General features: G+C 45.7%; 1 pseudogene; it reads left to right on the forward strand.

The window, feature by feature from the left end:
• Nucleotides 1-2,130: 2,130 nt before the first annotated feature.
• Nucleotides 2,131-59,904, forward strand: LOC142789332 (uncharacterized; annotated as a pseudogene).
• Nucleotides 59,905-72,089: the final 12,185 nt, after the last annotated feature.

Raw genomic sequence — 72,089 nt, forward strand, 5'->3', positions numbered from 1 at the left:
AAAGATTATCTGTGTTACACTATCGCAAAACGTATTTTACTAGCGACGGCCTATGTCGATGGGGCGGGGGGGGGGGGTTAATTCGTAAGCATTTTCTTTAGAATGGGGATGAGATAGAATGGATGAACAAAGGGAGCAAACAGCTCGAAACAGCCCGAAGCAGCCCGTAAGCAAGCTAAGAGAATTCAAAAGTGCTTTCAACACACAAATAAATTCAAAATGAATACAGCTCAACACCAATAATGGCACATCTTTTTCAAAGCCTGAGATTGCAGAGTGGGATGACTTCAGCTATTTATTTGTGTCTTGAGTAGACACCAGGTGGTGTCTAGTTTCGGAGGAGTCGTTTTGTTGTGATTTTTGCAGCAGGGTTATGAAAAGTCAAGTGCGAAAGAGGCTAATTCGATTCTCTAGGCTGAAGCGCTTCATTTCAATCAAATCTATGTTGTTAGGATGCCGTTTTGCCTCCGTTTTATGAACGCAATGTGGTCTCCACCCATTCTAAGCACAATTCATGGCTATTTTCATGTCTTGACCATAAGAATAGCCATGACGAATCTATTGGGGCTCCCTTCATTCTTCTGTTTGACCTCTGCTCTGTTTTAGATAGAATGCTTACAAAAGAGCCCATCAGATTTATTGCACATATAACTTGAAATGGCAGTTTTTATTCCTTCGTTATATTTGAAATAAATAACGCGTTGCTGGTGTAGTCATCAACGGACGCTATATATATCATTAAGACACAAATAAAATTTTTTTAACCTTTAGTCGTCTGTGCTTGAAAAAGGAAAAGCGTATTCATAAAGTAGGGGATGATTAGCTGGTATTCTTGAATACCCTTTAGGGGGTGCGAAGGAGCATGTGCTTCTAAACAGCATAGTAGGCGTAAAATATTTGCGTTCGCGTGATAACTTTCGAGGTTTACTGGCTCCTTACAATTTCACGCGGTTTACAGCAGGGCAGTTGTGTATCGCCTATTGAACATTTGCGAAACCACTTTGTGCGTAAACGGTGGGAACGCACCCACAGTCAAAGGTAATATATTTGCCAGAACAGCATTTTTTTCAGTTTCAAACAGTTTTGACACACTTGAAATATCTATTAGCGTTTCACGGCGCACAATTGTGGATACAAGATTTTTCATGAAAGAGGATCACTATTTGGGATAACACACGTGCTCTTCTTCGGGTATAACAAAATAATAATAACAGGGGGAGGGCGACCGCATTCGGGTTGCCCTTCTGAAATTGGCTGCTCCTCCGAAAGAGCACATGAATTGATTGAAAAGTACGCATAGTAAAGAAATACGTGTTTAAACCACGCCACCAAACGTTACCTTATACAACTACACAATAAAAAAAGTCACTACCAGCCAGATTTTCGAGCACCACTGGTCCATTTGTTGAAAATCGATGACATGCAGTAGCTATGTGGCTAATGTGTAATTTTTATCGCTATCTAATATACACAATAATGTTGTCAACAGCAGTAGAGGCAAGCAGGAGTAGCCGTAATGCAGCTTTGAAACTTTTGCACAACGCCGGGTTGACTGTGCTTGCATTCACGTGGTGCCAAAACTGGTTCCTTCTGGCATGGAATGAAAGAGCGTGCTGTGATAAGTGCCTATGTTTTCCCACGTCTGTATAGAACAGCGAACATAAACAGGCATTTATTTGTAACCAGCGAAATGGGCAACATATCTGGCCCTTAGCGTCAGCCATGAGGAAGTAAAATAACATATAGGTTAATTTCCTACAGATATTTTTTCAGCATTCCAGTTTCCTCAGTCTCAACAACATGACACACGAAAATATGCCAACACTGCCGCCGCTATTTGCCACCACACGTTAATATGAATGTGGTGTCATGCGAAGCCTGTGTGACGTCACGCTGATAGCGCCGGTGTTCCACGACTATATAAGCGCTGTGAACCGGGCGCCCAGTGCTCTTTTGTACTCCGTATTCATGTAGTAATAAACCTTCTTACTGTTCTTCGTTCAAGGCCACTCTGGCTCTGCTCGTCCCTCGAGGCTACAACAGACTGGCGACGAAGATGGGATTCAAATTCCACTGGGCTACAAGACACCAATAGCGGCGGTTCCGAAGCGCTGGGAAGATACAGGCAGGATGGCGACGTTGGGAAGGTTCGATCAGTTCATCTAGGACGGTGACGAAGATTTTCAGTCCTACGTGGAGCGGTTTGACCACTTCCTGAAGACCTCCCAGGTGAACGACGACCTGAAGGTGTCAGTGTTCATAACCGCAATAGGAAAGAAGGCCTACAAAACTCTGAAAACGTTGCTGGAGCCAGAAAAGCCAGAAAGCAAAACGTACGCACAGTTAGTACAGACACTGAAAGAGCAGTACGTTCCCAAAACTTCCATAATTGCCGAGGGTTTCAAATTCAATCGTTGTTTTCAACAAGATGGGCAAGCGGTGACAGCCTTCGCTGTAGAGCTGAAGCGGTTGGCGACATCTTGTGATTTCTGAACGTTTCTGGACGACGCGCTGCGCGGCCGGTTTGTGGCAGGACTTTGTGACAAGGAAACCCAAGCAGAGCTGTTAAAGACAAGCAAGTTGGCTTTTAAAGAGGCCTGCGATATCGCTAGGAGTATCGAGTTGGCCCGGAAAGAAAGCCACGATTTTCAGCCCAAGTCGGCGCAAGGAATGGTCAGCACCCTTAACCGCAAAACAGATAGCGGGAAACGCCCATTACGCTGGAGAGAAGAAACTTTGGGGATTCCTGCTGGCACCAGGGAGGGCGGAACCACTGCACTGTTTCCGATGTGGCTCAGAGCAAGAAGCATCTATCTGCAAAATTCACAAGTACCGTTGTCTGGTGTGTAAACGGGTTGGATACTTGGTAAAGATGTGTAGGAACAGAGTATGGAGACGCTGCGAACGTGATAGGCGAGGAAAGTGACGCGGGTGAACATGTGGTGTACAATATATATTCCTGTGAGGGGCGCACCCGACTCTACGAAATTTGCCTGAAGCTAGATCAGAAAAGTGTGCGCATGCAGATTGACACAGGGGCGTCTGTGTCAGTTGTACCAGAGTCACTGTGCAAGAAATACTGGTCAGACCTATTGTATTATATATATTATAGATATTCGTAAGATAAATAATTTCGGTGTCATTTGTTGCAAGAGACGGCCAAGTCTCTGTGAAGGCGATCACATCCTAGTCAGCATCATCACGGGAGCTCGAAACGAAGTCACGCTTCGACATAAGACTTCGCGTGTTTGCAAATAAACTGATAAAGACGGTACGTTAGGAACTGGCTTTGTTGACAGAGAGCCCTCACATGTGTTTTGATGTTGCTATCTTTTTGACTCGACGACAGAGACAGCGATACCATGATACCATCATGGACGTATGTTGGTGGCCCAGTAGTGTTTTGTCAAAGAGAAGTTTAAATTGTTTATGCAGTGTTTTCGCAAATGCAAGCAGCTTCTTCCGTACCTGCCGTGTAGCCAGCTAAAAATATTCTCGATCTGAAAATGCCATTACCCTAAGTCTCAGTCCACAAGACAAAATGCGCTCTTTATCTTTGAAAAAAGTTAGCTTGGCGATGACAGGCCTACATTTGCCGGTGAAAAACCTACCAAGCGTGTGCACACGCTCAAATTCATCACCTTTTAATGTACTGCCCTGTTTTTCTTCACAAAATTTAATTACATGTTGTTCATACGCTGCCATATCTTCATTTAAATCACAATCTAGGCCAAACAAAACGAAGTTAGAATGCCACATCCTGTTTTCGTGTCATTACAATAAGACGTAATAGCCGCCACTTGTGCGGACACCATGCCTAAAGCATCAGTGTTTGCCAGGGTTTCTCTGTCACATGGTGCTACTATAGAAATTTCTAGTGCCTCTAGCCCCGCAGTTAATCGCTTAATTTCTTTCAAAAACAAAAGGCTGCTTTTCAGGGCTACTTTAACTCGGTTGACAAGGCGGCTAGTTCATTTTCCAGCTTCTTCTTGGTGTTAAGGGCCTGCTAAAACGCATCACATTCTACCTTATTTGTGGGATCAGGATTCCATTGTACATGACCTGTGATCATTAGTAAAAGACCGAATGAAAATCGCAGACATGCCAGACGCGAAGCATTTCGCCTGTCGCATGAAAACACTCGGACAAGGTGGACACAACACCGCAAGCAGGCAGTAATTGCTACTCTTAACACAAGCTGCATGCTTCAAATAACTGACCTGCAAGAACATCATGCATGAGTATGCCATTCTCGGTGTGATGTCGGGCCCAAAATGGAAGACAGTAGGCGGCGCTTTATAATTACCGGCAATGCCTTGAGTCGCCTTGGAAGTGGATCCATGTTGACAGATGGGCCAGGTGCTTTTGTCCAGAAGCGACAATCAAAAGCAGAAACAATCCTTGGCATAAGCTTGTGGACAGGTGGTTCTGGATTGTACTCGAGGAAGGCAGACAGGATCACGCCAGTGATGGTAGCCTGCAAGAGCATTGTGCGTGAGTACGCCATTTTCGGTGCGATGTGGGGTCCTAACTAGAAGACGGGAGGTGGCACTTTTTAATTGCCGGCAGTCTCTTTAGTCGCCTTGGAAGTGCCTCCGTGTGGCCGGATGCGCCACGTGCTTTGGTCCAGAAGCGGCAACAGAGGACCTGAAACAATGCTTGGTGTAAGCTGTTTACTTACTCATGCGTTTGTACGCTACTGATTCTGAGTACCATTTAATAACTTATGTTTAAAAATGCTACTGGAAATATTTTGGAGCCGTGTATGACATTTATCTTTCCCTAAAAAACGAACTAAATTGTTTGTCAGTTTTTTTCACCACCCGAACTCTCCTGTTTCAAGAAACTCCCAAAATTTGAGCCTGGCAGGTGTATTTATTTGCAGATAATTTGTTTTCAAGAAATTTGACCGGTGGTTCAGAATACTCCTTTCATTGAGATGAAGGGGGTATTTGAAGGGTGCATCGCGTAGAAAGGTCAGTAAGTTGATTTTTCTTCACAAGTGTATCACCGGAAATACATATGTAATTATTCCTGATTGTGTACGTCTCCACTCAACTAGCAAAACTAGACACTCCCACAGTAGGTCACTTTCCCCAATTTTCGCAAGAACAAAATTGTATCAACACAGCTTTTTTCCTAGAACTGTGTCCGATTGGAATGCCTTACCCTCCACTGTTGTTGATGCCAATGACTTTGTACGCGAACTGGAAAACGTGCATTGTGTGCCGTCATTGTAATCAACGTTTCTTTTTCGTTTTCTTTTTCTTATTGTTCTTATTTTGCTTGTTCGCTGTGTTTGTGATGTTTTGTTTAATTATTTTGTGACCACCGTGTGATCATGCTGCATGGATCACACGGTGGTCTGCATTATTGCTAAATAAAAATAAATAAAATAAGAGTGCTCATGTTTATATTGCACAATTTAGGTGATGTCAGAAGGTTTATACTTATTTTTGTTGTAAATGTGAGCCTTCGTTTTTACACTGCTCCTAATGTAGTATCTGGTAATAAAAAAGCATATTTTTCCCATGTAAGCTGCTCGAAATATATATTTTAGTGCTCCAATAGCAATATTTTGCTGCTCCAACAATTGCTCCGAATTGTATTTCGGCTGTTCCACTCCAGATCTTGTAAAACAGTAGCTTTCATAGACACTGTGTGCAAGAGGCTAACAAGTTTGATTGTCGGACATTCTTTTCGCATTTCCTCTGATGCCCCCGTAATCTAACATGCACCTACCAGTCTGATGAATATAACTGTTGGCATATGACAAAGAAATCTCGTACACTACTCTTGTAATACAAGGATTGATGGAGCTTCGGTGTTTCTCACTACATTTACCTTTATTTTTGGTTTCGCCTTTGGCCCCGAGCTTAACAAGCGTGAAAATGCCGCCCAGCTTCTTGAGAGCCGTAGAAACCACTGCCACATTATATCTGCATGCCGCAATTTTATTTGTGCGCCATGTTGTGAATGTAGGGCAGCAGGCGGAAGCGGCTTCCATGATCTTTTTCATAGACTTCTCATTTGCTGAAGCGTCTGATCAATCTCGCTGCGTTCTCGCAGGATCTAGTGACCGCATATTCTGGAAACCCTACTGTTGTGAACCTCTGGGTGTGAACATAAACAGTGCTTTATACCTTGTGCACACATGACTTGCACATAGCTCGCTGTGCCAAGGATGCAGCCAATCCATTTTTGATCACTTTGGAATAAGCTGATGTGTAAGACGAAAGAGGCTTTCGCAACCTGGGCCTGTACTGCCAACACACATGCTTTGGGTAGGGGTGAGACAGCTGCGCATGTTGTGCATTTTTGACACATTTCCGTTTTGTTGCGCCAAGCAGCTTCAAAAGCACAAAAAAATTACACCGAGCTGCTCCGAAACAGCCCCGAAAGCTTGAAATTTGATGCCAACATGAGCTTCAGCGAGGAAAAAGGGCGAGTTTGAATAATAAGATGCACCCAATTGTGTTTTTTCTCACCCTCTACCTTTTTTGTGACAAAGGCACCCATGTTTCTGCCTTAGCTTTTAAGTTGTTGCAAATATGCATCGCCCCACAAAATAGTGTTGCCGTGCATCGAGCATGCTGCTTCTTCTGTTTATTTTTTTTACTTGCACCTTTCTGGTGACAGAAACTCCCATGGTGACACCATAATCTTTAAACTTTTGCAAATATGCGTGACCTTACTAAAATGCACTGCTGTACATCGAACGTGCTGCTTCTACTAGCTAGGCTGCGTGTTCTGGTGCCACTGTCGACTAGTGAAAATCACCGAGTCGGGTGGCAAGCGGAGCGGGGTTGACTCTCCGGTTCTCTGTTGTAAGTAGCGCGTTTCTCCGGTCACTGTGCCTTTCATGTCGACGCTGCTGTGTGCGACCACCTACGAGTACGTGTTTGTTATGAGCGAGTAATCGCAAATGTGTAGTCATTTCCCTGCATCCGACGTGTCTCCCAGATGCTCTGGCAGGTGCACATGGGTTGTCAAGATGGGTTCCATGAGCGGCAGAACGTGGGCAACTCACTCCCAGTTTACACCCATTAGCTACTAATTCATTTGGATATGCGAGTTCTCATTGCATTTTGCTATAAAACTTGGCATCATATCCACGGGGTGAATGATGGAGAGCGTGGCTAAGCGTCCATCCAACTGTTCGTTCTTGTTTCCGTCCATCCTTGCGTCCGTCTGTGTGACCGTCCGTGCGTTCATGCGCCCGTCCGTGCGTGCGTTTGTTCGTGCGTCCATACGTCAGTCCGTGCATCCATCTGCGCATACATCCATGCGTCTGCCCGTGCATCTACCTGTCTGTCTGTCCATCTGTCCATATAGTGAACGCTCCAAGTACCACCATCTCGCATCTTTTCATCATATAATCCGCATATAGAAGTACCGCCACCCAGCAGACATTCCAAGAAGTAAACGAGAAGTGGCACACGCACACTTTCTTACGGCCTGCGCTTTGTGTCTACTTCCCACCTTCCACTGTATTCATGGCACTGCGGTCCAACCCTCGCTGAACCTTTCTAAAATTAAGAAGGTTACAACCAGCGAGTTTAAACGGCAACCTTTTCTTGTCAGATAGTGCTCAAAGTGCGTTTTCTGATACAGTTCTTTTAGTAAGCATCAAATTCAAAACCAAAGTTATTGAAGAATAAGGCACCAATAGTGGTCTCTGTAAGGTATTTTTTCAGAAATAACTATCCTTTAAATCGTGAACAACATGGGCTGGTTTTCTCCTCAATTGTGAAGGCAACTGCACCCCCAATACGTTTACTGTATGCTGACATCTGGTACTAGCGTCAAGACTGGTTATACACTACTACGGCGAGGATGAACGGGCGCCACTATAAGCAGCTTCGCCCTAAAAAAGCCATCGCACGTGAGTCCGCACATCGTGTCTGAAAGTAGAGAGAAGCACTTTGCTACATGCAAAGCTTTGGTGACAAAACGCGTGTTCAAACCTTTGTAAAGGATAATAATTGGCCCTGCGGCGCTTTCTTCGTGACTCATTATGCGTCGGAAATTACTTGGCAGAGTTTTGATGAATGGCGACTTGTGACAGCTTGGTTTTGTAATCTAAACTCGCAACAAGCACTCAAAGACACGTCGCTGCAGGCGCGCCAACGCTGGGCTACATGAGCATTACGCTTATCTCGATCAGTGTTTTGGTCAGTGGCAGGGTGACTTTGTTTTCTTTCTTTTCTTCTTTTTTTGAAATAAAACCTGACTTTATTTGTTCAGCAGTTTGTTTGCGTGGACACATAATTTTTTACCTGCGCTGCGCGAGCACTTTACGCGAGGCACAGAACGGCACGGGCAGCAACCGCAAGTCAATGTGTTATTGGGAGTTCTGAATCGACGATGATGACCTATAGATGGTAAAAAATTATAGAACTGGCCAAATTTTGCTGTAATAATAACGCGTGGTTGCTTGTGTGGAGAGGCCTTAACAGTATCGTTTGCTTATCTCTTATTGCCATACGCACGCTCTTTACAAAACAGTCAACGCGACAAGGTTTCTTGGCTCTCGCGCTGCACTCTTGAAGGTGGTCATGCATGAGGTGGCCGCGAATGGCAGTGCAGAGTGCTTTTCTTGTCTGTTAAAATCTCTTGACGCTATCATGCCAGGCTTTTCTTTAAGCGAACGACCACTGTTACGTCACTGAGGTTCTTGTGCAATCACAATTTTTGAATTTCTTTTTGAGTGTGAGGCGTTTTTTTATGTTTTCGCGGAACATAGCTTTCAACAAAACCTTTTTTTAAATACTATTTCACATGTTACGAGGACTAGATAGGTTACATGGCATGTAACAAGGTAGGGCCGTTCATACGTAGCGATAATCTGTTTAAAACTTCCTTCAAAATCTGTTTCAGTGTTAGTGTATTACAAGCCAATTAAAGTATGCACTGGTGCACCCAGTTTGCTGAAAATTGCTATTTTTAGCCTCTCAGAAAAACATATAGATGATACTGCGTGGCTCCAAAAGTTGCTTTCATTTAGTTACAGCCGTCTCACCCCTGTTTGAGTAAAACGTGAACCTTAGGTAAAAACACTGAAGGTTTAATTCCTGCGGCAGTTTTGTCCTAAAGTGAAGTACCCTTCTGTTCGCTTTAAAGGGACACTACAGAGGAAAGTGATATTTTGAATAATAGTAACTTTATTTTAACAATTCCTTTATTCGTTTATTGCTGAAATTTTAGCAATTCGTTTATTCGGGACCTCGGGACCCTCGGTCCCGAGGGACATTACATTAAGAGTGGGCAAAAAACATGACTGATGAAACAAAAAAGAGAAAGAAAGCAGCATTACAATAACAACAATAAGAAAAAAAACAGCAGTAGATCATAACATGAAAGATAAATTATGGGTTTTTACGGCGCTTATAAATTGATCAAGCTGAGACGACATGGCGATGTCGCTGGGAAGGTTATGACCGGGAAGGTCTTGCGCTGTCGGAAGAAAAAGATTACTTTTTGAAGGTCGTTGGTTTTGGGCGTACGTCATATACTACATTGTGGTAAAACTGTCGCGATGTCCCTTATGCAGGTGTGATGAATGTACCACCTGGTGGCAAGAAATGAAAAAAAAAGTATGATACAACGACTCGCGTGAAATTTCACGGCGAGAGGCAAGGTGAAGATTAAGCTGATATTTAAGTATGACACTCTTAAGTTATTTGATTAATTCGAGTTAATGAATCAGGAAGCACGGTTCTAGATTCATTCGAGCATAGTGGAAAGGTTAGCTTGATGAGGATCAAAAATGGCCTTAGCATACTCCAGTTAAGGCCTGACGAGTGCTTCATAAAGTATTAGTTTAGTAGCAGCAGGTGCTGAGGCAAGGCTACAACGAAGGTATCAAAGTACTCGATTAGATCAGTTAGTAATTCTAATGATGTGTAAAGTTCATGTTAGATCACATGAGACAGAACACCTAGGTATTCGGTAGTGTTGGTAGCGGCTACAGGGTTGTTGTGTAGAGTCTAAGTGTTGGCGATGTAGTCTTTACATCGATGAAAACTCATTAAGAAAGTTTTGGTACTATTTAGGGATATTAACCAATCGTCACACCATTGCTATATATTCTGAAAATCTGACTGTGAAACAAAAAAATGTGAGGAATATTTACAGGGTGATACAACACGCAATCTTCGGCGAATAGTCCAATAGTAGAGGTGATGTTACGTGGCCATTCGTTAATGCAACTCGAAAAGAAGAGGGGGCCTAGTTCAGTACCTTGTGAAACGCCAGAGTGGACGAGAGAAAGAGGAGATATGCAAAAGTTAGCAACAACCAACTGATGGTGATGGGTTGAAAGTTCGCGAATCCAGTTCAGCACTAAATCAAAAAAACACCTCTCTTACCGCGACATGATGCTTGGCCATGGAGAAAACATGCAAGGAGAAAATTCGGGCGGAGATTCCACTCGATTCCCACGCCAAACACAGTGACGTACTGGGTCCTACATTGCTTCTACTCAAAAAAAAAATGTTTGGAAAATTTCATCCAGCCAGTGGCGTGAAAACACGAAAAGCACATTTTGAAATTTGCTAGGTGATGTGCAAACGCAAGGCTGCAACATCTGCGCCAAAAGCGCCAATTTGATAGCTGCGCAAAACCATGCAATTTGCCAAAATTGTGCCACGCTGCGACAAAACGCCCGGCCAGCCTCAAAATTTTCTTCATTGTCTAATTTGAGCGACAAATGGAGCCCACTTGAGCCACCTCTACGTTGCGTCATCAATCAATCTATGCGGGCAGAACCCAACCCTAAACCGCAGTGTAAGATAGCTGCTCATTAGGCCAATACACTCCCGAAGCGTGATCGACAGGATAAAGTAACAACGCCGCGTGCTCGTCGGTCCACTGACTGCAGCAGATATTTGCCGGCGAGACGACGCAAATTCAACACAAAACTGTGTCGCTATAGCCAGCAACACTTCGTGGGAAGTATGGAGTTCCTAGTCAGCAAGTGCGGTCATGGCATATAAAGAACCATTAGGAACTTAAGCTGGAAGTGTATGAACTCTCAGCATGACGAGTTTGTACGCTTCCAGCTTCACTTCATGCCATGGCCCGATCAGTTGCCATAACAACGCTACACGTGATAGATATACGGCGCTGTTGCCAGGCCAACAGGCGTGTGCCGTTCTTATATTATCTGCTTAAATGCGCCTTGCAAGCAAGCCGAAAACTTGCGCCCTAAACCTAACCCCTTCAAAAAGTAAAAAAAAATGAAGGGGGGGGGGTTTCTGGTTCAAAATTTCTTGGTCTTGTTCTAAGCCGTGCAAGAACACTGTTTAGGCCCCCTTCACCACTGTACAGAAATGGCCTGCGAAAAAGCGTGCGAAAAAGGGGCCTATAGTAGTAGTATCTGGACACTACACCGTTTGTTTATAGAGTGATGCATGTATCGCCACTTAATTGTGAGTAGGTAATGCTCGCTGGCGTCTAAAAAAGTTACTCGCAAAATGATTTTGAATACAGTATGACAACGCGGCAGCTGCAAGAAGTCAGTTTCTTTTTTTTCTCCAAATTTACGAATCTCATGGTCAACATCTTGAGGCATCCACATTTCAATTCTCAGACTATGTAAATATTTTGACAGGCGTGGTGACTTCTAATGTGGAACTCATCGTTGTTTGCTGAGTGGTGTTAATAAAGAAAGTACTACTTTTGTTGAAATAGCAGTGCTCATATCCCCTGTGCATTATTTAGGGAGTGCTGAGTGGCTTGCCCATATATTTTTTTTCTAAATCTGAGCCTTCTTTCAGAAGCTGCTGAAAATGTGGTCTTTTGTGATAAAAAAGTAATGTCTTTTCTCTTGTAACGTGCTCCGAATTCGAGTTTTAGTGCTCCAAAAGTTACAATTTGCTGCTCCGAAAATCGATCCAAATTCTATTTTGACTGTTGCACCCCTGCCAAATGTTTCAGCACAAAATTTAGCATTGAAACTTTGACATTGATAATTACCCGCTAATAATGAACTTATGACAGTGAATTGCAGCTTAACAGTTCTCACACCACAGTTTGTGAATCTAAATTAAGGAGTTGTTTCTCTTTATTGTGCCAAGTATATTTACCTTCGGCCAGTCTGGAGGCGCACTCTCGCTTTCTTTACTGCTCCCTTCCTTTAGGCGGCGATGGCGTAGTGGTTAGAGCATCCGCCTCGCATGCTAGAGGTCCGTGGTTCGAATCCCGGAGTCGCTCAATTCTCAACCGGATAAAAAAAATCCGCTTGGTGATGGAACTATATTAAGAGGCCTGGTGTGTGGCCTCATAGAGACCACCACCAATAACGCACTCCCTCACCAAAGAAGGATTGGCAACCCTGGTGCAGTGTCTGGCCACTACCTCCCACATGAACACCTCAATTACCTGACGGCCTTTAGTCCCCAGCGGCTGCAAATCAACTGACCACGGCGGCGGGCAGATCTGAAACGCAGCAGAGGGTGCTAAGAATCTCTCGATCCGGACAGGCCGCCATTGGAACCTGAACTTGGCAACGTTTAACGCTGGAACCTTATCGAGTGAGGCAAAGCTAGCTGTGCTATTCGAGGAGCTAGAGGATGTTAAACGGGATAAATTAGGGCTCATTGAGGTTAGAAGGACAGATGAAAACTATACAGTGCTACAGAAAGGGCATGTCCTTGGCTTTGCTATCGGGGCTTGACTGAAAGAAGAGAACTGTGAGTGGGGTTTTTTATTCACAGAAACATAGCTGGCGACATTGAGGAATACTATAGCAAAAATGAAAGGGTGGTAGGTATCTGTAATTAAACCCAATAAGAGATACAAGATGAAGTTGGTACGTGCTCACGCGCCTACACACAGACATGGTGACGCGTCAGATGATAGCTTCTATGAATACGTAGAATAGGCAATGAGTAAGCGAAAAACACAGTATAATATACTAATGGGAACCTTCAATGCAAAAGTAGGGAAGAAGAAGGCCGGAGACCAGGCAGTAGGAGATTATGGCATCGGCACTAAAAATGCCATGGGGGAGCTACTAGTAAAATTCGCAGAACACATCTGTTTACGAATTTTGAATACATTCTACCAAAAACGAGGGAACCATAAGTGAACATGGAGAATCCCTAATGGCGAACATAAGAACAAGATTAACTTTATACTGCGTGCACACCCAGGCATCGTGCAGGATGTGGAAGTGCTTGGCAAGGTACGACGCTGCGACCATAGAATCGGACGGTCTAAAATTCACCTAGACTTGAAGAAGGAACGACAGAAACTGATACGCAAGAAGCCTATCAATGAGCTAGCACTGAAATGGAAAGTGCAGGAATTCAGAGTCTCGCTTAAGAACAGGTATTCGGCTCTTATCGAGAAAACCACCTTAGCGTATACGCAACGAATGATCATCTGACGAGTATCATTACGGAGTGTGCAGTTGAAGTTGGAGGTATGGTACTTAGACAGGACACTGGCAAGCATTACGGAGTGTGCAGTGGAAGTTGGAGGTATGTTACTTAGACAGGACCCTGGCAAGCTATCCCAGGAAACAAAGAATCTCATTAAGAAGCGTCAAAGCATAAAAGCCTCAAGTACAACAGACAAAATAGAGTTGGTAGAGCTTTCGAAGTTGATAATAGGTGTAAGATATCGGATGTAAGAAGGTATAACATAGAGAGAACTTAGCACGCTCTGAAGAACGGAGGAGGCGTCAAAGCTGTGAAGAGAAAACTTTAGATAGTCAAAAATCGGATGTATGTACTGAGAGACAAGGAAGGCAAAACAGCTACCACTATGAAAGGGTAGTTAAAATAGCGGAGAAGTTTCGCAGAGATTTGTACAGTAGCCGGGACAACGACGATTTTGTTATCACAACTAGCAGTAACCCATCTGACACCCCGCTAGTTGTAGCAGAAGAAGTCAGAAAAGTTTTGGAAAACATGCAAAGAGGCAGAGCTTCTGGAGAGGATCAGACAACATAAGATCTGCTGAAACATGGACGACAAATTGTGTTAAAAAACTAGCCACCCTGTTGACGACGTGTCTCCCGACAGGAAGAGTACAAGAATCTTGGAAGTATGCTAACATCATCTTAATACGCAGAAAGTAGAAGACAAGGACTTGAAAAATTACAGGTTGATCAGCTTGCTCTCCTTTATATACAAGCTATTCACAAAGGTAAAACTAACAGAATTAGGACAACACTAGAATTCAATCAACCAAAGGAACAAGCAGCATTTCGGGCAGGCTATACTCAGAAACAGACCACATTCATAATATAAATCAGCTAATAAAAATGTTCGGAATACTGCCAGTACCAACGCAATAGAATTATGATAGGAAGCATATTTTTTATTCTGAACGCATGTAGCATGGTGCACTGCGTTCTGAAGGCACAGCCACATGATTCCTCACAAAACCGACAGAAGCCATGACGGAAAACTTAATTTGTCTTTTTTTCAGAAAAGCAGTTTTGGAATTGTTTATTCGAATATGCATGCCGGCAGCCATTGCCCTTAAAATGATCAATTTTGCGCGTTTTTGCTACATTTATTAGGTACAATTCGTGCCTGTTGAAATAAATACTTCAAAAAGGTTAAAGCCAAAACATTATAGGCATGGCTAATTTTTTCCACAAGAAGGCGCGAATAGCAATTGCAATAGCAGGAGTAAAAAAATAAATTAAAATGATTGTCAATAAAAAGTAATAAATGTTCAAGAATAAAAAACAAAATTTAAAAACATCGAACATAATGCTCTGGTAGAGTTTCAGAAATTCGTTGTAGTGCAGATAAAAAAACACCCCTAAGCCGAACCAAACAACTCTGACTCCTTGCAAGCATACAATGTTCAAAGCCCACGCAAGGCCAGACACAATCTTCGGTGCAGATGCAAAGGTGTGAAGAATTTCATATGAAACAAGGCACGCCACAGACAAAGGGGAAAAATAAAATTTTGGAGAATAAGAAAGTGTTCTCATTAGTGCTAATATATTTTAATTGCGCCTAAAGAAAAAAACTCTGGTGGCAAACCTCTGTCGTTATGATTTTAGCTGAAGTAACGACATTGTTTCCTACATGAAATGCTTTTGTGTGGGCTTGTAAACAAAGCCAGACGGCATGCTGTTGTGATACGTTAACATTTATATGTAATAGAACTAGAAGAATCTGGCGAGACGTTTGAGAAAATAATATGTCAAGTTGTGTGGCGCACGGGTCAGTGATGGCCAAAGAGCGCCAGGTCACGGTATAGGATGTGGACAATGATGATGCCTGGTGGCTGTATAAGGGCATAAGATAATGCGCACTAAAGGTGCATAAAATAGCAGAAATAAAATATTGAGCAAATTGAAGTGCGCGGGATGGACTAGAATAAAACGTCAACATGAACACAGTGCACCTGAAAAGCTGTCATTTTACACAGCACTACTACCTCACAGGAACTCTTGCGCGCAAGGATCTGGAGAATAGCGCGTGAGCACATATGTCACAGCAGCATCTTTTTGAAGAAGTTGTGCTATGGGTCGAAAGTCCAAATAGTGTTCAATGTGCGGGACTCTTTAAAAAGTTTAAGACAGGATAATCATAAAAGCAACTTGAAACATTGTTGGATGAAGTGGGATCTGCGCACGGTAGCGTTTAAAGAAATACTTTCGCCTGAGGTTTTCCAATCATGCACGCGAAGTCCGGTAAGTGTCTCTCAATGCATACGGAACGTCGGAGGTTCGCTGCCATTTAAAGGTGACTGTGAGTGCCGTATGTCCGATTTTCCGCCTTTAAAATAAAACCGCATTTAGTCTTGACCTTACGGTTGGGGGCGCATACCCTGGATTAGGCCTAATCAGATAAAGCTTATTGTTAGACTGAGCGTCCCACAGATGTTGCCAGTACATCCGTAGTCTCTTACGTGTATAAGGTTTCAAATAAGAAAAGTGACTGGCATTGAGTGGTTTTCAGCTTTTGTATTGACGGAGGTGGCAAGCCGGTCTGCCAGCACATTGCCTTCATTGTCATGGTGCCGTGGTACCCAGCATATTACTACCTGTTGATTCGAAGCATAAGCAGTGCACAGAAGTGCGTAAAGTGAGTGAAGCAGAGGGTTTTTGCGCTTAAGTGATTTTAATGCTTTTACGATACTCGGAGAGCCTGTGTAGATAACTGATGAATATATCATTGCATCTTTGATATGCTTAACAGCAGATAGTATGGTGTAGGCCTTTTGCTGTAAATATGCATGTGTTTGGATGCAGCGTGCTAGCAGAGTTTCAAAACGAGCGCATAACTACTGCACAAGATTCGCCGACATGCGTCTTCGATGCATCCGTAAAAGATTCTTTGCCCGAGTATTTGTGCTATAGTTCTAAAAAGGTGACGCAGATATGCGCACCAAGGGAATGCTTTGTAACATCAACAAAAGAGACGTCACAGTCAATAGCCAGTGCCGTGACGGTAGTTTTTTTTCAGGAGCCAAAAGTTGATGTTTAAATAAGGGAACAGCCATTTCACCAGCCAGTTTTCTTACCTGAAGTGAGAAAGGCTTTCTCACTGCCGTACGGTTTTGGAACAATGAAAAGCTAGATAGATCGTTTATTTCAGAATGCGCAGGATGTTCATTATTTTTGTTTACTTTTAGAAAATGGACGAAGGATAGTGCCGTACGGTCTTGGAACAATGAAAAGCTATATAGATCGTTTATTTCAGAATGTGCAGGATGTTCATTATTTTTGTTTACTTTTAGAAAATGGACGAAGGATAGTGCCGTACGGTTTTGGAACAATGAAAAGCTAGATAGGTTGTTTATTTCAGAATGTGCAGGATGTTCATTATTTTTGTTTACTTTTAGAAAATGGACGAAAGATAAGTACGATGTTTGTAAGTGTAGTGACCACTTGTTTTGTTTAACATAAAGTCTTTCCACAGGGCTCGTTCTAAAGGCTGCTGTGGAAAGGCGGATACCAAGGTGGTGGACAGGATCCAACATATTTGAAGCGTTTGGTGCGGCAGACTGGTAGGCTGGAGCCCCATAGTGCATGAGTGTTCGCATTAGGCTTTTGTATATTTTCAAAAGACATTTTCTGTCACTGTCTCATGCTGTGCATTAGAGTACTTTCAAAATGTTCATTTTGTCAGACACTTGTTTTTAAGGTACTTGATTTGCAACATAGATGTGAGCTTTGCGTCGAAAATATTTCCTAAAATTTATGCTCTGTTTTGACAGGCAGAGGTTAACCCTTAATACTAATGTCCGGATCAGGGTGCAGACCTCTCTTTCTTGAAAAAAAAATATGCATGTACTTTTTTGAAGGTTCTGTCTGAACCTATTCTCTTCTGCCCAGTTGGCAGTTTTGTGAAGTCCAAGCAGTACCTGGCGGTCACAACTTGTCAGGGAGCAGGATTTAAACCCTTTCTGTACGTCATCTGCATAAGTTGAGGGCAATATATTGTGTAGAATGCACAAACGTAAAGAGTTCATTTTTACAATAAAGAGAGTACAACTGAGCACTCCACCTTGTGGTACTCTGTTTTCCTGCACAAATTCTCTTGATAAGGCTTTGCCGATGCAAACACGGAATGTGCGATTTGACAGGTAACTTTCAATCACCCTTTGCATGTTTCCACGTATACCCAAACGTGAAAGGCCTCTAAATATTCTGAACCATCATGTGGTGTCGTAAGCCTTTTCCATGTCAAGAAAAACGACAAAATAGAGTTGTTTATGGACATGGGCTTCACGTAAATATGTCTCAAGGCTGCTCCGCCAAATGATCTCGGGCATCCCAGCGAGAGTTGCCCCATAGGTAGCTGTGGCCATTTGAATCGCCAAGAACCACATATGGTTCTGGTAATTCAGCCATAAGCGATCGGAGTTTATGTTTGTAGAGTGGATGATGAGGGGGTATGTAAAGAAAACAGACGGGTATTAGTTGATTTATTAGTAAAGCTCTAATAGCAACTGCTTCAAGACGCATTTGAAGATGCAGATGTTGACAGGAGACGCTTTTATCTACTATAATTGGTACACCAACAGGTGATGCTAGTGCGTCATTTTGGTCTTCACGATACACAGCAAACTGTCGAAGAAAGTTTGTGTTGCTAGAATTCAAGTGCGTTTCCTGGACCCAGAGCACTTGAAGATTGTGCTTGTGAAAAAGTTCCTCAATTTCATCAATATTTTTATACAGGCCTCTTACATTCCACTGAATGAGTAGTGTAGTCATGTCAAAAATAAAGATGTGGCTGTGTGCACATGGGAGAGTTGTCTTTTTGTGTCGGAAGAAATGACGCAACAGCATCATGCCGGTCCTTTCAAAATACAACAAATAGGCGCAGAAAGTTCATGTTTTGGTATCTTAAATGTGTTTTTTGTACACACAGCACTTTTGGTGAATATTCGTGTAAAAGTTCTTGGATATCATGGAGGTTTCTGAGCTGTCTTCTGACGTTCCGTTGTAGAATATCTGTCTTCATGTTGTGTGTAAAGTAGTGCTGTGTGTGTGCTAGAAGGAATTTTACTTCAAGTCAGGGTGCCGTTGTCAGGCCCCGGGACAGGAGTTTTCACATTTCTTGCGCGCTCTGTTGAGCTGTGCCTACCCTTCGAAGTCTGGACGCCGTTGGGCTAACCGCTGTGTGTATTGCCTCGGTAGAGGCGCTAGATATCCGCTCACGGTTTTCGCGCGCTGTTGGTTGTACTTTGAGGCTTTCTGTTGCAACAGGAGGCCCTGGGGCTGCAAGTCCCGAGGCCTGAATGCCCTTTCTTGGTGGAGCAGCACTGGGTGCTGCTTCTGATGAGGGGGCAGATGGCACTACCACCTGCACTTTGTGTGTGGTACGTGCGGGTGCGGCGAACCGTTGTAGCACTGTCGTCGTGCGTGCCACGTCCACGAACAAAGAACCCTGCACAAAAGTGTGATGTTTCCATGCCTCCCTAATTGAAAAGTTTTCGGTTACTTTAAGTGTTACTATTGCTTTTTCTTTCTTCCATGCTGGACATGTGTGAGATTAGGCTGGGTGCGCACCGTCGCAGTTTGAACACTTGGGAGTTTCATCGCAGCTGTCTGCAAAGTGGTCATGTCAACTGCACTTAGCACTGGTTTGGCGGCCACGGCAGCTCTGAGAGCTGTTACCGAAACGCTGGCCCTTGAAGCAGTGCCGGGGGTTGGAATATTTGGTCGGACGTTCAACTTCAAATACCTTGTTTCTACATATTCTGGAAGCGTGCTGATACGAAATGGGAAGATTAGGTGTTTTGTGAAGATTTTCTTACAATCGCACTTGGTTTTGATTCGTTGCACATTCATGACATGCTTTTCACTCCAGCCCTCGAGCAGTTCACTCTCTGACAAGTTCAGCAAGTCTGGGTCAGATAACAGTCCTGGCGAGCTGTTAAGAAAATGGTGTGGAGTGACTGGAAGAGGTGTGTTTTCGATCCAAGAAAGTTTAGACGGTTTCGAAAATTGTGCTTTGTTGTTCACTTCGAGGAGAAATTCGCCAGTCATTCTTGTCACCTTGTAACCCAAGCCTAGTGTTTCGGTAAGACATTTGCGTAGTACAAAGGGTAAGATTGTTCTTATCTTGTTGACTGTTTCGCAATGCATCACATGAAATCCGTGAAAAGTTTTTTGGGGCTTCATGAAAAAATACTTTCAGTCAACTTGGTGTGCCCCCTCTTTGAGTTAGGCCCCGCCGCGGTGGTCTAGTGGCTAAGGTAATCGGCTGCTGACCCGCAGGTCGCGGGTTGAAATCCCGGCTGTGGCGGCTGCATTTCCGATGGAGGCGGAAATGTCGTAGGCCCGTGTGCTCAGATTCGGGTGCACGTTAAAGAACCCCAGGTGGTCGAAATTTCCGGAGCCCTCCACTACGGCATCTCTCATAATCATATGGTGGTTTTGGGATGTTTAACCCCACATATCAATCAATCAATGAAATCATCTTTGAGTTAGGACAATCGTTAGGTTAAGGAAAGAAGGCAGAAGCCATGCAATAGGAGTACTTTCGGCAGCCTTACTAGCCACCCACCAAAGAACCCAACATGGGGATGCGACAGCTCTTGCGTTTATAGACCCTTTTCGAAAAAAGGGCGGCCCTAGCACCGTGGACGGAAACTACAATCTGCCGCCATTGTGAGGGCACCACAGCAGATGACACAGGCTGTGTGTTTCAGCGACGCTGATGCGCCTTTCTTGCAGCTCACGCAGACACCTCTTGCGTTTCTGCAGGACGTGGACTAAGTCGACAGGGAATGCTGATGGGAGTCTCTCGCAGGCCGTATTCACACATTTCCACACATAACAAGCCAAAATGCTCGTCCAACCCGTTGAAGGGTCCAACATGTTGCTCATTGTGCAGCGGAAGCAGCTCAGAAATCTTATCGGAGAGAACTACGGGCTCGTTCAAGCAAGGAAGCGGTGCGATTACAGCGGATGATACGGATAACGAGCCGCCAACACAAACATCACAGCACTCACGCATTTGACAGCTCGCTTTCCATGTCCTCATGATGACGCTAGCTATCCCACGCTCCTTTGCGAAGTGAAGCTGACGAAAAGCTCACTGTCCGGTGGCGTGTTTATAAAAAGGGTCTTGCACTGAAGAATGTCGTTACAAAATTGAGGAAACGAACCAGAATATTGACGGGTAAATACTTAGAAAACAGCAGGGGGCCAAACAAAAAGAATTATTGCTAAAGCAAAAGGCGAAGGAAGCTGAAATTGATATGTGGGGAATCGGCATGATTAAGAAGTCCGCACTAGAGATCTATCAAACTTTTAGGCATGAAATTGCCATGGAAAAGATCTATGATAATACTCGGGGTAGTTCTCTACTGTTAGAGGCGAGGACGAGAGTATTGCGAACCAAGACAGATCGGGCCAAATACGAAGTGGTAGACACGGTGTGCAGTGCGTCTGGAGAGGAGTAAGAAACTGCCGAACACTTCCTAATGTTCTGAAAAGGGCTTCACCCTATAGTTCAGGATGATGGCACAGAGTTTTTCAAAGCACAGGGGTTTAGGGACAGGGATGGTGAAATAAACTTTAAGTGGGTAGAATTAACCAGAAGGTGGTTATCTAACAGGTGGCTAAAGTCAAGGCACGAGTAAAAATAAACCCTTCATCGCAAAGTACCAGTCCTTAACCTCAATGTTTAAAGAAAAAAATTAATCTAGTTTTTGGTTCACTAAGTAGTATGGCTTGGTGGCGTTAGCCACCACCCGATCTAAAGGGTACAGCCATATCAATGCATCCATTCATCCCTCTATAGTAAGGCATGCCAACGCTAGCTGTACACAGCTACTATATTCTTATATATTGTTACGCGGAAGCGGCAACGTGTGAAGAGAGGAAGAGAACGTAGTTGTCTGTTTTTGAAGCAGCTTGGTGTCGGCGCGGCTAACCTTCGCCATTCATTCTTCAATAAATATGCCCCATCGTAACAGATTTGGTGAGACGTGCTGGGTACAATAACGGTGCCCCTGACAAACGGTGACTCATCGAGCGCTGAGGTGCACTACGCGGAGCCTCGCCGAAGCCGACGACTTGCTGGTCTGCCACCTGCGATGGCGTCTCACGACAACAATGACAACGAGCCACCTGCTTCCCGCATTCCGCGGCAGCCCTGCATCCAGCCTCCATCCTTCGCTGGACAAGCTACAGAAGATGTCGACCGAAGGCTCAGCTCCTAACAATGGGCGAGTCGGTTTAATGGCTGGGATGCCACCGCCCAGCTCAATAATGTTGAACTCTTTCTGAAAGGAACCGCATTTGTATAATTTGAAAACTATGAAGAAAGCCTGACGACGTGGCGGAAGTTGGTCAATGAAATGAAGTTGTGCTTCCGGGATCCGGCAGCGAAGAAGAAGCGTGCCAAGCAAACTCTTGTGAAACGAGTGCAAGTCCACGGGAAAACCTGCACGCCGTATATCGAAGAGGTGCTCAAGTTGTGCAAGGCAATGGACCCATAGATGACAGAAGAGAAGGTTGGTCATCTTCTAAAAGGGATCGTGGAGGAAGTTTACCAGTTCCTCATCGCAAAAGAAAGTTTGGAGCGTGTAAGCGACATTATCAAGCACTGCTGCACGTTTGAAGCGCTGAAAGCGCGGCGAATTACACCAAAGTTCGGCCGCCTGCCCAACATCACTAGTGTCGCCAGTGTCGACGTGCGTGTAACCCCATCGGATCTGGCGTCCATGATTCGCTAAGTAGTGCGTGAAGAGCTCGACTTACGCTAGGCGGGTCCTCGGCCGGCACCTCATGTGCGAGAAACCTTTCCCCCTTGCGATTTAAGCGCTACGACTAACAACTCCGCCTCTCTTGATGCCTAGAACTATACGCGTCGTCATCGTGGGCCAAGCTAAACTATGCGTCCGTACTATCCATTGGATGACGAATACGTGCGCAGACCACCTACCTGTTATCAAGCATTGCCCTTCTGCTGACCTCAGCGCACCCCGCAAACGTCCCACATGCTTTCACTGTGGCATCCGCGATCATGCCCCCCGATTCTGCCCCGATCGCCGTCACACGGCAGCACCGTTCTGTGGGCGACTACGCGCTTTCTAGGGGCGCAGCAATCAGCATTTTGACGAGACACTCTGGCCCTCAGACTCTGACAGCAGGCCAAACCATCGGGAGAATCACCGCAGTGACTCACCGGCGTCTGTGTGGAGCTTGACGCCATCATCTTCACGCTACCGAAGATTCCCATCTCTTCGACGACGTCCCACTTCGCCACCAGGAAACCAGGCGACGCAACCGATGAAGGTGATGTCGCCAGTCATCTTCAGCTACCCGCCGCTACGCCTCCACCAGTGACTATGCGTCATAACAAGATTTGTGTTTCTGTGGACAATGTTACGACGACAGCTTTAGTGGACACGGAAGCAAGCGTCTCCGTTATGAGCAAGGATTTCAAAACCCAATCAGGTCATAAGGTGATTTCAAATGGGATAATGCGAGCACATTTCATGCTTTGAGTGGAGAATAACTACGACCTCTTGGTGTGTGTACCGTGAACATCCATTTCTCTAATAACGTCTACCAAGCTGAATTCACAGTGCATGCTAAATCAACGCATATTGTGATTCTGGGTCTAGATTTCCTGCAACAGTGCCGTGCCACTCTTGGTTGCAGTACCGGTGAGCTTTTTGTTTCTCCTTTTGTTGCCGACCAACCTGCTGCTTGTTTGCACACCCTCGCTGTCTGTGAAGATTCTGTCGTACAGCCTCGTTTGTTATGAAGCGTTCATGTTACTGTCGCTAGTGCTGAAAACGATGTATTCGACGCTGTTGTTGAGCCATTGTCATCAATCGTCGCAAAGAAGAATGTGCTCGTGCCTCGCTGTATTGTCTCTGTGGCCTGTGGCACAAGCACATTGTGCGTGTCAAATTTGTCTAACCAGCCTGTTTTGCTTCCAAGTGGCATGCTACTTGCATCGTATGAAGCGAATACGAACCTTAATATCGACGCCGTAAGCAATCACGCTTGGAATGAATCCCGGGTGCATGAAAGTAGCCCTGGTGTCCCCGAAGACTCTTCGCCGTTTTGAAGATCATTAGCAACGCACTACCCTCTGAGAAGCGTCAAGCCCTCGTCAGCGTCCTTAGCAGGCATGCTTCATTGTTTGATTTCACCCAGGACGCAACCAAAGTTCGTGTTCCCCATACGCTGGCTCGCCACAGGATTGACACGAGGTCCACACATCCCGTAAGGCAGAAACCATACCGTGCATCTGTATCGGAACACAAGGTGATCGCCGAATAGGTGGAAGACATGCTGGTTGAGGGCGTCATCCAAGACTCTTCTAGCCCCTGGGCTGCATCGGCTATCCTCGTGAAGAAAAAAACGTGTCCTGGAGGTTTTGCGTCGACTACCGACGTCTAAGTTCGGTGACGAAACAAGATATGTATCTGCTTCCCCGAGAAGACGACGTTATCAACTGTCTTCGTTCGGCATCTTACTTCTCATCTGTGGACCTCTGATCGGGCTATTCATTGGCAGGTATCTATGCATTCCGCCGACAAAGAAAAAACCACTTTTGCCACGCCAGATGGCTTGTTTCGATTCAATGTCATGCCATTCGGTTTGTGCAAGGCCTCTGTGACATTCGAAAGGTTTATGAACACGGTACTGCGTGGTCTGAAATGGGAGATTTGTTTATGTTTCCTCGAGGACATCGTCGTTTTTGGACGTACATTCGCTGAACACAACCATCGACTTGACGTTGTTTTAACATGCCTTGAACAAGCTGCCCTTATCCTGAACTCCAAGAATTGTCACTTTGGTCAGCGGAAAGCACTTGTACTTCGTGATCTTGTAGACAAGCAGGGAGTGCGCCGAGACCCTCAGAAGGTTGCTGCAGTTACCTGTTCCAAACAACTGTAGTCACAACGTGAACTAAAGAGTTTTCTGGGTATCTGTTCATACTTCCGCTGATTTGTGCCCAAGTTTACTGATACTGCCTACTCATTGACTTCACTGCTTTGCAAAGATAAACATTTCATTTGGACAGCGGAGTTTGATGCCTCGTTTTCTGAACTTAAATTCCTTCTCATGTCTGGACCCATACTACATCATTTCTACCCGTCAGCCATGACAGAAGTGCACATCGACGCGAGTGGCATTGGTCTCGGCGCCGTGCTCATCCAGCGCTTGCATGACGCCAAGCATGTCATCGTGTACGCCAGTCGTTCGTTGAGCAAGGCCGAGAAGAATTAAACCGTTACTGATCAAGAGTGCCTCGCTGTGGTTTTTGCCGTAAAAATAAACCCATTTCTTACAGCAGAGTTCAGAAATTCATTATCGCAGGGTGCATTAACTGATGACTGCAAACCAGCAAATGTAATTCTTATTTTCAAGAGTGGTGACAAGTCAAGTACTTGCAAATATCGGCCCATTTCATTAACGTGTGTGTCCTTTAAGGCACTTGAGCATATTATATACTCGAACTTGGCAAAGCATCTTCAGACTAAAATTTTTTTCTGTCCAACACAGCAAGGTTTCCGGAAAGGGTTTTCCTGCGAAACGCCACTCGTAGAAATTACACATGACAATGCCGCAACGTTAAATTCCGGTAGCGAAATTGATTGCATTTTTATAGACTTTAGCAAGGCTTTTGACACTGTTACACACTCGCTCCTTTTACTGAAATTATTGTGTCTCAATATATAAGCTAACACACTGGCATGGCTACAAGCTTGTCTCTCATGCAGGAAACAATGCACCATCATCGATAGCGCGACGTCGTCGCATGTAAACGTCATTTCAGGAGTGCCACAAGGCTTCGTCCTGGGGCCACTTCTATTTTTGATTTATATCAATGATCTTGCTGAATTCGTGGACAGTCAAGTGAGGTTGCACGCAGATAACTGCTGCATATATCGTGAAATTAAGTGCACTCAAGATTTTGAACAACTGCAGAAAGACCTTGACTCAGTAATAGCATGGTGCAGTACGTGGAAAATGCAGCTTAACCTGTCCAAGTGCTGTGTCGTTAGGTTTACCAAGAAAAAGCAGCCTTTTATTACAAATTAATTCATAGAAAGGATACCATTATCTATGGTAAATGAATACAAGTATCTTGGCGTTGTCATCAATAGCGCACTATCGTGGAATGATCGTGTTCTCATGGTATCAGTCAAAGCCAGTCGCGTGCTGAACTTCCTACGCCGCAATTTCAGAACCACCCCCTCGGTTCTTAAACAAGTTCTTTACGTGTCAAATGTACGAACGATTTTAGAATATGCTTGCACTGCCTGGGACCCGGCCACAAAGTTAAATATTGGTGCATTGAAGCGCACAGAGTAACGTGCTGCCCGGTTTGTGACGGGTGACTACGACTTCACCAGGCCTAGCGAAATTGTAAGTTCACTTGGTTGGCCGTTACTCTTCTCAAGGCGTAAATATATCAGGCTAGGTCTTTTCTACAACCTATACAACGACAAAACTGTGATCGATAAAAACAAATACATCAGACCACGAACATACATCTCATCACGGCGGGACCATCCTTTGAAAGTGTGGGAATATATGTGCCGAACATCGAAGTATTCAAATATTTTTTCCCTAAAACTATTCACGAATGGAACGGTCTTCCAAAAAACATTGTGACCGCTCCTTTTACAGCACTTCCTTTCCTTTTAAAGAATAATGTGGTCACACAATGATATTGTATGCTGTGATTTAGGTATTTTTAATTTGTTTTTATTTTTTGAGTGCCGTGCAATTGAACTTGTCCCACTGATTTAATTGTACTTTGAATTTGTAAACCCCCCTACAACAATGCCCCCAGAGGGCACTGTAGGTATATGTATAAATAAATATACATAAATAAATTCTATCTTCTCTATGTCCGACCACCCCGCCAATTTCTTGACAGCGTTCTGCCATATCGTGTGCATGATGACTTTTTCATTGCCCAGACTCTTTGCCGCGCGTAGGAAGCACGTTTTCTAGCTCGGCTCCGTACTTTGGCAACCCAAGACCACTCCAAGTTCGTATATGATTCCCGGAACAAGAACGTGTCGTACGAAACACGAAAATATGGCTATGAACACCCTTTCGCAAGCGTAGTGTGTACGAGAAGTTCCTGGCTCGTTACACAGATCCTTCTGTCATCGTCAATCGCCTAAGTGATGTGACATATCCAATCGCTCGTCTCGTATCTCGCGGCTACCATTCTAGGTAGACGCAGCTTGTTCACGTCACCCGCCTAAAGTGCTTTCATCCTCGTGACTGATGCTCGCCCAGGGAGCTTTGTCTGGGAAAGCGTGAGTGTTACACTGAAGCGGCAACGTGTGAAGCGAAGAAGAGGAGAACGAAGTAGTCTGTTTTGGAAGCAGCTCGTTGGTGGCATGGCTACCCTTTGCTATTCGCTCTTCAATAAATACGCCCTATCGTAACAATATTGTATCTAAAAGAAGACAAACACACGAGGTTCACTTTTGCTGCCAGAAAACATGGATGTTAACGAAAGAGAGAAGACAGGATAGATTTAAACAGGAGAAAATACGAAGATAAAGGAAGAGAGAGATAGGAAACGACGACTTCCGATTTTCCCAGGTTGTGTCAGCCCAGGTGTGGCATATACATAAATCCAAGGCAAAAGAGGTGTGTCGCCTCTGCTGGAGGCCCTTAAAAGTCCAATCACCGAGCATAAACTCAATCCCCAGAATCCTCCTTTTCCCGGACACGGCTAAGCCACGCACGGCGAAGCGTGGGAGGTGTTCGAAACCCGACGTTGGCTCGGGAATTTGGTGTTGTGACACATCAAACGCCTGCTTGTGCAGACGCCCCTGTGGGGAAAACTTTTCAGAAGTAACGTGAGGCGACACTTCTGCGTCACTGTTGTCCACACCTTCTGGGCAGTTTGGTAGCAGCGAATCTTCAACGTTTCGTTCAAGAATCAACAGCAAATTGTCAAGGATTTTCGTTTGAGAGAGTTATTTCACTGATATGTTTAATAAGGACGCCATAGTGGAAGGCTTTGGGAATTTTATCCTTTAGAGTTCTTTAACGTGCATCTAAATGATAAGTTTTAAGACACAAGCCTCAAGCATTTTCGAATTCAGGGAATAGAATCTGTTCGAGCCATAAAAAGCTCTTGTGCGGTTCTGTGTGCGTATTCATTACCCAGAGATTGAGGGCCGAGAAGTCCAGGCTGTGCCCACACACACCTTTACTACTCCCACCACTTCCTAGAAATGGAAAACTAATTAGCACGAGAAAGTTGCCTGGGACAGCTGATTTACAATGCATCCGGGAATGCGTAAGTGGTGAAACGCGTTTTGAAGAGTTCACTCTCGACGCCCTCACGCTGAGTGCGCTGTCTTTGTATAGAAACAACTACATTTTATTCGCGGCAGCTACTTAGGCCATAAAAGGAGGGAGCGAACAAGCGCCTTTAGACCGACCGTGATCTACCATCTATACGTTATTATTGTTACCTTCAAAATTGATAAGGTTATCGTGCATGTACCGAAATACATACCGCGAAACTATCTAATATTACTGTCCCGATTCATTTTGTCGTCAACACTTCAACGACTACAGAGGCTACTTTTAAATAATGAGGGATTTCTCCACTAAACAAGACAATAGGTTTCAAGAAGAGAGTTCTGTGTTGCCTGGGAAAGCATTGTATATATTTTTAATACGTCTACCTATAAAAAAAAACTTTCGGTTTCGATGTCAAGTGAGTGGTTTTTTCGTAACATGACAAGGCAATGTGACGTTGCACGAACTCGGCAATTTGCTACATACTAATTGCAAGTAAGTGATTTTTTCGTGGTATATATTATCGATCAGTACATTGTCCCTACTTACCATGACAGTGATTTCTGTGATTTAGGCTTAATGTAAGACACCGTTTGCAAACTTGGAGAAGCCATGTTCACTCGCCGTGATAATGCCCACTCTCTTACTTGCAAATACTCTGCAATGAAAAATTTAAATTCAAGGTAACTACCTTAAGCATACTGGCTGACTCTTGCGTGGTATATGGCGATACTTGCATACTAAAGAAACGAAAAATGTTCCTTTTGTGATGTATCAAAGCTGTCGCTGTACACCTTGAAAGAAAACTAAAGCGCTACTGTCGTATTATTACAATTTCGCCATCTTGGAAATACCACTTGTACCGCGCGATGACCCTTAGCAAGTGAGAAAACGCGCGAAAAGAGATCATGGGTGGAGATGCCGCCTTGAGCTTCTCAAACTAAAACATGTGGCATCATGGAAGTCGAACTCGTGTACTGAGTCTTACGTAGCTATAAATCCGTAAAGGCTAAGTACCCTATCATATTTCGGTGTGAGGAACCTAAGATACGAAGTTTCGGAATATTCATGAAGCCAATGTTGCAAAAATGCGACACATTTTCAAAATTAGAAAATCATGAGTGATAATAATAACTTTAACCTTAATTTTCTCCGCTGTTAATGAACTTGGGGCACGAGAGGTCTCGGTGTGCAGAGTGTCGGTCTAAACTGAGACGTTGCTTCTGTTTAGTGTACTTTTAGGAAAAGATTGCCAACTGCTGGTGCAGGACGAGAGTAATGGCAAACACTGTTCAAGCAAAATTTGGCTGTAAATGCCTACAAAAGTGGATTTGAAGTAAAACATCAGGAGTTCTATGAAACTTTTCCGTGAAATTTTAGTCCTACCACTTCTTTGCACTTGGCCTCGTCATTCACTTGTGTTATACATGACTTCACAACGGTCATGAGCTCTTTTTGGGGCATGCGGTTGAATTATTATGATCCGTTTCTTGCCCACTTTAAGGGCTATCGCGATGTTTCTGGTGCAGAATGATCAGAAGACATGCAATGAATTTACCTTAGATATAGAAAAATCAGATTACTTTGTGAGAGATATTGCACGTTTTTCTTCTCTTTCTGGAGAATTTTCAACGTAAAGAGGAATGAATAATGGCCCAACGTTTTTAAATCTTACCCTATCATAACGGAGTGTTCTACTAATCCACATTTTTATATAAATGACTGCATTTGGGTTCAAATTCGTCACATTGTTGTCACAGCGTGTGGGGCAACATTGTGACGACGCTGTTTCTGACTGAATATTATTTAAAAAAAGCAGTAGCACGAAGCTACCTCATTAAAAGTTCATTTGAGTTATCTACAATAGGTTTCTGCTCTAGCAATCTCATAACTGTATGAAAAGGTATTCATTCTTACGCCACCCTACTCAAGAACTTTCACCTCAACGATACCCTGTTTGCTACTGGCCAAGTGAATTCTATTGAGTAGAGAGTTATTTCTTTTGAGTACCAAATTGTGTCTTCAAAGTCCGGCCATCTCTAGTTTTTTTGGGTCCTCTTTATAGTGATGATGGTGTGCCCGACAGGTTTGACTGCTGTCGCTCTTGCCGGGTAAAGTTGTCGTTAAAAGTTTACTACGTTGAAGTGATACTTCTTGAAGGTTTTTTGTCTGAAACCCGCACTATTTATTTCGAAACATTGCTAGTATATGGTGCGAGGCCCACCACTAGAGGAATTAGCAATCCAATTACCATGACCCGCGAGGTTGGCTCAAGTATCTCGCCTCGGTCTAGCAAAGAAAGAAGCTGGCTGTTCGATACCTTGTCTTTAACGATGACTTTGCTGTGTTTTCATTTTTAAACAGTGTCGTATTGCTCTCACTTCATCTGTGTGGACTTCTCCAGACTATACAGTGTGGAAAGTTCCAGTAAACATCACCGGTTACGTGCCACAGTGCAATGCGAACGCGATGCCACTGTCGCAGCCACTGGCAGTGCCACTGTCGGGTCTTTTTTGTAGTTGTGGTTGTTATTTTCAGCCCGTGGGGTCAAAATAAGCACTGACCATGAATGTTCACGTAGGAGCAGAACGTTTCAGTTGGCGCACATGTGCCCCATTCACAATTAAAACTGAATGTCAAGATAGGTTGATTATGTATATTGGAAAGTGTGACTCTGAGTTGTCAGAGCCAGAGTCCAGTTCCTAATCCTTTCTTTTCGTTATTTTCACCTTAGTCCGGGCTATTGTATGGCCAGTTGCTTTTGGGTGTTCGGCCAGCCTATTCGGTGAAACCCTCTGTTTAGATGTGCACATGTGCGCTCCGGTCTGTGCTAAAGCTTCTCTCGCCAAGGTAACTTTTACCGCACAAGGTTTTAGTTTTGCCCCATGCCGCTGTCTGCATAAAATAAATGTTCAACATCAATAATTACTAGGTTTCATGTGTCAAACGAAATATGACTCTGAGGCACACTGGACCGTGGGTATCACCATTATTTGTGACCGCTTAATATTCTTCAATGCGCTCATGTATCTAGTTTCACGAGTGTTTTTTTTTATTTCGCCCCAATTTAAATACAGCCACCGAGGTTAGAGATCCATTCCGCTCTATCAAGCGTAGGAGCGTGACACCACCCACGCTATGCTATCACAGTGGTTTGCTTGGCCAACATCCACGTACATACAAACCGCAGACAGGGCGTACATAAGGCGTCAGAAAAAAATGTGATGCCACAGCTACCCCTGCTTGTGTTTTTTTTTTCTACAGAAGTGCGCAGTGTGGTATTTTCGCCACACGGGCGTATCAGCTGGTACTACTTTAGCACAAAGTTTAGCACGCAACCAGAGAACAATGAAGAGGGAGATGCCATCACTGTAGAACACTGTCTCTTTGATGCCACATGCATAGACGCAGTCCGCTTTCCAGAGCTTCTCTTCGTTTTCGAGTGCCATTTGTGTGAGTGGAGCCTTCCGACACAGTTTTTTTTCCACATTGCAGTATTACTGGCGCAATGGCTTCTAGAGCTGTTCGTTCCATAATGAACCATGGCAGGGGCACACGTGCGTGCTCTCTCTGTGGCCAGTCGTCTGGGTTCGAGTGGCTGAGTTGCGTCGGGACTCTCCCGACGCAACTCAGCCACTCGCCAGGTGCTGTTTTTCGGCACACCACAAATCCAGAGCTCCTTTCCTTTTGCAGGTTCCAAAAAACGCGTGAAATTTCAAAGGTTTATTCATTGCGAAAATACCAACATAGCGAACCACATCAGCACATCCTTCATAGTATTGAGAGATACCATTTAAAAATTATTAGAGGAGGCTTGCAACAAGCCGCAAGTGTCAGTGCTGAAACTGGGTTTGCGTAGATTATTTTGTCTATCTGGTGGTCAGACATCCTCTTGTGCAGTATTAGTTGAAGTGTGCCCAAGAATGAATCATATCTAGAAATTCGTGCACTCGTGTGTCCTAATCTCCTGATATAGATTTTACTGCCATAGGCCATTGCTGCAGAGTTGTTCACCTGGCTTGCGACCCTGTAAGTAAAAATTTGGAAATCGATTGATTTGATTGATATGTGGGTTTGAACGCCCCAAAACCACCATATGATTATGAGAGACGCCGTAGTGTAGGGCTCCGGAAATTTAGACCACCTGGGGTTCTTTAACGTGCACCCAAATCTGAGCACACGGGCCTACAGAAATGCAGCCGCCACAGCCGAGATTCCATCCTGCAACCTGCGGGTTAGCAGCCGAGTACCTTAGCCACTAGACCACCGCGGCGTGGCGAAAAAATCTTGGAAATCCTTAAAGACTGTGTTTATTAGTAAAGTAGTCTAACAAGCTTGTTTTATTCAACTTTCATTCAGACCTCTTCCTAAATATTTTGGAATGTGGTAGATTTTCTTTGCACAGTGACTGTTGAAGTATTTGTTCATTTCATTTCGTATTGACCATATCGCATTTCATTTGAAAAGTACAACATAACGTCTGCAGTATTTGTTTCTCATTTTTTTAGCTTGCATGTCTGTTATACTGCAGTGCTTAAAACTTGTTTTGTGGTGTTTATTTCTCTTCACGCATGCAGGTGTCTGAAAAAGCTGAATATTTATTCAAGGCGTGGCTGTCGAAGTTAGTTGGCCTCAATTGAGATTAAGAAAGGCACTTCACAGATGTGTTCATAGTTTTGCAGTCGAGTCGTTGTTGCCCCTCAGAGCAGGGATCTCCAGCAGCCTGTGATGGTTGGCTTCCTGCCCAATTGCAGCTTTCTGCCCAATCTCCTGCTATAGCCTCTAAATCATCACCACACCCCTGCTGCCCTCACCAGCTCTATGCCCAAGTAGTCTTGTTTGGCTGGCCTCGTAGATTGTGCTTCATAACTGAACAGCAGTACCTAAAAAAACTGAACTGAAAAATAAATGGTTTGGATTGGTATATATAAAATTAAAGTTATAAAATTGCGTTTTTGTAGTCCTGATTAGAGATTGCTTGTGTGCGAGATATTTGCATCGAGCATCTTAGTTAAAGTTTGGATAAAACTTGATAAAAGAGCCTGGGTTGCCATTTATTGCAAGACTGAGAAGGAATGAGTGAAGAAAACCAGGGAGTAACTAGACTTGTGCAGTCTTACATCCTACTTGTGGGGAGGGTAATCGGCAACGCAAAAAAGGCATAAATGCTCGGTTTATTGGAATTGTGTGGTGTTTCTACACTTAGGCACCAAGTGGTGAGTAGCCTTGAAGTTTACTACGCCACAAAGCTCATACAGGGCTATTATACACTGCGACGGGAAGCTCTAGAAGCGTACTGTAATGTCTACCAGCTCAGAAATGCCAATAGAAAAAAACCCATAGTAAAAACGGCGGAATAGTGGCAAGCCAGTAGTAGCCAATATTCGTCATGAAGCAAACGTCAGCGAAATATTGACATTTTGTTGGCAATAATGTGGCCCGAGAATGGTCCTATGCTGGAAATATGTCGGAAACTACGTAGGTGAAAGGACGGGCCTTCATTGGTGTATGTTGATTAGGCCGGCGTTGGCTGAGTATTGGCGAATGCAACGGCAGAACATCCAGTCCAGAGTGGCTTGAATAACGGGACGACCTCGGAAGACGTTGAAATTGGCCGAAAAGCTGACCTTGGACCGACATCGGTGCCGACGTGAACAAAGATGGGTTCAAGATTGGTCTCACGCTTGGGTGCAAGAGTGGTCTGACCGCGCAATGTGCGTCCTGCCTCTGGCAGGACGCACATTGTCGCGGTCAGCTCTTCCCTCTGATGTCACTCCTGTGATATCAAGCTTATGGTTGTCAAAGCGTGAAAGTCTCGGTGTGCGATTGGGCCGATTGAGATGAGAATGAGAACCGAACTAAACATGAATGATGCGCAAACACTAAAGGTCACAAGGACGCAGCTAAATCAAGACAGGATAAGATGCTGATGTAACGTGCTGTTCTGGTATATAAAAGATGAATGGGCTATAAAAGGTAAGCAATACAATTTGCCTGAATTGTGAAAAAAATGCACTCACTAAACTACTTTTATTGTATTAGCAGCCCTTCAGCACCACGCTCAACAAGGCAGCATACGATGTTGGCACCAGTAGTCTTCTCTGAGAAATGTGCAGGATACGTACACGCCATAGACAGCACTGCCGATAAGGAGCAACTATAAAGCATCCTACTTTTAGGCACCAAATACTTTAGGATCTGCGCGTGCTGGCGCACACTCTTCTGAGGGCAGTACGCCATTGACGTGCAAGGCGTCGTATGACATCAATGCAGGAGATGTTGCGTAACTTGAGACATAAACACACGACCTTTGTCACTCATTAGCTTCCTTTGTGCATAATGGTGAAGAAAGAACCATGCGAGATAAAGGTGACAACATGACGAGCACCAGCCGAAGTTCGCGTTGCCGTTCGCGTATCTTGTCAGCTTGTCCGCAGCGACAATCACTTATCGATTACTAACAACAGAGTGCGAAAGTGAAGTGTATAGGTCAATCCAAACACGGTTATTGAACGTGGAGGGCTTAGTAAAAACTGCAGTTGACCGCGTCATGAGGAAATATTTTTCGCTGTGAACACAGTGAACAAGAACAAATGTATTAAACGTGGCGCATTTCTTAGCTAACTTCGGCGACTTCGAGCATATCTATCTATCTATCTATCTATCTATCTATCTATCTATCTATCTATCTATCTATCTATCTGTCTGTCTGTCTGTCTGTCTGTCTGTCTGTCTGTCTGTCTGTCTGTCTGTCTGTCTGTCTATCTATCTATCTATCTATCTATCTATCTAACTATCCGCCTAGAAATTTTAGCTCTTCTGGCCGTTTCGATAATGGTATCGATACGAAACTCGGCATAGCATAACATGACTGTATTAAGAACATATCTGAATATTCACGTATGTAATTATTTACATTTCTTGATCCTTCAGCTCTTGCGGTGGTTTTGTTTCATCTATCCAGCTACCTAGGACATTTAGCTCTACTTGCCATTTCGATAATGGTATCGATACCAAACTTCGTATGGCATAGCATGACTGTATAAAGAACATATTTGACTAGTCACGACATGAAAATTATGACACGTATGTCATGAATGTCATGATTTACATTTTCTGCAGCATTTCCTGCATGGACCTGCAGCTCTTGCGGTGGTTCCGTTCACATGGTATGTTGCGAAACTCGTATGGTAAGGCATAATTGCATGGCAACCACAAACGACAGACCCTAACATGAAAATAACGGCATGCGTGTCATGTAACAACATGACTACATGCTACGTTCATAATGCGCTCGCGGCCGTTTCGCTAGAGACACATATACCAAATTTGGTATTACAGTGCACAAATGACTGACGAAGGGAAGTGACTGGTGCAAGCATGATAATCATGAGATGCGTGCCATGTAACATTATGACTACATGCCATGCTCATGATGCGCTGGCAGCTGTTTCGCTAGCGTCACATTTTCCGAACTTGGTATTAAAGTACGCGGATGGATGACGAAGGTATATGACTGGTGGAAACAGGATGACCATCAGATGCGTGTCATGTAACAACATTACTACATGCCACACTCATGATGCATTCACGGCCGTTCCGCTAGCAACACGTACGCCAAATTGGGTATTACGTGACGTCAATGAATGGCGAAGGTATGTGACTGGTGCAAACGTTATAATCAAGAGATGCTTGTCATGTGAGAACATGACTACACGCCACAGTCAAGGCGCCAATACGAATCGATGTGAGGCGGTGTGCGTGCTCGCCGGCGTTCATTTATTCGCGTGAGCCGGCGTTGTGACGCTAGGCGCCGGTTTTGCCATATACTCGCAGGCGTGCGCCGCGCTGCATTCCTTTGATGCATGCGCGTTTCAGCGCGTCCGGCATCCCTCCGTCAAGAAAAAAATGGCAGCATATCCACGGAGTGAATGATGGAGAGATGGGCGAAGCATTTTTCCGTCCATGCGTTTGTCTGTGTGACCGTCCATGCGTCTGTACGTGTGCCCGTCCCTGCGTTCGTTCATGCATCCGCCCTTGCGTCCGTTCATGCGTCCATCCATGCATCTGTCTCTGTGTCCGTTCGTCCATCTATTCAACACTCTAAGTACCGCCATCTCGCATGTTTTCATCATATATTCTCCATATAGAAGCACTGCCATCCAGCGGACATTCCAAGGAATAAACGAGAAGTGCCATACGCACACTTTGTTACGGCTTGTGCTTTGGGTCTACTTCCCACCTTTAACCCCCTCGAGTTCACGGAATATACTAATGATTTTCCCGCTCAATTTAATCCAAGCACCTGCCATTAAAATCTAGGCGCCAGTCAATTTAATCCAGCCACCACTCAAATTACTTCAGGTGCCGTTCATTTTAATCCAAGTGCCACTGAAATTAATCCAACCACCAGCCGATTTAATCCAGACGCCAGTGAATTTGATCCTTATGAGCTTGTTACTTCAAAACGACCCAGAATTTTCGAAAAAGCGTGGAGTGAATAGCTTTGGAGTGAATTTAAGAGGGCAAAAACCATAAATGAGTCACTAGTGACACAATGTGACTCGTGTGACTTCATCACGCCTTTCACCCGCGTAAGCACTATTCACACCTTCTACATGTATATCAAAGGAAACGCCGTCCACACAGTAATAACTTGATAATTATTAACAAGGCCAATGATCTCATCACGAGTGACTCAGGTGACGTCCTCACGTATATCACCCACACACGCACTGTCTTAACCTTCCGTTATGCATATCAAATAAAACGTCTCTGAAAGGGCAGGAGCTTGATACCTAAAGCTCGGCAAAGCCACCGGATCACAAGTGACTCACAGGACGTCATCACACATCACCCGCGCACGTAATTTACTCACCTGCCGACATGCATACCAAACGAGACGTTTATGAGAGAGCAATAACGTGTTACCTATGGCTCTATGACTCGGCCAACTGACTTGGTCACCATTCACTCAGGTGACGTCATCACGCCTATCACCCACGCACGCAATGTCAAACCTGCCATCATTTATAGCAAACAAAACGTCTTTCAGAGAGTAATAACTCGAACGCTGTCAATCGGCCTGGTGACGTCATCACTAGTGACTCATGTGACGTCATCGTGCCTGACACCCACACACGCAGTGTCTAGCCTGACTTCATATATATGAAACAAAACGTCTTTGAAGGAGTAATATTTGAACGCTGCCACTAGGCCTTGAGACGTCATCACTAGTGACTCACGTGACGTGATCATGCCTAACACATACGCACGCCGTGTCCAAACCTGTCTTCATGCATATCAAACGAAACGGCTTCGAGAGAGTAATCACTTGAACGCTGTCACTAGGCCCAATGACGTCATCAATAGTGACTCGCGTGACGTCATCTCGCCTAAGACTCACGCAAGCACTCTCTAATGTGCCTTTATGCATATCAAACAAAACGTCTTTGAGAGGGTAATAACTTGAAAGCTGTCACTGGGCCTAGTGACGTCATCACTAGTGACTCACGTGACGTCATTAAGTCTATCACGCATTCGAGCAGTGTCCTAAGCTGTCTTTATGCATATAAAACGAAACGTTTTTGAGAAAGTAATAACACGATTGTTGTCACTAGGCCTGCTGATGTCATCGCTAGTGAGTCACGCGACGTCATCTCGCCTATGACTCACGCAAGCACCCTCTAATGTGCCTTCATGCATATCAAACGAAACATCTTTGAGAGGGTAATACCTTGAATTCTGTCACTAGGCCTAGTGACGTCATCACTAGTGACTCACGTGACGTCATCATGCCTATCACACACGCACTCCGTGTCCAAACCTGTTTTCATGCATATCAAACGAAACGTTTTTGAGAGAGTAATAACTTGATTACTGTCACTAGGCCCAGCGACGTCATCACTAGTGACTTGCGTGACGTCATTTAACCTAAGACTCACGCTAGGACTCTCTAATGTGCTCTTATGCATATCAAACAAAACGTCTTTAAAAGAGTAATAACTTGAATGCTGTCACTAGGCCTAGTGGTGTCATCCCTAGTGACTAACAAGACGTCATCACGCCTATCACGTTTACACGCGGTGTCATAGCCTGTCTTCATGCATATCAAACTAAACAGCCTTGAGAGAATAATAACACCAATGCTGTCCCTAGGCCTAGTGACGTCATCACTAGTGACTTGCGTGACGTCATCTCGCCTAAGACTCACGCAAGCACTCTCTAATGTGCCTTCATGCATATCAAACAAAACGTCTTTCAGAGGGTAATAACTTGTATGCTGTCACTAGGCCTAGTGATGGCATCAACAGTAACTTTCGTGACTTCATCACGCCTGTCACACACGCACACGGTGTCCTAACCGGTGCTCATGCATATCAAACGAAACATCTTTGAGAAAGTAATAACTCGAACGCTGTCACTCGGCCTAGTGACGTGATCACTAGTGTCTCGCGTGATGTCTTCACGCCTGACACCCACGCAAGCACTCAGTAACCAGCCTTCATGCATATCAAACAAAACGTCTTTGAGAGGGTAATAACTTAAAAGCTGTCACTCGGCCTTGTGACGTGATCACTAGTGACTCGCGTGACGTCATCACGCTTATCACACACGCAAGCACCCTGTAACCTGCCTTCAAGCATATAAAACGAAACGTCGTTGAGCGAGTGATAACTCGAATGCTCTGACTAGGCCTAGCGACTGGATTACTCGTAACTTATGTGACGTCATCACGCCTATCACACACGCACGCGTTGTCCTCACCTGTCTTCATGCATATCAAACGAAACGTCTGTGAGAGAGCAATTACGTTATACTTATGAAACAGCCAACCGACCTGATCACTAGTGACTTACGTGACGTCATCACGACTAACACTCACGTAAGCACTCTCTAACGTGCCTTCATGAATATCAAACGAAACGTCATTGAGAGAACCTTAACTTAGAGGCCATTGCAGGCAGCGTCTACTAGTAAAAAACTGACTGCTCTCGCTGCACAGCCGTTCACCAGCTAACCGGTATATGTAGGCACCAGATCGCGTGTTTCGAATTCAGTCAAAGACGTCTTTACATGGCTTTCGTTTGATTTGACGCTTTTCTTGACTCGAGTAGAGTCGATGGAAGCAACGGTACCTTCAAGCAGTGGCGGGGTACAACCAAACATCAGCGTCCTACCACTCGTTGAGGCCAACGCTTCTCCTTCATTCAATAAATATGAATAATAAAGGCGAAATGACAATTAAGAAGTTTCGAAACAATACTCATATACGCAACATTCAACCGATACCCTGACCACTCTGCGACGCATTTACAGCAGCTCGTCGCATGGGAAGATGTGGGCGGCTTATTTGTTGCTTCTCGTGTTTCGAAGTATGCCTTGAAATTGCGGGCAGCCAGGCCGCCATACTGTGAACGGACAGGCATTATACACCAAACAGGCACACTTATTCCAAGCACACAAACTTTTAAGAAACGGCGTGGCGTAGAATGTAGAAAGAAAGGCACGAGTCAGGCACAGCATTCAATGACGCATCAGCAAACGGTCACTTGCAAATAGCAATAATATGTATCTCAAGTATGGGGATGGCCCTCTATTTCAACGGATTTGTTTTACAGGATAACCAGATGAAATATTAGTTGAGCCGAAGGAATGGTGGACAAATCATTTTGTATTAAGTTTTGGAGCAGGCAGACCGTGCGTCTTATGCTTGATTACGGATATACAGTGTTATGACTAAAGGCCGCATTATATGCAAATGCCTGTTTTGTTTCTTGCCTTCCTATCGTGTCGTTTTGACACATGAGCACAATGTAGAAGGCAACGAGAGCTTTTAGAGAGCTTTCATAGTGCCTATATGTGCCTACTTTGGACGTTGGTGCCTCAATTCGTATAAGTGCCTGTACACGCCGGTTTCAAAATCGATGCCTATAAAAAGGTTATTTAACCTCAAATTTTGCTTTCAAGTACCGCTGGAGCCTGGTATTCACGTCATCCGGCAAAATGTAGATTTCGAGATACTGTGGGGTGCAAACTAAACTTTATTTCACGGGTTAACTTTAGAACTGTGAAGCCTAGAAGGCATTTTAGCTAAAAAGATGGTCGATTAGCCTCTACACATGTATACCATTCATGTCGCGTCGTTTGCTCAGCCTCTCTCCAGTGTCCGCTCAAATGCGTTGGGAGCAGGAGGTGCTTTTGTGCAGCGACAGGAAGATGCAGAATGAATGCGAAACTGTGGAAAGATATCAGGGGAAGTAAAGCGCAGATAAAAACAGCAATATCTACGTAGTTTTTGTTTTATGTGTCGTTTACATGTGGTATTTCACTAGGTCACCTGAGAACTTTTATTTAGACAGTGAAAAGTGTTGCGTGCCGAACGAAAAGCTTTGTATCACTAGAATGTTTTTAATTTGATCGTTAGAAGCTGCGAAAGCATGATCTGAGTGTGGGAGCTTGAAACCATCGCTGTGTAGACTTCGCAAGTCCAATTAATTCTCCGCTATTAATATCAGAGTCACTCGGAGCTGGAGCATCACACGACATGCATGAGCACATCATGCGCGCGTAAAGTACACTCGCATGAGTTTCCCATGTCAGCCCGTGCGCGCAAGTGGTGTTCTGCCATCTCGATGTTTTTTGTATTGTACAGCGAGTTTTTGTGGGATGACTCCTTATGTGCGCGCACGTTTGGAGAGGCTAGCTTGGATAACGTATCCTTACCCCGATACACAGCGTCACACCGCTGCAACTTCTGTAAGGAACGATGCACCAAAACCACGCCAAGCGTTGTGAATGCTGGCACCGACACGATGCGAGAACTGCGAGAACACCAACGCAAACAAAATGGAGGCACCTTAGTCTCGCATCTCTGTCTATATGAATTTAATTAAATAAGGCGAATAGATTTCGTCTGTGTGTGCTAACATTTTTGTCAACCTTCAAGCTTCTATTTAGAGAACCGTTTGCACAAATTACACACGTTGTTTCAAATGGTTCTCGCAGTGTCAGGTACTGCTTTGACATATGCAGGACCATTCTATCACCTTCACCATGTGGCTCAAGGCTCACGGTCCATCACCAGCTACGGCTCAAGAGATGCTCCTGCTTTCGTGCCCATAGACGAAGAACCAACTGCTGGCCCGTCTGGCTACAGCTCAACATTCGTAAGCTCCGCAAGGAAACGAGGCTCTTGGCGCAGCTCCAGTGAAGACACAGACATCTACTCAGTCGACGGCGACGACTCATAAGATGGCAGCTTCTTGTCTGCGATGAGCTGCAAGGCCGAAAGGAGGGTCATCAAGACGTCATCACCAGCAAGCGCGTCAACCGTGAAGGCAAGGAGTGAACGCTGGCCACATACCATTCTCTTCATGCCCGTGGATCCTTCCATCAGACTTCGCATATTGAACAGGCAAGCTATCTCCACTGTTCTTGAGGGAATAGCACAGAATGAAATCAAAGAGGTCCGACTAAACTCACGTAAGAATGTTTTAGCTGTTGATACAACACATGCAGACACGCCGGAGAAGCTTCGAATGATGACAGAGTTTGGAGATGTGAAAGTACGAGTGGTCGTACCGATGACTGGGACCTGCACTGCATGTGTCATTTACGACATTGACTTGGCGACCCCAAACACAGATCTACCCATTCTGATAAAACGGGCGTACGAAGGAGTGGTCACTTAGCATATAAGCCACCTCGGGAACAGCCGCTGCATTAAGATAGTCTTTAAGGGCGACTCAATCCCTAGGCACGTCAACGTGAGACATTTCCGGCATATGGTACGGCATTTTGTCCCAAAGCCGCTTCAGTGCCACAAGTGTTTCAAGATCGGCCATGTCAAGGGCGTCTGTGCGAACTCTACCGTATGCCCCCGGTGCGCGGAGGCGCACACGGTAGACATCTGTTGTGCACCAACTTATAGGAGTGGCAATTGTCGAGGTGCGCATTAAGCCACGTCTAAGGAATGCTCAAGACTCAGGAAAGGAATGGTTATCCTGAAAGAAATGGTCAGGCATAACTCCACTCATAGAGAAGCTTCACAGAAAGTCCGACGTCGACGTCGCCACCGACGGAAGCGCTCCAGTCATGGTGATATTCATGCACCACTTCGGTCTACACCACCATCAACATCCAGTAGAAAGCCAGAGAGTACAAGAATACCTCCACCAGAGAAGCCTCTCTCCCCTGAAAACAGGCCGGTGCTTGCAAACGCACGGCCTTCCAAGCAGCCTTCCCGCTCTCTGCTCCCAGTGAAAGCCAATGCTGGTGATGACGAGGCTCCGACCGTAGATCGTCAAATTATTCCTATTCGGCGATCCATTCTGAGTGTCATCAGAAGTCTTCTGACAAGCATCGATACGCCAAATGCTAGGAGCAGTGTACAGATGCTGGGCGCGTTGAGCCCGGTCCTTGCAAGCCTCAAGTAAAGACATGGCCGACAATCACAAGTCGTTCCGACAGGAGGTCAGAAAAGCGTCAATTTTTCAGTGGAACGCAAGAGGTCTGTGATCTCGCATATCTGCATTTCGCCGGTTCGTTCATCTGTACTGATTTCCTATCATGATTATATGTGAACCGAAATTATCGCACCCAATCAGACTATCAGGCTACGAGTCATTTTTCTCCTCAAGTGACATCGAAAGTAGCAAGGTTGTTGTATTTATTCGCCGGGAGCTTACTTACGTCATCCAGCTACTGCAACCACACGACGGCAATCAGCATGTGTGCTTGTCTGTTAAAAAGGAAAGGTAACATTCGCACTTCTAGTTGTGTATGTATCCCCATCAAGTCAATTAGACGCCAACAAACTAGACGGCATATTAAGGGCACATCTGGGTCCGTGGGTTATCACCGGGAATTTTAATGCGCATCATCCCATTTGGGGAAGCTCAAGGCTTAAATCAGCGGGACAACGTCTAGCATCATTGGTTTCCAGCCACGGTCTCGTCCTTCTGAATGACGCCAGTCCTACGTTTTTGCGAGGTACTACATATAGCAGCTGCCTTGATTTGTCCTTTGTTTCACGCCAATTGTCTACACGGGTAAAGTGGTTTTTGGACGTTGAGACACACGGAAGCAACCACACAACCACTTACCTGAAGATTAAAGGTATTTCGAACACGTACTCCTCTACCACAACACAAAGAATAGATTGGAGTGTGTTCAAAACTCAACTTGAGGATGCTCTTAAGAAGGCCTGTCCTAAGGTCTTCAGCAAGCTATTAAGGAAACTGCACATGCGGCTATGCGCACAATAATATGCTCTTCGAAGTACTCTGAATTTGACCTCGAGCTGGAGCGACTTCGCGCGATTTGCCGTCGTCCCGAAAGACGATACCAACGCACCAATTCCACAGACGATCTACGAACAGCCCAGCGCATCCAAAAGAAGATACAACGGCGCCTCGACAAATTAGACACCCAACGATGGAAGAAATTTTGTGCGTCGCTAGATCCTCATAAACCACTGTCTCAAATATGGAGAATTATGCGAGGCCTACGTTCTGTTTCAGAGCAGCGCTTTCTCTTCAAAGCCCTTGCACTTTCTCATCGCTGGCACGAAATTGAGGTAGCCAAAGCTTTCTGCGCTATGACCGTGGCCAAACAACGTACACAAGCCTACATACAGTGAATCATAACCCTCACTCACGGGACCCGCACATGGATCTACCGTTTACATCACAGGAGCTCGATGCGGCGCTCGTCTTATGTAATAAGTCGTCGACGACTGGTCCGGATGACATTTCATACAGGATGCTGTGCAGCCTTGGTAAACGGGCACGAGAAGCACTACTTAACATCTTAAACGATTCATGGGAAGATGGCGTCGTTCCGCAAGATTGGAAGATTAACCGCTTAGTACCTTTTCTTAGGCCTGGCAAATCTCCCCTGGACATTGCCTCTTACCGACCGATCACACTTTCAAGTTGCGTAAGAAAGGTAATGGAGAGAATGATGTTGGCCAGGCTTGAATGGTACCTTGAATACTAAGAGATATATCCGAACGCCATGGCTGGTTTTCGCCGTCACCGATGTTCGATCGACAATGTTATAGATCTCGTCACGTATGTCCAACAACAAAAGGCATGTAAACGACTATCTGCTGCCATGTTCTTTGACGTAAAAGGAGCATATGACAACGTTCTACAAGACGCCATCCTCGAAGCCATTGAGTCAGTGAGCCTAGGCGGGCAACTGTATCGTTGGACAAGCAGTTATTTACAAGGGCGGACCTTATTCGTGAACACTGCAGATGGTCCAACCTCCCAACACCCAACGCATCGAGAAGTTCCGCAAGGTGGCGTCTTGAGTCCAATCCTCTTCAACCTCGTTCTCATTAATCTTGTAGAACGACTACCAATTGTGGTCAAGTTATCCCTATACGTTGATGACATCTGCGTCTGGGCATCTGGCGTGACAAGACCTCAGATACGCGCAAGACTTCAGAAAGCTGTGACGTTGGTATCAGTGTACCTCAAGGACCAGGGTCTGAAAAAATCGCCAGCGAAATGCGCACTGATTGCTTTTAGTCGAAACCCAATGAGACCGTACGCTTTATCTATCGACGGCCAAGTCATACCATATGTCAGGACGCACACATTTCTAAGCGTGTTCATTGATAGAGACCTCTGCTGGGGCCCACATGCAGCCAACTTGAAGAAGAGGCCGACAGAAATTGCTAACTTATTCAAGTATCTTGGAGGAAACACCTGTGGGACTTCATTACATGCAATGATGCAATTGTACAAGACGCTTTTTCTTAGCTATTTGCGCTACAGTTTGGCTGTGTTGACCAATACCTGTAGAACCAACATGCAGACTCTCGAAATCTTCCAGGCTATGACTCTGCGAGTTTGTCTGAGGCTACCGCGATGTTCATCAACAGCTGAGACAATCGAGATCGCTAATGAATACGCGCTCAAGACGCATATCATGATGGAAGTGCTCAGAGCACTTGTGAGGTATTTTGCTCGTGCCCCTGCCCATCATCTAGCTTCACTGCCAGAAGCCGACCTCGTGCCTCATTTTGCCAGACAGTCTTGTCATATCGCACACGCATTCCTACGGGATATACAACTCCATCCAGAATTTCAACTCCCCCATGGAGTATGACCTATGCACATGTTGAACTCACGGTTCCAGACATAGGGTCAAAAGCCCGGCTCTCATATCCAGCACTAAAGCAGCCTTCTCTTCTCTTGTTACGTGAGAAGTACAGTGAGCATTCTCATCTATATACTCACGCTTCAACTAAAGTGGATGGGTCTGCAGGGTCGGTGATCTTTCCTGCAACAGTGACAACAGTGAAGTTTCGGTTATTCCACCAGACATCATCGACAGCTGCGGAATTTGCTGCTCTACGTAGCACAATTCAAGTTATTAAACACCAAAAAGCCAAGAAAAGGAGCGTTTTCACGGATTCTAGGGCAGCACTACTGTGTTTGATATTCGCCTTACGCCGGGAACGTTAGAACAACTAGTGCTTGGAATTAGAGAGCTGCTTCACCACCTCTTCGACGAAGGACACAGAATCACGTTTCAGTGGCTTCCAAGTCACTGCGGCATATTGGGCAACGAACATGCCGATGCAGCTGCTCAATCAGCACACGAAGACAGTGAAGAAGAATCTACACCATTTTTAAAGACTGATGCTGCAATGACGATCCGAAAAATTTCTAATGGAGAATTAAAATCCCCATGGAACGCCGAGTGCTTAAGACACACGCGAATGCATAGACTGGACACGTCTCGTCGACTCCGGCCTCCGTCTGGACTCTCTCAACTCGAGACAACGGTGCATTGCCGACAATGGCTTAGTGTCACCTTCACCAAAGCTTTCGCCTTCCGAATCAGCATGGAAGACAGTGCTGCTTGTCGTCATTGCGGCAGTGATGAAACTATAGAGCACGTTTTCTTTCACTGCCCTCGTTACAGCGTGCAAAGACGGCAACTAGCTGCTGCGTTAGCTCGCTTTGACCACAGACCTTGGTCTGAACAATCAGTGCTGGAAAGGCGACATGATTTGTGTGCTCACAGGAAATCAGTGAAGGCCTTACTGAACTTTTTGCGTGGCAGCGGCCTATTGTATAGACTGTAGCACCACAGCCCCCCCCCCCTTTTTCTTGCGCACGTCTATTTCCCTCTTCGCTTTCTTTCCCATCTTTCTTCCCTATTCCACCTTCCCCTAGTGCATGGTAGCAAACCGGAAGCTCCATTTTCTGGTTAACATCCCTGCCTTTCCCTCATTTTATTCTCTCTCTCTCTCTTAACCATGTTGGTGCGCACGCCCATGAGATGAAGGTGAAGCCGTTTTCCGTTTGGCATTTCGCCTTTTTATGACTAGCGTAGTACTGAAAATCTTGGTAAATGAGATCTTGAGCGCCCAGTGCATGCATTTATTTTCGCTTCTCAAAACTCATAATTTTGTGTAACGACTCTTAAGGTGTTCACGCACAGAAGAAAAATTGAGCCTGTGTGGTTAGACCAAGTTAATACGCCTCAAAAAAATCCTTTCGGTGCTGTGTGCTCCGACTATTTGCGCATGTGTAGCCCTTCTCAGCTATGTCCCACAGAAATAGACCCAGAAGGATGTTTGTTCGGCGGTGCACACTTACCTGACCATGGTGAACTAGAAATGGAGAGGCCGTATTGTGCGAACTTCGCGGAAAAAGGCATGTCAGTGCTAAACCATTACTCGTTTGTACCATTAAACACTAAAGAATTTTCGCTTGCTTTAATGTCGTAGAGACAGATTCCAGACCTGTTTATTGGCAAATTTGAGTTTTGTCAAAGTTTATTGTGCCTATATTCACAATTTCGGGAGCCTGAAACATTGTTTTGGCCACCTAATTTTGGCGCTAAAATCCCGGTTTTTTAGTGCCTGTAGAGCAGCCCTCTATAGTTACAACCTACCTGATATGTTTTCGCAACGACGAAGCAAACATGATGCCCGATTAAAAAAAACATCCACCCTACCTCAAGAAAAAAGGGCTGTTTTAATAACGTCGAGCTTGTTAAATTGGTTATGAAATGGGTGATGAAAGAGAACCGGGGCAAGTCCGTGGAAAACAAAATATATTATTATACAGGCAAAGTAGTTTCGTGAGCACGCACCCGTAGTTGTGCTACTGAGCAGTGTTCTACATATCAAAGCAGTAGAGGGCAGCTTCTACACAAGTGTAATTGTGCCTATCATAAGCGACACAGTCCACACGCTGGATGTGCTGCATAGAGCGCCCCACGGTCTCAACCAGCAGAGCACGGCGATGTTCTTTCTTGAAGATCCCTCCCGGTGTCGTGAGGAGATCATCCCTCAGCTCGCTTGGAAAGCCCTTTACATCTGCCTTCAACTTTGAGAAAAGCTCCTCAATCGAATTGAAGAATGGGCTGTATGGCGGTAGCCATTTGACTGTGTGGTCACTTGCCGCGAGGACAGCCAGTTCGGCGCGGCGGTGGGCTGGTGTGTTGTGAAACAGGAACACTGCCTGTATTCTTTGCTTCTGCTGTGAAACTTTACTCGACACTTCTGCGAGAAAGTTGTTGAAGACAGCCCAGTGGAGCTTGTCCGAAATTGTCCAATGTAGAAGGCCATTCGCTGACATGCGGGCTATAACATTTACATTCGCACCCCTTGCACTGGTTGACAAACGGCATGCTGGAGCACCTCGTTTCGCCCTTCTGAAACTGCGCGAGCCCCTTATGTTGAAGGTGGTCTCGTCGATGTAGCATCGTGTCAGCGTATTTCCCTCGCTCTGAAGCCACTGGGCATATCGGCACCGCAGCTGCTTCACGTCAGCGCCATTTCTACCTACTGGGCTCGGTGTCAGCAGCTTCACCGAATAACCATGGCCATCGAGAAGCCGATCAATCGTCGACGTGCTCACTTAACTGTTGGGCATCACACCCTTGAAAGCCTTTTTATTTGTTCCAGCGTGAAGGATGGGTTTTCCTGTATGATTCGTTGCAGGGCTTCCACCACGTGCAGTCGAAGTTTCCTCGACGAACCACCCCGTGTTTTAGCTGTGTCACGGTCACTAGCGGCAATAGAGCGCACGGTCTTTATATAGATTTTTAGTGTTTTTGAGAGCACTTTTAAATCTCGTCCGCGCCTGTGAGCATCTATTATCCGGCAACGATCTACAGGGGAAACGCGAGAGTACTTTTCGGTCCATCAGGTGCCTTCCGTGGCCTTCCGGGGAGCCGACAGTCTCGGTCTTCCATAGCACCAGGAGTCGAAGCGCAAACTTTCACTTACTCCAAGGCCTGCAAAAGCGCTCACCTAACGATAACACGGCGGAAACTTGAAACTACACCGGCTTGTAGATCGCGTCGCACCACGTCGTCCCGTCGTCTGCGTGAAACAGACTCGCTGAAAACAGCTGTGGCACACTGTCGTCTGCTTCAGTTTTACTTCAAGCAATAGCTTCGAATTATAAATAACCAGCATTAGGGTATCTAGCATGAATCAAAACGTTTTTTTCAATTCTTCACTTGATTATTTTGTGGGATTGTCGTCTGCACTGTAGAACGTCTGCCCGTCGTCTGCATGTCATTGAATCACACAAAACCGGCACAAAAGTTTATTGTCATGCAGACGACGGGCAGACATACTACAATGCAGACGACAATCCCACAAAATAATGGATTGAAGAAATAAAAATGCGTTTTAATCCCACATCCAGCGTGTGAACTGTGCCGCTTATGATAGGCACAATTACACTTTTGTACAAGCTGCCCTCGACTGCCTTGATATGTAGAACACTGCTCAGCAGCACAACTACGGGTGCGTGTTCATGAAAACATATTTGCCTGTATACTAATAAATTTTGTTTTCCATAGACTTGCCCCGGTTCTCTTTCATCACCCATTTCATAACTGATTTAACAAGCTCGACGTTATTAGAACAACAATTTTTTTGAGGTACGGTGCATGTTTCAATCGGGCATCATCTTTGCTTCGGCGTTGCGAAAACATGTCAAGTAGGTCGTAACTATACAAGCCGGCTCTACAGGCACTAAACAACTGGAATTTAGGCACCAAAAATAGGCGGCCAAAACACTGTTTTAGGCTCCCAAAATTGTGAATATAGGCACAATACACTTTGACAAAACCCAAATTTGCCGTCAAACAGGTGTTCGATCTGCCTCTACGACATAAAAGCAAGCGAAAATTCTTTAGTTTATAATGGTACAAACGCGTAATGGTTTAGCATTGACATGCGTTTTTCCGCGGGGATTGCAGAATACTGTCTCTCCATTTCTAGTTCACCATGGTCAGGTAAGTGTGCACCGTCGAACAAACATATTTCTGGGTCTATTTCTGTGGGACATAGCTGAGAAGGGCTACACATGCGCAAATAGTCAGAGCGCACAGCGTCCAAAGGATTTTGTTTTGCGGCGTATTAACTTGGTCTAACCACACAGGCTCAATTTTTCTTCTGTGCGTGAACACCTTAAGGGGTCTTTAAGCAAATTTATGAGTTTTGAGAAGCGAAAAGGAATGCATGCACTGGGCGCTCAAGATCTCATTTACCAAGATTTGCAGTACTACGCGAGTCATAAAAAGGTGATATGCCAAACGGAAAACGGCTTGACCTACATCTCATGGGCCTGCTCCCCAACTTGGTGAAACTGATAAAATGGTCCTGCATATGTCAAAGTAGTACGTGACACTGCGAGAACTACTTATGACAACGTTTGTAATTTGTGCAAATTGTTGCTTAAATAGAAGCATGAAGCTTGACAAAAATGTTAGAACACACAGACAAAATCTATTCGCCTTACTTATTGTTATGTCCGGTGTTGTCGTCGGCACATAGACGTACGTGTTAGTCGCGGTAGTACAAAAAGCTCAGACAGCCTCGAACGGTTAAAAACAAGTTTATTCTATATCATGGTCGATACCAGGCCACCACATATAACTTCTGGCGCACTTTATCATGACAACAATGCCTCGATGACCTGCGCGGACAAGCGACATAGCCTGTTCGCGAAGTGCCGCTGGAATTACAACTCTTGATCCCAAGGTGATGCAACCGCGATGAGTGCTCAACTCCGCAGCTCGCTTGCGGTAAGCGTTGAAGTGTTCACCCTTTAGCTTCGGCACGTTGCCTTCTTGTATAGCTGCGTAGACTTCCTTCAAGACAGTGCACTCCTGCGCTGATGCTGCTACCGTGTCAGCTGTTAGCGGAGGGTTCGGCAGCGCCTCGAACATGAGTATATCACCCGGCGGGGGTGGTTCATCTATTGTGGTGTCTAGCGGCAGGCGGCTTAGTGTGTCAGGGTCCTGGTGTTTCTTCCCCGCGCGATGTACGAGTTCGTAATCGTACGCCGACATCTTGATGCACCATCGTGTCATTTGCGGCGACAATGTCTGTGGCATTGGCTTCTGGGGACCCATAATACCCAATAAAGGCCGGTGATCTGTTATGAAAGTCACTTTCCGGCCGGTAATGTACTGCCGAAAGTGATCTGCTGCGTAGACCATGGCAAGTCCCTCTTTATCTAGCTGGGAATAATTCCTGTCTGCCTGCGATAGGTTGCGCGAAACAAAAGCGATCGGGGCTTCCAGTTCCTGGTCGTCAACTTGGGAGAGGACTGCTCCCACTCCGAATGGTGATGCGTCACAGGATAGCAGTAGGGGTCTCCTTTCGTCGTAGTGTCGCAGAAAAGTAGAATTGCGAAGTAGTTGCTTAAGGGCAACAAATGACTCTTGGTGGCGTGGCGACCAAGTCCATGGGACGTTTTTCTGCAGGAGCTGATATAGATCGTTGGCCACTGTAGCTCGATGTTCTAAGAACCGGTCGTAGAACGTCAATAGCCCCCAAAACGACTGCAGTTCTTGCTTGTTAGTAGGCGCTCGTGCTTCGGTGATTGCACGCACTTTGTCTTCAGTGGGATGGAAGCCCTGCGCGTCAATTTGATGTCCAAGAAACTTCGCTTCAGGCACTGCAAAAACACATTTTCCTCTACTGATGCGCAAAATAGCATTTGCTAGCCTTTCCAAAATGAGCTCCAAGCGTTCTGTGTGCTCTTCATTGGAGGCGCCACCGACAATAACATCGTCCAAGTAGACGCAAACACCTGGGATCCCGCTAAGTGTATACTCCATAAATTTCTGGAAGATTGCTGGTGCTGCAGATATTCCGAATGGTAGCCTTTTAACTTTGTAAAGACCCTTAATAGTGTTTATTGTGAGCAGTTCAGACGTTGATTCGCTCACCTTCAGCTGCTGGTAGGATTGTGTCAAGTCCAAGGTGCTGAAGATTTTTCCACCACGAAGCATGCTAAAAACCTCTTCCGGTGTCGGCAGTGGGTAGGAAGATGCTTTTGTCGCCAGGTTGACAGTGCTCCGGTAGTCTACGCAGAGACGTAGGGTACCGTTCTTCTTTCGGACGACAACGAGTGGTGTCGCCCATTCCGAATGTTGCGTCGGTTCGATGATCCCTTGTTCCTGCAGTCGGTCAAGCTCATTCTTGACTGACGTTCGTAGGGCGAAAGGCACCGACCTAGCTTTCAAAAATTTCGGCGTCACATCTTCCCGCAGCTCCAGTGTGACTAGAGGTCCGTTGTTCCCTGGTATTTCTTCGGAGAAAACCGCTTTGTACTTATCTTAAAGCTGCTCCACTGACGGATAACTGAGTGTGTGGTGAACTCCACCAATGACCACTCCAAGGGGGGTGAACCAATTTCGTCCTAAAAGGTTTGACCCAGAACCGTGGACGACTAGCAAGGGGAGCTGATGGGTCTGCCCGTTGTAGTACACGTCTACGTTGGCACAGCCCAGCAGTGGAAGGGAATGTCCAGACCACGTTCTCAGCTGCGTGTCGTCTTGCTGGAGAGCTGGCGCGGGAGGATCGACTGCCACACCTGCTAACACCACTATGCTCTCCTTGGACGTTATGTTGCGTGACCGTTTTGTGTGCGGACTGCGTGACGCAGGCCGACAACAACGCCTGTTCGCGGAGACGGGTCTCACCTTCTCCAAAGCCTACGACATCGCCCAACGAGCGGAGAGCACCGGTCACCAGCAGAGGGATATTCGACGGTGCATCACACCAGTCAGAAGTCAGGTAATTCCACGTCTAAGGCGAAATCAAGCAGAAAGACACAGCGCTGTCGGTGATGCGACGACATGCACGATCCCCAGGTATGTCGATACAAGACAGCGACCTGCAATTTTTGCCAAAAACTGGAACACATGAAACGACATAACTGTGGCGACGAGGAAGTGAATTTGGACTAACGCTACGCAACGATATTGACAAGCTACAAGCTATGGCTACGCACGGGCTCCCATATCGGCCACCCGAATTCAACGGCTCATCATGGTCATCGTGGTTTAGATGCCTGCAATTTTACTTCGAGGCTAACAACATCACTGATGCAGCAATGAAGAGGGCCAATCTGCTAACGCTGTGTGGGGAGCAGACATACGACACTGTCTGTGCCCTGATTCAGCCACACACTCCAGCAGCCGTTGACTACGACGACATCGTAGCAGCGCTACAAGAGCACTATGACCCAAGGCCAGCGGAGGTCTACTGTCGAACCCGCTTCCAACGGCGAGACCAACTGGAAGGCGAAAAAGTGGCCGAATACGTAGCGGCTCTCAAAAAGCTCGCTGCTGACTGCAATTTCGGGACGTTGACCGTGACAGCTGCAGCTACTGCGCAGTAGGGAGGATCGACTGATACACCGGCCAACACCACTATGCTCCCCTTGGACGTTATGTTGCGTGACAGTATTGTGTGCGGACTGCGTGACGCAGGCGTAAAACAACGCCTGTTCGTGGAGACGGGTCTCACCTTCTCCAAAGCCTATGACATCGCCCAACGAGCGGAGAGCGCCGGTCACCAGCAGAGGGATATTCGACGGAAAGTCGAGCCGGTGCATCACACCAGTCAGCAGTCAGGTCATTCCACGTCTAAGGCGAAATCAAGCAGAAAGACACAGCGCTGTTGGCGATGCGACGACAGGCACAATCCCCAGGTATGTCGATACAAGACAGCGACCTGCAATGTTTGCCAAAAACTGGAACACATTGAAAGGACATAACACTTATTTAATTTCATATCGAGAGAGATGTGAGACTAAGGTGCCTCCATTTTGTTTGCGTTGGTGTTCTCACAGTTCTCGCATCGTGGCGGTGCCAGCATTCACAATGCTGGGCGTGGTTTTGGTGCATCGTCCCTTACAGAAGTTGCAGCGGTGTGACGCTGTGTATCGGGGTAAGGATACGTTATCTAAGCCAGCTTCTCCAAACGTGTGCGCAGATAGGGTTCCATCCCACAAAATCTTGCAGTACAATACAAAAAAACATGGAGATGGCAGAACACCACTTGCGCGCACGGGCTGACATGGGCAACGCATGCGAGTGTACTTTGCGCACGCATGACGTGCTCATGCACGTAGTGTGATGCTCCAGCTCCGAGTGACTCTGATACTAATAGAGGAGAAGGAATTGGACTTGCGAAATCTACATAGTATGTAGCGATGGTTTCAAGCTCACCTACTCAGATCTTGATTTCGCAGCTTCTAATGATCAAATTTAAAAAACTTCTAGTGATACAAAGCTTTTCGTTGGGCACGCAACAATTTTCACTGTCTAAATAAAAACTTCTCAGGTGACCTAGTGAAACACCACATGTAAACGACAAATAAAACAAAACTACGTAGATATTGCTGTTTTTATCTGCACTTTACTTCCCCTGATATCTCTTCACAGTTTCGCATTCATTCTGCATCTTCCTGTCGCTGCACAGAAGCACCTCCTGCTCCGAACACATCTGAGCGGACGCTGGAAAAAGGCTGAGCAAACGACGCGACATGAATGATTTACATGTGTAGAGGCTAATCGACCATCTTTTTAGCTAAAACGCCTTCTAGGCTTGACAATTCTAAAGGTAACTCGTGAAATAAAGTGTAGTTTGCACCCCACAGTATCCCGAAATCTACATTTTGCCGGATAACAGGAATACCGTGCTCCAGCGGTGCTTGAAAGCAAAATTTGAGGTTAAGTAGCCTTTATATAGGCAAAGATCTTGATAACAGACATGTACAGGCGTTTATACGGATGGAGGCAGCAACGTCCGAATAGGCATATATGGGCACTATGAAAGCACTGTAAAAGCTCTCGTTGCCCTTTAATTTGTGCTAATGTGTCAAAATGACACAATAGGAACGCAAGACACGAAACAGGCATTTGCATATATTCCGGCCTCTAGTCTTAACACTGTATATCCGTAATCAAGCATAAGACGCACGGTCTGCCTGCTCCAAAACTTGCTACAAAAAGATTTGTCTACCACTCCTTCGGTTCAACTAATATTTCATCTGGGTATCCTGTGAAACAAATTCTTTATATTATAGGGCAGTCCCCATACTTGAGATACATACTATTGCTATTTGCAAGTGACCATTTGCGGATGCGCCATTGAATGCAGTGCCTGACTCGTGCCTTTCTTTCTACATTATACGCCATGCCGTTTCTTAAAAGTTTGTGTGCTTGGAATAAGCGTGACTGTTTGGTGTAAAGGCCTGTCCGTTCACAGTAGTGCGGCCTGGCTTCCCGCTTTTTCAAGGCATACTTCGAAACACAAGAAGCAACAAAAAAGCCACCCACATCTTCCCACAAGACGAGCTTGAGTAAATGCGTCATAGAGTGGTCAGGGTATCGGTTGAATGTTGTGTAAATGAGTATGGTTTCGAAAATGCTTAATTGTCATTTCGCCTTTATTATAGCTATTTGATGAATGAAGAAGAAGCGTTGCCCTCAACGAGTGGTGGGACGCTGATGTTGGGTTGTACCCCACCGCTGCTTGAAGGTACTTTTTCTTCCATCGCATCTACTAGAGTCAAGAAAAGTGTCAAGTCAAACAAAAGCCATGTAAAGACGCCTTTGACTGAATTCAAAACGCGCAATCTGGTGCCTACATATACCGGTTAGCTGGTGAACGGCTGTGCAGCGAGAGCAGTCAGTTTTTTACTAGCAGACGCTGCCTGCAATGACCTTCAAGTTAATGTTCTCTCAATGACGTTTCGATTGATATTCATGAAGGCACGTTAGAGACTGCTTGCGTGAGTGTTAGTCGTGATCACGTCACGTAAGTCACTATTGATCAAGTTGTTTGGCCGAGTCATAAGTTTGACCTTATTGCTCTCCCACAGACGTTTCGTTTGATATGCATAAAGACAGGTTAGGACAGTGCGTGCGTGTGTTATAGGCGTAATGACGTCACATAAATCACTAGTACTCCCGTCGCTGGGCCTAGTTAGAGAATTCGAGTTATTACTTTCTCAAACATCTTTCGTTTTATATGCATGAAGGCAGGTTACAGAGTTCCTGTGTGTGTGATAATCGTGATGGCGTCACGCGAGTCACTAGTGATCCCGTCACTAGGCCGAGTGACAGCTTTCAATTTATTACCCTCTCAAATACATTTTGTTTATATGCATGAAGGCTGGTTGGAGAGTGCTCGCGTGGGCTTCAGGCGTGATGACGTCACGCAAATCACTAGTTATCACGTCACTAGGTCTAGTGAAAGCATACGAGTTATCACTCTCTCAAAGACGTTTCCTTTGATATGCATGAAGGCTGGTTAGAGAGTGTCTGCATGGGTATCAGGCGTGATGACTTCGCGCGAGTCACTAGTGATCACGTCACTAGGCCGAGTGACAGCGTTCGAGTTATTACTTTCTAAAAGACGTCTCGTTTGATATGCATGAAGACAGGTTAGGACACCGCGTGCGTGTGTTATAGGCAAGATGACGCCACGTAAGTCCTTATTGATGACGTCACTAGCCCTAGTGACAGCGTTCTAGTTATTCCTCACTCAAAGACGTTTCGTTTGATATATATGAAGTCAGGTTAGACACTGCGTGTGTGTGTGTCAGGCGCGATGACGTTACATGAGTCACTAGTGATCACGTCACTAGGCCGACTGTCGGCGTTCAAGTTATTACCCTCTGAAAGACGTTTCGTTTGGTATATATGATGGCAGGTTAGACATGGCGTGCGTGGGTGATAGGCGTGATGACGTCACCTGAGTGACTCGTGATCAAGTGAGTTGGCTGAGTCATAGGTAACACGTTATTGCTCTTTTCGACGTTTTGTTTGGTATGCATGTCGGCAAGCGAGTAAACTACGTGCGCGGGTAATATGGGTGATGACGTCCCCTGAGTCACTGGGGATCCGGTCGCTTGGGCGAGCTTTAGGTATCAAGCTCCTGCCCTTTCAAAGACGTTTCATTTGATATGAATGACAGAAGGTTGCGACAGTGCGTGCGTGGGTGATATGCGTGAGGACGTCACCTGAGTCACTCGTGATGAGATCATTGGCCTGGTTAATAAGTATCAACTTATTACTGTGTGGAAGGCGTTTACTTTGAATACATGTCGAAGGCGTGAATAGTGCTTACGCGGGTGATAGGCGTGATGAAGTCGCGCGAGTCACGTTGTGTCACTAGTGACTCATTCTAGGTTTCCCCCTCTTAAATTCACTCCAAAGCTATTCACTTTTCGCATTCTCGAAAAGTCTGGGTCGTTTTGAAGTAACAATTTCATCAGTATTAATTTCGCTTGCGTCAGGAATAAATCGGCTGGTGGTTGGAGTAGTTTCAGTTGCACTTGAATTAAAATGAATGACACCTGGAGTAATTTGAGTGGCGGCTGGAATAAATTGATTGGCGCCTAAATTAATTTGGATGGCTCTTGGATTAAATTGAGCGGGAAAACCTGTAGTTCATTTTATTCACGGCACTGTGGCCCAAAGCTCGCTAAACCTTTCTAAAACCAAAAAGGTTACGCCCAGCGAGTATAACGTAGCAACTTTTTCCTGTCAGATACTGCTCAATTTACATGCCAATGGCTGCCATTGGGAAATGAGAGAGAGGAGAATTCGGCTTTCACTTTCTTACGGCTTGCACTTCTTATCTACTTCCCACCTTTAACCACCTTGAGTTCGTGGTATATACTATTTCATTTATTCATTCCACTGCGGCTGAACGCTCGCTAAACCTTTCTAAATCTAAGGAGATTACCCCCAGCGAGTATAACGTAGCAACCTTTTCTTGTCAGATAATGTTCAATGTATATGCCAATGGCTGCTAATGAGGACCGCAGCGTGCGCGTTAACTAAAAGCCGAATTCTCCTGTCTCTCAACTCCCTTAGCAGACATTGGCATGTATATTGAGCGCTATCTTTTATTGTTCTACAACGCACACAAAAAAATTTCTCACCGGCACCACCTTGGAGGTCAAATTGCTATACTTGTTACACACTACAACGGCTACGAGGGATGAATGGGTGTCGCTATAAAGAGCTTCACCCGTAAAAAATCAAGGACTTCCTTTTGGTTGATGAAGTGAACTCGTTTATTTTGGGAGTGTTGTCGGAGTTAAGTGAATCTGATCACATTTGATTGGTGGGTGAAGAGCAGGCGAACGACGATGGCTGTACTCTGTGCTGTCACATTGTAAAAGATGGCCGCGCCCAGCTTCGCTGTCAAGCGTAATTAAGCTATATTTGCAGGATCGCGCAACATTGAGCTTGTATAAAAGGGTGCTCATGCATAACCCTCGCCTCGTTGTGCCACACTCGCTCCAGAAAAGAAAATGTAGTCTCCTTTACGAGGGCCATCATGGTATCGTGAGATGCTTGGTGAGAGCACGAGAATCTGTTTGGTAGCCGGGCTTAAGTTCTCAGCTTTCTTCTTTTGTTATCAACTGCTGTGTCTACTCGTGAACTTGAGAGCAGCCAAGCGAGTCAATGATCCCAACGCGCACCTAATCCACCATGGCAAAGGGTCGCAGCAGACATGTTGTATCTCATTGGCCGTAACTATTTGCTTTTGGCAGTATTTCCTTCTCGCTTTCCAGACTTTTGTTTTCTGACATCTCTCACCAGCAGTAGCATTGTTAACTTTATCAAAGACGTCTTCGCTAGGCATGGTATACCGGAAGTTCTGGTGACAGATAACGGTGCTCAATTTGTCAGCAAAGAATTGAAGGCGCTCACAAAGGCGTTTGGATTTAAAAGTGTGACATGTTGCCCTCGGTACCCGCAGGCAAAGGGGCAGGTTGAACGAATGGTGAAAACGGCGAAACGGCTACTGTTAGCCTCATGGTCCCTATTTATCTCTGTTAGCCTACAGGGACACTCCGGGACCACTAAGCAAAACACCAGTGGAGCTGCTCATGGGGCGGCGGTCTCGAACTACCATGCCTCTCCACCCAAACAAGTTGATACTAAAGGCGCTGAATCTGAAAGAGGTTCAGAAAGAGAATATGATTCGCTGGGACCAGCGAAGGCAAAATTTTATTCGCCGCCACGCTGCCTGCCATCTTGGCCCATTGGAGCGTGGGGACACAATGTGGGTCATGAACTTCAGGCAGATAGCGTCATCTGACATCGGGCTAGGCAGCCGCGGTCGTATGGCGTCGATATGAAGAACGGCGTTCAGATAGAACGCAACAAGAAAGTGCAAGTCAAGAAAACGACAAGCAGAGTTCCGGACACCTACGTTGGTCGTACGGGTTTCCTCCTAGCCTGGAAAACCCAGAAACTAGCAATATATTCGAATATCTGAATATATTTGTCTGTACAATGCCCAACCTTCTTTACTATATCCGCGATGTTTTAGCATCCTGTATCCAGGTTCAATGCCTTGTTCTATTGCTTTGCTACATGTGATATTGTTCTTTGTGCTATCGTTTGAATACTGTGCCATTTGGTATCGCATCATTGGACCCTATTCTAGCCTTTGGCTATGGGTCCAAACAGTTTTTGATCTATCATGTTGGAATTGAAAATAAAATGAAATGAAAATGAAAACGAAATGAAATCAGCCTACTAACCCTCAAGCCCTCCAGGGCACGGATCGAGTGGATCGAAGTAATATGTCGTTGCCTCAGCGTCTAGGCGAGTATATCACACGATTTGGTAGGGCTGTAAAAAACGAGACCATTACGGCCTTTATGAATGTATTGCAGTATGTTTCTTTTTGGCGGTTTGAACTTGGTTCGGTAATTGTTATTGTAACGCGAGGTGGTTGCTGATACTGTGTGTGGTTCCTGTTACCTTGTATTCGTTAGTGTAACACGAGCTGGTTCCTGCTACCATATGTTTTTTTGTAGTTATAGAAATTTGATATGTCTTAAAAGGAGAGATGTAGCATAATCTTGGTTTTGCGATCTTGTTACCTTCTTGTCATGCCGCTCCTGCTGGGGCAGTGCCATGCACATGCGCGTAATACAGAGACATGTATATATAGGACAGAACAAATAAATAATGGGGCGTCTTTCCGTTCGTGTTCAATGTGGTGGCTTTGGTCGCGGAAACACGCTGTTCCTCCGGCTCTGAAGACACCACCATGATAAACCTTCAAGAACGTGCCGTCACCTCAACGTAACGCCAACATCGAAACTTTGCGACCAGAACAAGTGTTGATTACGCAATGTCGAAACTGTGGTGCAAACTGTCGTACAGGTGATCCGACGAAGCGACTCAACCGCAACGCTAGGCGATGAACTTGCGACGTCGACATTCTCGTCGACAGCCACAGCATCGCAGCTCTCGTCGACACCTGAGCCGACTACTCCGTCATCAGCGGCAATTTCGCCGCGAAGTTCAAGAAAAGTACAACCGCTTTGGAAGACCCAGAAATCCGTGTAGCCGGGGGTCACCTATGACACAAGAGGTAATCTGCGCAGCTAGAGTGACCATTAAAGGGGTGCTGACACAAAACTTTTACCTCACGTTTTTTCTGCTGCAATGTGTTGCTGGGGGCTTGTTAGTCATGAAACGATACATCGTTTGCTGCAGCGCGCGGCAGCCAATTATTTACAGGTCCTCTTCAGGTTTCTTTTCTCGGCGTGTTCACGGAAACCGGCTACGGCGCTGCCATCTCAGCATACCTCGGGCCGAAGCGGGCCCGCGGAATCTCCGTGCTGCCATCGCGAGGCCAAAACATCATTGTCATGCATACCCCGGACATCAAGTTGGCGGACCAGCTCATCGGGGACTTTGCAGTGAATTCGGAAAAATGGTCAGTCCTGCTCCACGGTTACCTAAAACAAGATGGCAACAACATCTGCCACGCAGTGATCTTGGTCCGCAACCCAGACACCACTGAAACTCTTAACATCTAGTCTGCTGGTGTGCTGGCACCATCGTGAAAATACGGAAATTCGGAACATTGAACAAGGCGCGTATCACATTCGTGGGTAAGCTGAAGCCTCGTTACGTGCACATTGACAATATCGTCATCTGCGTGCAGAACTACTAAAAAGCTGTCCCGGTCTGCAGCTGGTGTGGAGCAGTCAGGTATCGCGCGGATGCATGCCCAAACCTGCAAACTCATGTGAACTCTGCGGACTCCATGTTCCGCCAGTGGAGGGGGTGCGGGCCTCTCACGTATGTGTTCCTCGGTGTTCCGTGTGTGGTGCGCCCATGCCACCAACTCTCGCGAATCTGCGGCGAAATTCCAAACACTGAAGATGATCTCCCCGAAACGCGGCAAAAAGTTGCACCCAAGAAGACAAGCCTCCATCATGGGTTACCCAGCAACCAGCTTAGCCGGGACAACTCGAAAAATGACAAAGCACTACCACCTTCAGGGTGATGAGATGCGTCCCTCGATGGCTTCTCCACCACACGGCGACCTTGACAAACGAGCGACGGAGGCACACGGCAAGACCGGGGCCTGGGACAACGCCTTTAAAAATGGGCAACAAGTGAGCGGTCCGGGTGGGGCTGCCTCTCGTGCCTCCCCTCCCACTCCTCTCCCATTGGCGTGGAGCGCAGAATAAAATGAAATAGTAGCACTCAGGGCCAAAAAGGACATGCTACTAAAAATTACGCAGTTAGAATCCAAAATCACCCAGCTTCCTTCTTCCCCTCCTGCCCTGCGGCTGAGCTAATGGAAAGTGAACTCGTGGCCACAGACGCAGCAACAAGCGTGAACGCCGCAAGTGAGGCGCATTTCGATGCCCGTATCTCTACCATAGACGCCCGATTCGCCACCATGTAAAACAAATATCAGTAATGGTCACCGCATGTCGAAACTGCAAGAGACAATCCTCGTGATGATAGCCCAGCGAATTTCGCATGCTTTGCGCCCCTCGTGCTGCATTGGTGATCCCTTCAAGGACGTTTCTGGCCGCTCAGTTAAAACTTCTAGAGGCAACATAGATATAGATGTTAATCACAGCTGTTCGCTCTTCGGCGTTGAGGACCCCTCTCTCAATGCGAATGCTGGCTCCGGGGTGGCGCCTAACGCCCTCCCCTCAGTCTAACTCACCATGGCGAGCACCCCTAAGGGCAGGAGCTTCCCAAAAACCAACTCGGCTATCCCCATTAACATTCTTCAGTGGAATTGTCGAAGCTTTTGGTCCAAGACGAAGCGGGCGCATCTTCGACTTTTCCTATCAACTCTTGGCTCCCTTCTGGGGGTGGTTGCCATCCAGAAGCCAGGGAGTGGCGCCACCCTTACAAATTACATCACTTTCCAGCAGGACCCTTCTTCCTGCATCTGTGTGCATAAAAATTATACAGCTAACCCTGTCGACTTGGAACTTTAAACTGTGTATTCCTACGGTATGGTGAAACTTCTTCCGCTCGACACAAGATTCGCCGCTCCACGTACTTAACATATATTGTTTCCCCATACTTGCAAATGTAACGTTTGCAGCACCCTTCAGGCGCGCCCTGAAGATGGCCAGCAGGGATCCCCTGGTGATCGTGTGTGAGTTCAACACTCACAGCACACTATCAGGTTATGTGAGTGATGAGAAGCGTGGGCGCAAGCTGGCTGAACTTGTGTCTACGCTGGGCCTCACTCTTCACACTGACCCTGCGCATCCAATGCGGGTAGATATCTTCGTAACTCGGGCCACGTGGCCGGACCTCACCTTCATCAAAAAAATTACACGTGTACACTAGACCAACACAGAGGAAACCCTCGGCAGTGCCCACTGCATACTCAACACCACCGTTACAACCAAACCAATGGCAAGTGCCTATGCCCAAGCCCACATTTCCGACTGGACAAGGTTTCGGAAAACTTACCCTAGTCCGGCCCCTATTTGCGAAACAGGTTACCACGCATGCTCACAAAAATCGGTCACACACCTTCGTTTGACGGAAACTCAAGTTCAACTCTCAGAGGCTACGCCGGGGGTGGACAATCACCTCCTTCACCTTTGGTATGCGCAGCACAACCTTGTCCGTAGATGGCACCGCCAAAAACACAATTTGAAACTCAAAATTCGCATTGCCGAGCTTACCCAACGAGCGACAGAGTACGCGGCCCAGCTCGCCGTCTCGAATAGGGTAGACGATGCAACATGGCTGCTCGACAAATATTCAGCCGGAACACTTTGCGTCTCTTTCGTGCCTTGGTCGATCACACCCAAATCAGAGCCGCGGTACAAAAATATCAGCAACGGGCAATTCATGCCTTCGAAGGAGACACCTGAATATTGGCAAGCAAACTACGCGATAAATACCTCTGTGTATAACAGGAAATCAAAGGGTCAGCGAACTCCTGTGCAGGTTCTGAGAACGCGGAGCTGAATCAATCGTTCCAGCTCCATGACCTGAAGGCAGCCCTGACTAAAATGAAGCGAGGAACGGCGCGGGAGAGAGACAAAGTAAAGGTGAAATTACTTGCCAACCTTCCCGACCCTGCCTACCACGCACTCCTCGGGTGCATAAACTCAATCTGGCTTGGTGGGACACCCATCCCAATTGAATAGAAGACCGCCATGGTCGCTTTAATTCCGAAAGCCGGCAAAGCCATAAACACGGCCAACCTACGTCCCGTCTCTCTCCCTTCTTGTGCGGGAAAGCTGGTGGATACTATTGTGCGAGATCGCTTATCCAAATTTTTAGAAAACCAACACATACTTGCTGACACAATGTTTGGGTTCCACCCGCACCAGGCCACACAGAGTGTCCTGTTTCAATTAGACAGCGAAATTCTAAATCCTGTTGAATACCTTCTTATTGAAAAGGCAGTACTTGCCCTTGATTTGAAGGGGGCCTGCGACAACGTCACACATGACAGAATATTGAAGCTCCTTTCCGAAACCAACTGTGGACACAACATGTTTTATTAAATTTGACCATTCCTTTCTGACCGAGAGTCATACATTCGAATACAAAATGAAGAACACGGCCCCTATCAATTAGGTATGAGAGGCACCCCACAGGGTGCGGTCCTCTCACCGCTATTGTGTAATCTGGCTATGATGGAACTGCCGGCTCAGCTGGATAATGTTGAAGGCATACTGCTCATGCTGTATGCAGACAGTATTACCATATGGGCTCAATTCGCGTCGGTAGGAGACATAGAAGCTAACCTGCAGCAAGCGGCAGAGATCATGGACGCCTACGCCCGCCGCTGCGGCCTCCAGTGCTCCCTTACCAAATCGAAAGTTGTGCGCATACGCCCCTCGGCGAAGAGCACTGCCAAAATGGAACTGTCCTTACGAAGCGAACCCGTCCCAGAACACGATGACATCAGAGTGCTAGGTCTGTTTAGTCATAAACATCAAGCCGAGTCACTACAAAATTGACAAACCTGCGTTAGGCGGGGCACCAGGTGGGCCGTACGGTCCGCCGGGTTTCCAACAAGTGCAGGGGGTTACGTTGCAAAAAAGCTTTGGGGCTGGCGCATGCATTCGTCACCAGCCGAGTTCTTGACTCAACTCCTTACCTTCACATGCGAAAGCTTGAAGAGAACGCCCTTGAGGTGATTCTCAGGAAGATGTACAAGCGTGCTCTTGGTCTCCCATTACCTACGTCCAACCAGCGCCTTATGGACCTGGGGATGGTAAATATTTTCGCTTAGCTCGGGGAGACTCACTTGACCAATCAATACACGAGACTTTCGAACCCTCCTTCGGGTCGCTGCCTATTAGCCCGACTACACATGCACCACCCAACAGAGACGGAGCAGCGCGTACGCATCAAAGAAGTATGGAGATACGCCTTGCACGTGTGCCCTCTCCGGCCTACATGACACGTGATGACCACAATGGCAGGCTCCTTGCGTGAGCGGAGGCACGAGCCCGCCAGTCTGGAAACCAACACAGCATTTTTAACGTGGACGCCTCCGGCCCTCACCACAGTGGCTGGTACACGGCTGCAGTCGTCCACCAAAACATCGCGGTGAATGGTCTAACATTTAGAGTACAGAACACAACACGTGTGGAGAAAGTCGCCGTCGCGCTATCTGCTGCAGACCAGGACTCGCGCGTCATCATTACAGACTTGAGAGGAACCTGCATAAATATTCAACGTGGATACTTCCCATACCTGGCGTACTGCATTACAAAATACTAATTACTTCCGGGCTCCACGTCCCGTAGCATTATATGGGCTCCAGCTCACACGGGCCTCGAAGGCAATGAAACGGTGGATGCCGCTGCCAGTGCGCTCTCTCTCCAAGTAACGCCTTCAGACCTTTCCGGAACGAATCCCGAAGCTAATCTGGCCTTAAAATTACGAGAAATTACTGAATTCTATCAATTCGGCTACGTGATTTTTCATAAACCTTGTAAGGGCGTTACAAAAAGCCGAGGAATGCTTACTCCTCCACCTTTACACTAAAGCACTGGTATGCCCAGCAGTTTTCAATTATCTTGATCCTGCGTGTACAGAAAAATTCCCGCACTGTGCGGAGAAGTCCTGTGACATGTTTCACATGGTGTGGACATGCCAGTAAACTCCGCACCTCACCCCAAAACCAAACCCCATTCTCGACGACTGGAAGGCAGCCATGTTCAACCGAGCTCGAGTCGCGTTGGCTGCCAATGGGCTTCTGTAACGAGGAGCCCACCTAGTGTGTTTGAGGGATGGCTCGCACCAGCCCATCTCTCTCCTACTCCCTGTATATATATATATATATATATATATCTATATATATATATATGTATATATATATATATATATATATATATATATATATATATATAATAAACATTTTTCTCCCTCTTTTTCATGGAATACGAGCCTGGTGCACGTGTTTTGGTATACGCAGACTCAGTGAAAAACTTCGACGACGGTACTTGGATACAGGGTAGAATTACGCCTAGGCCCACTCGACTACGAAGTTATCCCCGACGGCCTTTCGAATTCTGAACGGCGCCGATCTTGACCGGAAGTCGTCCATGTGGCGCGCGTCAAGCCGTTCCGCGAACGTTAGTGAACTGAAATAGTGTATTTTGTTGTTTCTGTTGTTATTATTGCTGTATCGTACTTTATTATTTGTACTTTTTTACGTTATCAACTTTCATCTCCTTTAAAGACGGGACGGTGCCTTTTTCAAAGGAGGCCAATGCTATGTTCCTTCTTACAGTTTTCTTATCACGCTGTTACGCTGTACGCGATTCTCAGCGCAAACCACGCCTTGTTTTCGATAAGTTTCAGGAGTGCAGTAGACCATATTGTTGAGGTACGCCCACTTCGAGAGCACTTCAGATTACTCTGGAATCTACGTCACCGCTAGGGTAACGCTAGACTGTTTGATGGCGAGTGTAGCAATGCCGTCATGCTTCGCCACTTAACAGTTGATTGACGGCTGACGCTGCATTAGCCGCTATCAGTGCAAGTGTGCTACTGTAACCCGACTTTCCGTTTATCGGGAGCACCCTTGTCCAAAAAAAATGTTTGATCGGACCATCCGGTTTCCTGCATTCAGCCACCCCAAATTCTATTGACATTATGTTAAATCATGCGATGTACGTCAGACGGGTCTTTCTAAAGGGAGAGTAGGTAAGGAGCATCTGGGTAAAATGCCGGTTGTCAGGCTGCGTTTTCATAGAGTGGTCATAGATATTGTGGGGACTATGAACCCAGTGTCAGGTAAATGTAATCGATATGTTCTGACCCTGGTTGATGTGACTACAAGGTATCCTAATGCAGTAGTTTTCAAAAACATACACAATTCAAGTAGTCGAGGTTCTGTTGAACACGTTCTAATCATATGGAATACAAAAATAGATACTCAGTGATAGTGGATTGAATTTTACCTCAGAATAGATGTTGTCGGCGCACAGATTGATGTCCATTGACCATAAATTAACTTCACTGTACCTACATATGGCCAACGGGTTAGTGGAGTGGTTCAGTAGAACACTGAAAACTATATTCAAACGAATGGGTAAAGAAAGGCCTGATGAGTGGACTAGATATATACCCGCCCTGTTATTGGCACATCGAGAGGTACCGCAGGTCAGTTTAGAATTTTCATCCTTTGAGATGTTGTATTTGTTGTATAAAAGAATCGTCAGAATCCCAGTTACAATTTTGAAAGAATTATGGTTCAAGGAAGAGTTGGGAACAGAGGAAAGTACACATATGTGCTATATTAGATGAACAGGCTAGCAGCAACTTGCGAAATAGCCCAGCGAAAATCCAAAACAAGCCAAACAAAAACAGAAGAGCTACTATGATTGTAATTCAGTGTGGAGGACACTAAAAGGAGCAGGTAAGGTTCTTGTAGTACTACCGACGGAAAATAACAAAGTAGTATTGCAGCGTAAGGGACCATTTATTATCTAGAAAACGTAGAGTAAATTGTACTATGAAGTTTCAGTACATAATCAAAACAACGTGTACACATCAACATGCTAAACCAGTATGAACGCCGAATAGTGTAGAAAATTTAAGGAGGGGAAGAACCCGCTTCTGTATGTTGGGTAGTGCAGAGGAAAACCAGGAAGAGGTACCTACGTATAATAGCAAGAAACGATGGACATATTCTAGGCAGTAGAGAGGTCACACAAGAAGAAACGTGTTGAATCTTGTCTAGGATTGACAGGGTTCTATCACGAATTTATACCCCATAGCGCATAAATAGCAGGGTCACTTAGTGAGTTGACCATGAAGGGCACCTCCTCCCTTCTCTTTGTCCAGTGAGTTTTTGTGCTGTTACCACCCATATTACATCTCCTATCATTTCTGAGGTAAAATTTTATACTCTATCGCTGACTATATAGTTTCGTATACCGGATCTTGAGAACATGTTCAAGAGAGCCTCGGCTGCTTGAATGGTGTCTAAGTTTATCAAAGCTACCGATTGAGGATACCTTGTGGCCACATCCACCAGCATCAGAACATATCAGTATCTTTTATCAGACATTAGGTTGAAGGGCCCCGCAATATCTATGTTCACTCTAGGAAAAGGTAGCTCTGCAACCGACATTTTATGCAAAGAAACCTCTTCTACTCTCCTTTTAGAAACAGTCTTCTGACATACGTCACACGATTTAACATATCTCTTAACATCGCTCTGCACTTCTATCCAGAAGAATTCTTTCGTGATCTTCTCAAACGTATTTTTACGTGCTGGTGATCGGCCGTAATACTGTCATGTCACAAGTTCAGCACTGTGTCGTTTAACTCCTCCAGTACAATCAGCTGCATAAGTTTTCTACCAGAGCCGGAAACCGACTTACGATGCACCAGTTCATTTTGCTTTACAAATGGTGCTACTGTTCTACTCTCTTTCTTTTTATTAAGTCTCCCTTTTCTCTCCTCGCACACTCACATAAATGAATTCCTCTCCTACAATTTCTTGAATCTCTTGGTCTTTACATCGAACGTCCTAATGTCGATGAGTTTTAGTGTTTTAGTATTCTTCTTTACATTACATGAGGCCCTGGCTTGAACTGCTCCTGCCATTTGTATTTCGGCAATTGGTTCCTGCCTCTGTGCAGGCGCAGGTCCTAAAATCAGGGAACTCATCACCGGGCTAATTTCAAGGGCCGACATTTCAGCCCCCTCAACTGCACTACAATAGCATGGACAATGTCGATTTGGTACCAGTAGGCGCGCCAGCGAAGGCCGGCTGTGGTCAAAAGAACAAGTCAGAGTGGAGAGTTCATAGCAAACAAAAATGTATATTCAAATACGGCAGATCAAACCGCACACAAATATGTGCACTCAGCATATTGCAATATAATACGTCACCAAGCGAAGAACGGGCTAAAAATACAATCAGATACACTCACAACGGGCTCGATAACAAAACGCACAAGAATGCAATCTCAGGTGATAAACTAACCAAGACACCGAAAGAATAAAAAGTTCGTAAAAGTCAGTTCAATGACCTTTGAGTAAAGCTTGAATGTTTCACTTCTAACAAACACTCACTCAAGGTCCTGCGCTGTTGTCGAAGTTTCTCTTCCAGAGAATCTCGCCTCCTCAAATGTCTAAACTTTTGTAAGAAAACTTCTTCGCTAATAGCACATCGGCAACTCACGTGCAGCGACTGCAGAATTCATTTTCGCCCACTGGTGGTAAACACACCCTCTTCTACTGGTTGTAATTCTAGCCTTTACCCGCAAGTGGAAGACCTCTTGGTCTTTTGCTTTGTCAGTGAAGATGTAAACCTTCTCACGACGGCGGGAGAGCTCTTATCTCTTGCTCTACGCACACGGGCGCCAACACCTACTTCTCATCACCACCAGCTGGAGCTTGTGTATATAACTCGGGGATTATTCGCCCTCAGTTCTGCAAAATTCTAGCAGTTATGTCAGCACGCTGCACAGTGGGAGAGCTGGAAAGGGTGGGACCTTTTGGTAAGGTGACGCAACTCTGTATCACCACGTCCCTTTCCTTAGAGACTTGTCCAGAGATCGCTCGGCGACAGATGCGAGGAGGTTGGTCGGCGTAAGGACGCTTTCAAGGAGGAAAAGCTGTGCGCCCGAGGAGTCCTTTGACATTTGTTTTCTTCTTTTACGCTAGCTCCTCCACGACAGTCTGGTGCCTATCGTTGTCGGCTTCGCTATAATTCGGCGGCGCGCACTTTCTTGCGCGCTCATTTGTGACACTGCCCCCAAATTAGAAATATTATCTCATAGTATTCAGAACAACAGAAATATACGTGAACCATCACCACAACAAAAGTCCGTAACACAATATATCGCTCATAAAGCGTCAAACTCTCAACACTTATTTTAATTCGCCTTTAAATTCAGCTTGAAAACACATAAAACATGACCATATGTACATAAGTAGAACACTTCATCACACATTTAGAGCAATTCAAACGTTCAAGGCTCTAATTTTACAGCACTTGTGCAATAATATCGATCACATAACGTCACCGTAGCGAACATTTTGACTCACTCGACACACTCGACGCAGGATAACAACCACACAACATATAGAGGTTCAACACTGCTAAACCCATTGCAACTCAACCTCAGCACCTCATCTGTATGCTTCGTGTCGCGTTTGCGCCCTTTTTGCAGTGATCGCTCGAACTCTTCTTATTTTCTTCGTTCTATTGTGGCGAGCCCTTTCACACGACGGTGTATGGGGCGGTGTCTCTGCCATCAGTGACACTTTCGACACTGTTCACTCTTAACGTTCAATCGGTCGCTTCTGGTTTAAGGCAAGCTCGTGCACGCCACGACGTTGAACTTGGCTGGCCGACCCCGTCACTTTTTCACTGTTGGTCAACTGAGGTCAATTTGCTGCTGCTCGAACTGCACGGCGCGTTTCCTCGTACGACACAACGATCTCCCGATTCCCTTTTTTCGCACAGCGGCTTTACCTTGAGCTTGAATGAAATCTTTCACTGCATTACGCTCTGCTGTTTTTACACTTTGTAGTACCCGCGCGTGGACGAGGGCCCCGTAATCCGGTCTTCTCCCAAACATTTTGGGTCATTCGGCCCTCTCGCTCCGCAATGTTTCCGGTGATCAGGTCGTACAGGGGGGTCATTATGCTCAGGGCAGTAACTTTCGCGCTGAAATACAAGGGCACAACCTCAAGCTCAGCTTCAGGAAGCATCGGAACCAAACCGTTAATTAGGCAAACTGGCCTAGTTCTGCCCGTTAACTATCCTTCCCACACCTAGTTCCCAAGCACTATAACAGGGGAGCTTCCAGTGTTTCCTAGCACTGTAATCTTTTTGCCCGTAATTTTTTAAGGCAGCGCTGGCATTCCCTTTTTGACACGTGTTTGCCGTGTTGTCATTACAGCACCAACAATAGAAAGTTTCTGCCCATTTTTAGCTCCACAAATCCACCGTTACCGGCATTATCATCATGTTTTTCTTGTGGTTACATACATCTGGGCTCATTTCTATTTTTTCTTTTCTTGTTCCAATTGTATACCCTATTTTTTCAGTGTTTGCTGATTTTACATTGTATCTGCAGTTACGGCTTGCTACTAAACTTGCTCATGTTTTGCTTGCAAGTTGGTTGCTCATATTTTGTATGTTTATTTGCCTGTAGTTACTTTCTTATCACATGACCTCGTTTCTCCGGCCTGTTTTCAGGATTGGGAATGTCGTCAAGCAGCATTTTGAAAGCTTATAATTCCTGTCCTTGCATCTTTCTCACTTTTATTATGATTTTCATAGTGCTCTGTGGACTATTGCATAAAAACAACAAATAATTGACACGAGATTATTGTCTTCAACACGATTGTTGAAAAATATTGCTAAATAAACTGGGAATGAAACTGAAGTATTTTGGTGGCACGTGTACACATGCTACTTGATGGGTTTTTATCACTTCGTTACGACATGCAAAAACCTTGTATACAGTCTGACCACACTTGGAACATTTTGTTACACTTGGAGGTGTGAAGTTTGTTCAACAACTGTTAGTGTATTGACCCACTCGGTTACAAAGAAACCATCGCATAACGCTCTTCGGTGCACGCTCTCTTTCTTCGGGTGCTGGTATTCTCAACTTTTCCGAATTTTATTTCTTGATTCTGAAAAAATTTGTGCCCTGGTGCTTCCAAGATTGATCTGCCAATTCAAGCACGTCTGTAGCAAGTGATGTAGCTCTCCCCTCTTTCAAGTACCGCGACTGGTTCGGGTCGCAGCTGATAAAAAACTGTTCTCTAATAAGGAGTTCTCTAAGCTCACCCTACTCCTGTGCTGCCTCCGAAAGCTCGATTCGTCTGTCAAACTATTGGCTAAGTCGGGTGGCGTACTGCGCAGCCGCCTCACCATCAGCGGGTTTTCTCGTCCGAAAAAAATGTCTCGAAAGCCCTTCGCAGTGAATCTGAGTCTGAATGGTGGACAAACTCTCATCTCCTGCTCTGCGCACACGGGCCCGAACTATTTCTTCTTCTCCTCTTTACCACCATCTGCAGCTTTTGTGTACGTTCGCCCCGAGTTCTGAAAAGTTCTAGGCGTTTAGTCGGCGCGCGGCACAGTCAAGTCTGTGGAAAGGGCAGGACCTCTCTCTACGGTGACGCAACTGTGCATCTCCACGCCATGTTCCTTCGAAACTTTTCCAGAGATCGCTCGACGACAGGTGTGAAGGGGTTGCTTGGCGTAAGGACGCGTTCGAGGGGGAGAAGCGGTGCACCCAAGGAGTCCTTTGATGCTTGTTTTGTCATTTAAGCTAGCTTCAGGCGCCACAGTATGGCGTCTAAAACTTTTGCCGTTACTATAATACGGCGGCGCAGGCTTTCTTGAGCACCCTTTTGGGACAGCAGGCTCTGAGTCTGCTTTGCTCCAGGCTTTTTTTAGCCTTTCTTCACAAGGGATCAGGACCATCACCTCTCCTCCCCCCTGTGCCTTTCCCACTACCAGGTCGCAAAAGGATCTTCAACACACTTTGCTGTGGATTACCCCGTGTAAAAAGGTTGCTATTCGGCGCGAGCTTTTCTTGGCACTGAAACAAAAGCTATGGAGGCGGAGCTTCTGCACATGTAGGTCCACGCTAAGTAGTCCGTTTTAGCGCGCCTCTCATCACGTTATGGAAGATGACGTGGGTCCATCATCAGCGTTTTATGCAGACGCCGCTCAGCGTTTGAGGTGCACGCAAAAAGTCTGGACCTTCTCGCGCATTCAAAAACGCGAAGTCTGAACGAATAAACTATATCAAAATACGACCATTTTAATGGTGGGAGCTGCGTCCTGTTTCAAATAGCACCACGTAGAAAATAAATGGGGAACTTTTATAACTCACAGTGAAAATACGGGCGCTGTTGTATAACTACAATCACTGGTGGTAGTAGCCTCACTCCAATGCCAAGAAAATATGTCGCCGAGTATACCTACCTGTACCTTAGCTTTTTGCAGGAACTGGATCTTTCTGTCAAAAAGCCTACTAGTTTTACATGCCCGTCATATTCTCTAGTGCCACTGAAGTTTTCTGTAACGTCCTGGTAGAGGCTCCTGTGTCACGCAACACTTTAGCCTTATGCCCTACCTCGTCTCCTACTACGGACGTGACTGTTTCTTTTCGCCCCTGTTCTCTGTTTCTCAATAAACATGCAGCCTTTTCTACTGACCTCCCCTTACAATTGTCTGCTTTGTGTCCTTTTTTAGCAATTAGAGCACGTCTGTGAT

This window comes from Rhipicephalus microplus, chromosome 2 (genome assembly GCF_043290135.1).
Source record: "Rhipicephalus microplus isolate Deutch F79 chromosome 2, USDA_Rmic, whole genome shotgun sequence".
Lineage (NCBI taxonomy): Eukaryota > Metazoa > Arthropoda > Arachnida > Ixodida > Ixodidae > Rhipicephalus > Rhipicephalus microplus.